At 46.3% G+C, this 63549-nt stretch overlaps 1 protein-coding gene across 1 annotated transcript; it reads left to right on the forward strand.

Annotated features, from left to right (window-relative positions):
* Positions 1-29368: 29368 nt before the first annotated feature.
* Serp2 (stress associated endoplasmic reticulum protein family member 2) lies at positions 29369-50455 on the forward strand. Its single transcript, XM_057786301.1, is given in 4 exon segments — positions 29369-29704; positions 43378-43410; positions 43413-43549; positions 50025-50455. Coding segments are annotated over 4 exon segments (396 nt in total). The 5' UTR covers positions 29369-29620; the 3' UTR covers positions 50167-50455.
* The last annotated feature ends 13094 nt before the right edge of the window (positions 50456-63549 follow it).

Here is a 63549-nt window from a genome sequence, read left to right on the forward strand (position 1 = left end):
GACGAAACCAGATAGAGAGATGTGACTCAAGGGCTGGAAATCAAGACCGATCGTGCCCCCTGGGTGTGCTTATGCAAACCTCTGATCCATTTTTGGTTTTCAGCCCATACAATAAACGGTATTGCACCCCCCCCATCTCTTCTCCTCGCCCAGACTGCATTAGGTAATGCCTGTAACTCCACTGAGCCCCTAGAGAGTGGATCTGAGCAAGAGTTATACTGTTGGAAGGATGCCTTAAAACACTGAGGAACCAATGTTCTTCTTTACTATTCCCATATACATACACACACACATGCGCGAGCACAAACACACACACGTACACACATATATATATACACACACATACACACACATATATACACATACACACACATTAATAATAAACTGCTTGATTTGACCCAGTCAAGCAAGAGAAACATCCCTAATGATTTGACCCAGCCAAACTATGAGAGACGCAGCTGGCCATCGTAACGCTAGCAGAAAGTATTTCGATGACTTTTCACAAGAAAGAAGGCTTAAAAGTCAAAATAAGGGCAAATGCTGCTTCCCTGAGGCCTCTCTCCGTGCTGTCTGTGGTGTTAATGGTTTGGACGTCCACTCCAAAACTCGGGTTCACATTTCATTGTCTTTGGAACAGCATGAAGAGATTTGGCTCTTCAAGATGTGCTTAGAGGTGTTAGGGCCGTAGCTCAGTGGTGGAGAGCTAGCATTCCTGGGGTCCTGGATCCAATTTCCAGCATTGTGGGAAAAATTATTAGATCATAAAGACAGTACCCTTATGATAGATTAAGGCCATTATCACAAGAGTAAGTTATGTACAGAGGGAAAGAGTTCAGCCAAAGCATCTCCCGTGTCTCACACACATTGCCTTGACTCACTGTGCGCCAGTATAATCCAGTAGGAAGGCCTCCTCAGCAGCCAGACATCCCGGCCGTCCCAACCTATAGAACCACAAACTAAACTTCTGCTGTTTGCAATTTATCCCGCCTGGGTGTTCTGTTATAGCAGGGGGAAAAAAATAACTGGAAACATATGGTGTAATTGTTCATTGTTGTTCTGTTTATTCTTCTGCCCGTGAATAATGGCAGGGCTGGTTCTCATGTCATAGCTGCCAGGGCGAGGCCCAGCAGCCCCTTTGCGCTCTAGTTCCCAAGGCTTTCACCGGGGCTAAGATTTACACCCCCGACTCTGCTGCTTCTCATCTCCCCGGGCTCAGACTGATTTATGCCACTGGCTTTCCTCATTCTCCAGTCAGCGGGCAGACCATGGGACTGCTTGGCTACCCAAAACAATCTCCACAATAAAGGTGTCTGTCGTCTTCCAGCGCATTATGCCTTAGCCAGCGCAACTCCGGGACTGGACCTGACTGAGGTAGAGAAGGAATAGAGAAAAGACAAGTATAGGTGCATGGACAGAAACACAGGCTCACAGAAAAGCTGAGATCAGACGTTCTGGGTTTTCCAATGGGGGTTCTTCAGCATCCTGGAAGCTCATCAAGTGTATCATATAGAATTGAACAGAGAGGCAGTTTACTGCAGACAGCAGAACAATGAGGCAGGGTTTGTGGTGCGCAGCTGAACTGGGAGGCGGGGTTTGTGGTGCACAGTGTCCCGCTCAAGTCTCCCACCCTCTCTAAAACCAGTAGATGCCTGAGGTACCGAGGAGGATCCTGTCCTCTTCTACCTGCGGCCAGATGAATGCGTCATCCCACCGGGCAGGAGGATGAACACATCCACACACTGACTCCTCATCCAGCCTTCCACATGTTTACTCCCTAATTACACAGGCTGTACTCACGTCCTTCCAGACAGACTGAGCAGGCGCAGAGTGGTCCTAGCCACACTGCCAAGGAGGCCCCGTTTTCAAAGCCTCACTCCCCGAAAGTGAGAGTGTAGGTCTTCGTGCAACAGCGACGCGTCTACCCTGTCTACAAATGTGGGAATCAGAATTAGCTCCGGACACAAATACCTGCTACCCATTAGCACCTACCTGGTGGGCACTATGAGATGATCACTGCTGTCTTTGCTCCTGCCGTAATGCGCAGCCTCACCCCAGGCTCCAAGTAACAGAAGCAATCACCCATGAGCTGAAGCCTCCAAAAGTGAGAATCAAACTCCCCTCTTTGCTAGCTGGATCGGCAAGGCGGTGGACTAGTGAGAGCCAGCGAAGACGAGCTCAGATAGCATGCAAATCAAGAGGCAGATAGGCAAGTCGGGCTATGGTGGTGCTCGCCTTTAATCTCAGCACTTGGAAGGCAGAAGCAGGTGGATCTCTGTGAGTTCAAGACCAGCCTGATCTACAAAGTGAGTTCTAGGACAGTCAGAGCTGTTATATAGAGAAACTGCTGGTTTTGGCTAGTTTTGCTTCTATTGGTAAGCAGAGAAATAATCAATTCAATTCTCCTATCTGAATAACAAGAATTATTTACATGGTATATGTTTTTAATATGTAGCTTTCCTACATCTTATAGTATTAAAAGCAGCTCAACATGGTGGTACACACTTTTAATCCCAGCCCTTGAGGGGCAGAGGCAGGGGAATGGATCTCTGTGAGTTCAAAGCCAGCTAGGCTACAAAGCAAGTTTCAGGACAGTTAGGGCTGTTATACAGAGAAACCCTGTCTCAGAGTAACAACGAAACAAGAACCAAACACCAGCTCAAAGGCAAAGAAAAACACAAATAGCCCAGAAAATTTCAGTAGACAAGACACAAAGTCATTGTTTTGTCTGTCTCAATAGCTTTCATAATTAATTCTGGAAAAGCTGTTTAATGTTATTGTATTTAGTTTTGCAGAGAATACTTTTATGTATAGAAAATGGTTTTCTACTTAGATTACTGAATGTCTTTCAGCTTTTTTTTTTTTACATTTGCAGCATCGTTACAGGGAAAAAAAATGTGAACTTCCCACAGCTTAATATGCGTAAGAATCATTTGAGAATCTTGATGAAATGAACGTCTAGAGCAGAGTGTGGCTCTGTTTCCCTTAGTTCTGGCTGATGCTCCTTAGGTAGTCTATAGACCGTAGCAAGACTATATAGCCAGCACTGGAGCAGGCAAATGAATGAATGAATGAATGAATGAATGAATGAATGAATAAATAAATAAATCCTACTGTGATTAAAGTTTGGGGCAGTTGACACCATCAAATGAGATGAACTGAAAGGTTGAAAGAACATATTGCCAGGATCAGAATCCGTCACTGGGGTCACCATTCTGCCCACAGAAGAAAGTAACCAAGGAAGTCCCTTCCAGCAAGCTACTTCATCCTCTAGAGTGGAAACGACAGGGCAGGAACCCTGGTACAGGTCCCATCTCTGTCTCCGAGATGCTTGGTCATTTGTTATTGTTGCCATTGTTGTTGTCCTTCAAGAACTTGCATGTTATAATCTTCCGCGAGCACAGAGTTGCTCCCTTCCTGTTGGATGAGCTGTCTCTATAGCCCTTGCCCTGAATCATTCAGGCAAAGAGCAGATGTCATGTGTTATCAATTCTATGAAAACAAATGAAAAAAAAACCATGCTAGTCAACCTGGGCATGGTGGCATACATCTTTAATCCCAGAGTTGGGCAAAAGGATTTCAGTGAGTTCAAAGTCAGTCTGATCTATGAAGTTCTGGCAGCCAGAGCTACATAGTAAAACTATGCCTCAAACAAAAGAACAACAACAAAACCATATATATGTTTTTGATATTTGGGCCCTAATGGCACACTTCCATTATGTACAAAGAACATTTAAGAGTTTATGGGCTCTTTTGAGTCATTTCTTCTCCCCTTATCCAAGGGTGAACAATGAAGAAACCATCTCTTATGGAACTCTGGAATAGTTATGTGCAACACTTTCTTTCAGTAACATAGAACGTTCCCCTTGAGGTCAACAGCTGGAAGACACAAACAAGCACACCAATGGACTTTGTAAATAGGTTCCCACTGGAAATTGCCAAATTTTAGAAAAAGCCCTGACATCATAGGCACTGGGGAAAGGTGTATCAGACTGAACAACAGACTGATTATATGAACACATGGTTTAGAAAGGCTTTAGGGATGTATAATTTGAACACCATAAAATTTACCCACTTTACGTATGATTTCATGGATTTCAGTAAACTCACAGAGCTGGCAAACCATAGCCTTGGTCCTGGTCCTGATGTAGCCAGCATCCTTACATCTGTTGGTTCTCAATCTCCCCTCTGTCTCAAGCTTCTGTTTTGCCTTTTTCAGGAACCTCACATAAACTGACTCGTACATTATATAGCCTTTGATGGCCAGTGGAGGGGGAGGGGCGGAGAAGTGGGGAGCCTTCTTCATCTCGTACAGTGCTTGTGAGTCTCACTCATGTTGATGTGTTTTTATCACCCATCCTTGTTACTGCTGAGGACAATGACAAGGCATGACTGTATCACTTTCTCCACCTACCCATCTGTTGACTGGCATTTGGAGCATTGATGAATAGTGCTGGTAGGAGCAGCATACACAATTCTTTGTTGGATATGCATTTTAATTTCTCTTGACTTTATATATAAAAGGAGAATTGTTGGGCTGTATAGTTAATGTATACTTAATTTTTTTTTTGAGACAGTGTCTCACTTTGCAGTCTTTGGTGGGCTAGAACTTACTTTGTAGACCAGGCTGGTGACAACCTCACAGAAATCAGTCTGTTTCTGCCTCTACTTCCCAAGTGCTGAGATTAAAGATGTGTACTGCCTTGTCCAGCTTTGAATTTTTAGTAGCTTTCTTTTTTAAAAAAATATTTTATTTATTATGTATACAATATTCTTTCTGCGTGTATGCCTGAAGGGTAGAAGAGGGCGCCAGACCTCATTGCAGATGGTTGTGAGCCACCATGTGGTTGCTGGGAATTGAACTCAGGACCTTTGGAAGAGCAGGCAATGCTCTTAACCGCTGAGCCAAAGAGACTGAACCATTTTTAGAATTCACACCAGCTGTGTGGGGCTGCTGCATGCCAGTCTCTCCAATGCTTGGCAGTGGGTTTTTTTGCTGTTGTTGTTTATTTGTTTGTTTACAAAGGGCCATGTACTTACTGGTTTCTCACAATAATTTTTTTGTGCATTTCCCTGGCTAATAAGCTAAGCAGCTTCCTCCAAGCTTTTGTTTTCACTTTGCTTTCATGAATCTGCTGGTAATGTATCTACTTAAACACGTTTAATGTCGTCTTTAAGAAACTATTGCCTAGCAGGGCGGTGGTGGCGCACGCCTTTAATCCCAGCACTCGGGAGGCAGAGACAGGCGGATCTCTGTGAGTTCGAGGCCAGCCTGGTCTACAAGAGCTAGTTCCAGGACAGGATCCAAAAGCTACGGAGAAACCCTGTCTCGAAAAATCAAAAAAAAAAAAAGAAACTATTGCCTAACCCAAGCACACAAAGATTTTCCTCCTATGAGGTTTTCCTAGAATCCTCTGTCCAACTTCCCTTTCTGTGGTTATGATAAAATATCATAATCAGAGGAAGGCTGGGTAAGGAAGGGGTGTATTTGGCTTCTACTTCCACATTACAGTTCATCATTAGGGGAGTCAAGCCAGGACTTCAAGGCAGAAGCCTGGATGCAGGAACTGAAACAGAGACTATGGTTTGGCTCCAACAGCTTCTCTTCTACAACCCTGGACCACCTGTGCAGCAGTTGCACCGCCCACAGTCGGCTGGGCCCTTCGTCATTGGTTAGCAATTGGCTTGGCTCTCTGCCATTGGTTAGCAATCAAGAAGTTCCCCACAGAGGTGCCTACGGACTTACTTGAAGGAGGCAAGTCCTCTGTTTTCCCAGGTGTGTCTAGTCTGCGCCAAGATGACTAAACCGCATAGCCTTATGGTTCAATCCCATGTTCAGATATGTGCTATAGTGTAGGTTCGTGTGCACAGAACACATGGCAAATCAAGGTGAATAAAAAAAAAGACATAAAAAGGTAAACCATGGCTGCTCCTGGGTATGGTGGAAGAGAAGCTTTATTGCAAATAGAGGGAGAGTCTAGCCAGAGAAAGAGATATCTGGGAGAGTCCCAAGTGGACATGACCAGGAGCCAGGCCACAGGGGTGGGGTCGGGGGCAAGAGAACAAGACAGTCAAGGGAGAGGGAACGGGCCAGGTAACCAAAATGGCTGGAAGAGCAGCCCCACCTCTGGGCTGGAAAACTTCAGAGTAGGGGGCAGAGTATGCCAGCCATACCCTGTAACAGGTAGAGACTGGAAGATGCTGGGAGACTGGAGGATGCTGGGAGAACCTGGTGTCCACGTCTGCTTTGTTATGTTAAATAGGCATCTCAGTTAGGCTTTTGTCCCGTTGGAGACCTAACATCAAGCATGTCATTCATCATTATAGGTATTATAAAAATAGATATCCAATTTCTCCAAAATATTTTCCTCCATTGAACTCATTTCAAAATTGACCACAAATATAGCAGTTATTTCTAGATGCTGGTTTTTATCATTGATTTATACACTGTTCCTTTTGCCAAAACCACAGGTATTTTGCTTATTATAAAGTATTGAAATTGAATCGTATACGCCTCTAACTTTGTTGTTCTTTTGTGAAACTATTTTGGCAATTTTAGCTACTTTCAATTTTTCATAGGCGGATGAAAATAGGAAAAGCATGTTTTTCTTCACTACACCTTTTATCTTATGGGAACAATTTAGTATTTCTTCTATTTTTTCTTTCTGAGAGGTCAGAATTCAATCTGATTTGAACAAAAAGGGTTGTCAGCAGTCTCAAGTATATAAAGTTAACTTTGGGGTAAAGTCGGTACTAAAGGGGGTACACACTTTTCCCTTCTACACCCCAGCTTGCATTTCCACCAGAACTTAGACTTCAGAAGAACAGAGATGCAAATCCTGCATCTGCCACTAACCGAGCGTAAGATCGCAGGCACACCACTAACCTCAGTGATCTTCATTTCTGTACTGAGCAAAGCAGAGAAAGCATCCAACCTACAGCCTTGTTGCAACCATCAAATGTGATGTGCCTGAGATGTTAACGGGTTTATCCTAGCAATTTATGAATGAGTAAATAAATTCAGGGGAGAGTTGGTGATTAAAGTAAATCAGAGAATGAACTAATGATACTCCGAGGCTATGTGAGAGCAAAGGGTTCATCTCTAATTTCCCATAGGCACTGGTGATAAGAAGTCAGTCTTTTAGATTCAGCCTCCAGCAAAGATAGAAAGCATATTAGCTGACATAGATGGTCTCGGGAATCCTGGCTAAGACTCTAGAATTTAGGGATCAGCTGTTCTCTTTCCTGGGTTCCATCTAATGCCCTTGTAGCTTAGTAACTTTATTTTCTCTTCTGACAAAGGACTCATCTAGCCAACAAAAGAATTACTAAATGCTCAGTTAACATGGATTTTGAGTAAACAAAGGACAATTTTTAGGACAAGTATATCCCATGCAATATTTGGGGCATACTTAAATTAAAATGTTACACTAAGTATCATGTGGGATATAGCTATGTTTAATAACAATAATTAAAATTTAACTGCCTGAACTGCCTTTTATTTACATTTTTAAGAGAACGCTACATACTGAAAATGTAAGTAAAACAAATAATAAATGTAGCAAAGAAAGCCATAAATATTCTGGCAATGTATTTTGAGTCTTTTGTACTATTATTAATTACATTATACATAATATACAGTATAAAAATTCTTAGCTATAATAACATAACTATTGATAGAGCTAAAACAAGGCTCTCTCTATATATGTATGTATATATAAAGCACATAATATTCAATGGTTATTTGGATCTCTATTATTAATCTAAACATTTTCAGCACATCAGAAATCACACAGACATAGACAAAAATAAATTCAGTCAAGTATGCCATCTATCAGTTCAGGAAAAACTGTTTGTTTGTTTTTGTTTTTCAAGACAGGGTTTCTCTGTGTTGCTTTGGAGCCTGTCCTGGAACTAGCTATTGTAGACCAGGTTGGCATTGAACTCACAGATATCTGCCTGCCTCTACCTCCGGAGTGCTGGGATTAAAGGCACGCGCCACCACTGCCCAGCTGGAAAACCATTTTTTATTACGTATCTTTCCACTTGAGGCTGGTCTGCCTGATGGGCCGCTGTAGCACATTTTACTCACCAGCTCTTAGCTCCTCCGCTGAACTGTCGGTGGTTAGACTTGATGGCTGTGCTTCTCCACCGATTGGACTAAGCATCACACTTGCTTACGCTGGGCTGTCTGAATAACCCAGGGGAGGAAAGAGAGCAGCCACGAGGCTCTGGATCCACAGATAGAGCGAGAAGGCAGCAACTGAGAGCAGCTTTCTGCACTGGTTTCAAGGAAGCTTGGCTCTCGTGGCCCTGCTGAAGAAGCAACGTCGAGGCGGGGAGGGAAAACAGTGTGACACGTCTACAGGTGCCCACGGAGTGTGGAAGAGGGTGTCTGCTCTCCTGGAACTGGAGTTCCAGGCAGTGTGAAAGGAAACAGAACCAGCCAGGTCCTCAGGTGCACAGCAAGGACGGCCTTCCCTAGTCATTGACCTGCAATCTTCTCAGAGACAGAGTTGGGGGGCACCTCGGGGCAGGTTACCCTCAAATGAGAGCCACATATGACTTGCGGCTGAGACTGAACCTAAGGTCCTGCCAGGAAATGCAACTGAAACTATGCCTGAAAAGTGACAAGAAATCACTAAAACTAGACACAGCATTGCCCGGAATGGCAGACTCTGAAGAACTAAAGGCCAAAGGTTTGCTTTGCATAGTTGACTAGCTGTTGCCTGTCTCTGTACTGCCAGAGGACAGAATTCCAAGAGACCATCAATTTTCTGCTCCTACTGGAGTATTTGGCAATAGCCCTCCCTTCCTTGTGCCCTTTGCCTCTAATCTGCAGGAAGTTAGGTGCCTCACCCTGCAGCCAGGGTTCTCCTTGCCCTGCCCTGCTCTACCCTGCATCCCTACCTTTCCAGCTTCCTTTGCAGAGCCCCACCCATGCCCACTGCCCATCTACTTTATTACACCCAAAGAGCTGACAGGCCCTCCTGTGCCATTCCCTAGGTACACACTGATCCCTCTGTCTTTGCCCATCCCATCCTCTTCCTGCTTCTGACAGAACAATACAAACCTTCAAAGCCCAGCCTAGATCATCAAGAAATCAAAGGACACCAAGTAAGGACTCAGGAAAAGAAGCCCCCTTCGACACCAATGACTGTGAGAATCAGTATAAGGTTTCTCAGAACACTAGCAATAACTACTGTATGATCTAGCTGTCCTATTCCTGAGCTTACACCTGAAGGAACCTAAGTCAGCATAATATAGAAATGCATATTCATGTTCACTGTGGCATGAGTCACAATAGCCAAGATATGAATCCAACAACAGATGAATGGATAAAGAAAATGTGGTAACCATATGCAAATGGAGTTTTCTTTGGTTGTAAAGAAGAATAAAATTGTGTTTGCATCAGATCTACTCAGAGAACAAAATCATGAGCAGGAAAACATAGATGGGACTAGAGGTCCCCATGCTAAGCAAAATAAGCTAGACTCAGAAAGACAAATCGTATTTCCTCTCGATGACGATGACGATGATGATGAAAGATGAAGAAAGACACATCACAGTACCACTTTGGGACTCATGGACAATTTCATTTTGTTTCTAGTATCTGTCATTGTGCCTAGCACTGGGTTAGCACTCAAAGCTGTGTGCTGCCTGAATTGGACAGAATCTCACTTGATCTTTTCAACACCATTTATTGTCTCATTTACGTAACTGAAAACAAAGTCTCAAAAGAAGTTTCTAGACCCAGTCTATTCTGTCTCCTGAGGCACACAGACGGCTTTTCTACTCTCTTCTGAGTGTTAAAGTAAGTGGTTTTTTAAGAAAGAAGGTTTCCCCAGCTATGAATTCTGTTTGACTAATAAAAAGTGGTCTCCACCTTTGACGCTATGAATCAACGGCCACACACTTAAGCATATGCTTTAGTCAATGAGAACTGTTTCCGAATCTTCCCTTTGCATAGAGTTGAGTCGGTATCATTAGTTGGGAAATAATTACATAGTCCAGGGCACTCAACCCACAGGAGTCTCTGCTTTGTTTTGATTTTTTTAATCAACCCTTTAACAGGAAGTTGGTTTTCACCCAGGTAACTGTTGCAAAATATTTATCCAGGTAAGAAAAAAATATCATTCGGCCAATCAGAAGCCTCTCTGTGGTGAGACTTCATGTACCTCATTACCGTTTACTACACTGGCCATCTAATTACCTTCAGGATGGAACGCATCCTGTTTCCACTTGCCCGAACTCTATGACATGCCCCGTGGCTTTCCAGAGCTGGTTGAGAAGGCTAGGGCAACAAACTGGAGACACAGTTCTTTCAGCTCAAGATCTTTCTCGGAGCAATACTGCAGTACAGTCAAACTTGACTCACCCCAAGGGATTAGTCACGCCCCTCACTTGGGGGCGGGTGGGTATTTTCACTCAGAAAATAAACACTAGGGTGAGCAGAAACCTGGCCACCAAGAAAGGAGGTGGCTCCAGCCTTGGTATACTAACCAGTGCCCTGAGGCTCACACCTGTGTACCCTCCTCTCCACACCCTCTGCTCTCCAGGAGAACTGCAGACCAGCAACAAACAGCAGCCCACTTACGCCACCAGCATCTCTGATAAGCTAATTTTCTATCCACTGACACGACTTAATGAGCAGAAAATGGGCTTGGCGGTCTTAAAAGGCTGTTTTTAAGTACCTGCCCTGCCTCTTTGCAGCGCTGCGACCTTGGGCAAGTTACTCAACAGGCTTAAGCTGCTGGCGCTGCTGAGAGAGTAGGAATACTGTGTACCTGAAACAAGACAGGGTGTTACAGCACAGAGCACAGCTGGCAGGTGCAAAACCAAATACTAGCTTGCCTCTCTTTTCCCTACTCCTGCCCCTGAACTCGAGACTGGTGGTTCTCAACCTGGGGGTCACGACCCATAGAGGCAGGGAGTCACATATCACCTACCCTGCATATCAGATATTCACGTTACAATTCATAACAGCAACAAAACTACAGTTATGAAGTAGCAAGAAAAGACATTTTATGGTTGGAGGGCTCGCTACAACATGAGGGATTGTACTCTGTACTAAAGGGTGGTGTATTAGGAAGGCTGAGAACCACGGCTCTAGATAGAGACATTACAGATCTACCCAGAGAAAGACGGCTTAAGGAGCCTGGAGGAGCAAGCAGCCAGGAAGACGACCAGCAAATCCAGATCCCTGCCAGGTCTAAGATGAGAATGCGTATATACATATATTTTATTTTCAGTGTGTGACTGTATGTTTGAGAAAGGGTTTCCCAGAGCCTCAACTGGAACTGAACGTACAATGTAGCAAAGGAGGACCTTGAACTCCTGAGTCCCCTCCTCTGCCTCCCCAGTGCTGGTATTACAGGTGTGCCCACTGCTCCAATGACATCACTAGGCATGCTCGGTGTATGTACATTGGAGAAATGAAATAAGAGAACATACCATAGAGAGAGACCTCTGGGGATTAGCTCTATAAGCATGCGGCCCAGTGTTACTGAAACTAAGGGGTATTTTTGTTGTTGTTTGTTTTTGCTTTTTTGAAATAGAGAAAATCAAGACATTCATTTGAAAGATCTAAGTTTTAAAAGCTGTGTTGAATTAACATTTGAAATGTGTTACAAAGACCACGTGACCACTCTTATGAAATGGCTCTGTGGATAAAGGGACTCTCTGTCCCATCAATGCCCTGCCTTTGATTCCTGGGCCCACACAGTTGAAGAAGAGAATCTACTCCCACAAGTTGTCCACTTGCAAGCCTTGTCATGAGCTCGGCTGCATGCTTGCGTGAGACAGAACATAGAAGTAAACAAATGTGATGTTTAAGAGAGTATGTTTCCATTTGCAATCTCCAGGAAAATCAAAGTGCAAATAGTGCCACGCGCCGCACAGTGAGCAAGACTTGAAAACGCGTGCAAATCCTGAGGCTCCTGTGTCGTTTCCCAGGCCCTGCAAGTCCACACACAAGCCAGATACTGATGGCCACAGATAGATAGCTGGCATTTAATGAGCTCTGGCAGAGTGGCTGCATTACTTCGCTAATCCCCAGGCTCCTGGGCCACGGGTGTTAGTAATTACGATCGCTATCTCACGGCTGATAGCGCTTTTCCCAAGATCATCTCTTTGTTAACAGGTCGAGTGGAGACCAACTCTCCGTTTTCCAGATCCCAGGGCCCTCAGCACCAGGCAGCATCTAGCTGGGAAAACTCAGGGTGAGCAGAAAAGGGAGGAGCTTGTCAGCACGATGACACAGGGATGTCAGATGAGTTTGAATTTACTGTGTAGCCGAGGGTGACCTTGAACTCCTGCTCCTCTTTCTTCAGTCTCCCAAATGCTGGAACTAGAGGCGTGCCATCTGGCTCAAAGGAGGCAATGTGTGGTTGTAGGACTAGGAACTGAGAGAATATGCTCCATGAAGAGGGATCTCTGAGAATGTTACCAACACACAGACACCTGACCTTATGTTACCAAAACCTACGTTCTCTTGAGAAATAGGAAATTGAGGCATTCACTCAAGGGCTTTTATCACGGTGGGTACTTGGCATGGATTCCTAGGCGCAAAGTGTTGCTCCTGTCTGAAAGCACAGCGTTTTTCTACTGACCACCTTTAGCTGTAGACACTTGGACTTCTGCATGCTCACCCAGAAAATGGCTTCCCATGTGCTCAGCCAATAAACACAGAGAAGCCTACACTTAGGAAAATTGGGGGTCAATATTTGTTATGGTCATACAGTCCTAAAGACTAACAGGATGTGGGTGCAGAGGCAATCAACCGAGTATGACACACCTCCCACATCTTGGGGGCCACACCCTGGCCTGCCCACCACGGCTGTCTGCCTGGAACACTGAAGTCAGGCTGGAGGGTGGGTGGCAGTTGTGACTCCCACAAGGCTGAGGCTAGCAGTGCTGTGGGCATAGCCTACATCCTGAGGAGGCTGGCACACACTGGCAATAAACCATCACAGGGAATTAAAACAACAGAATTAAAGCACCCAGAACAGTTGTCTGCCCCGCCCCCACTTTGGCTGCTTGGTCTTGGCCGGGTTCTGCCTGAGCAAACCTATCAGGGCTAATTATGGGACCAGTTCCACTGTGAAAGTCAAGGCGAACTCAGGACTGGAAATGGAAAGAAGTCCACCAGGGCTTAGGGCTCGTCAACCCCAAATTTTGACTTTACATTTAGGGAAAGGAAAATTGAAACTTCATCACAGGCCAGTAAGAAATGAAGTACAAGCTGGGTGGTGGTGGCGTGCATGCCTTTAATCCCAGCACTCGGCAAAGGCTGGCAGATCTCTGGGAGTTCAAGACCAGTCTGACCTACAGAGCAAGTTCTAGGATAGGCTCTAAAGCTACACAGAGAAACCCTGTCTCTAAAAAACGAAAACAAACAAACAAACAAAAAACAGAAGTACAGCACGTCATAGTAATCTTTGAATTTAGACAAATCTGGACTTAAACTGCAGAGCTTTTAAAATTATTTTTCAATCATTTGGACTCATCTGTATCTCACACTCCTATCCACCAAATATGAAAAAGATCCTATTCTGGAAACTAAATGAATTTTATTTATATTTTTATTTCTCAGGCACAAGAAATACTGATAAACGTCCTATATTTAAAATACTTGAAATCAGAACCGACCCGAATCAACATATTGTGAAATTCCAATGGGTGGGTTTTCCATATTTTCTATAGCGAACAACCCCAGCCTGTCTTACAGCTGGAGGAATTTGACCTTTCTGTTTTAAATAATAACTATGCATAAAGCAGACAAATCAGCAATGCTATTTTAGCCTAATCTAGATGGCCAGTCCAAGGAAAGGACTCACGAGACTTAACTTCTTAGAGTTTATTTCAGTCTCTCTGCCAGAGGTTCTCAACCTTCTTAATGCTGGCGCCCTTTAAGACAGCTCCTCACATTGTGCTGACCCCAACCATAAAATCTATTTTTGCTACTACTTTATAACTGTAGTTTTGCTGCTGTTATGAATCGTACTGTAAATATCTGGCATGCAGGATATCTGATATTCGACCCCCCCAAATGGTGGAGACTCACAGGTGGAGAGCCACTGCTCTAGGGGGAAAGGGGGGACTAGTGTGATGTGTAGCTGTTTTTATTTTATTTTTCTTTACTCGTTGGGGGCCTGCCACCCAGCTCTCAAATAAATACACAGAGACTTATTCTTACTTATGAATGCCCACCTTTAGCTTGGGCTTGTTTCTAGCCAGCTTTTTAAACTTAATTTAACCCATTTCGATGCATGTTTTGCCTCTGGTCTTTTTACCTTTCTTTATTCTATATATCTTTCTCTCCTTATTCCATGGCTGGCTGTGTGTCTGGGTGGCTGGCCCCTGGCATCCTCCTCTCCTCCCTGTCTCACTTCTCCTTCTCTTCCCTAGATTTCTCCTCCTATTTATTCTCTCTGCCTGCCTGACCCACCTGTCCCTCTCCTGCCTATTGGCCGTTCAGCTTTATATTAGACCAATTAGGTGTTCTAGGCAGGCAGAGTAGCATAGCTCTACAGAGTTTAAAAGAAAAATGCAACATAAAAGAATGCAGCACATCTTTGCAACCTTAAACAACTATTCCTCACATAAATGAATGTCACACATCTTCAGCTAAGATTTCACAACAGTGATGCCAAGTCTGATAACTGAATATGATCCCTGAAACCCACATAGTGGAAGGAGAGCACCAATTTTTTCGTGTGCCATGGTACATGCGTACGCACACCGACATGCACATATACACATGAGGAGAAGGAGGAGGAGGAAGAGGAAGGAAAGGGAGGGAAGCTAGAGGAAAGAAGGGGAGGGAGGAGAAAGCCTTAAGAAACATATATGATAAGAACATATATGCCTTATATTTTCCAAAAATCATTCGTCTATTTTATTCAATTCTACCACCACTTTGTAAATCAAGAAAACATTCTCATTTTACACATCCAACAAATGAAATATGAAATGGACGACTTGCTAAGATCACAATAGCTAAGTGAAAACCCGAAAGGGTTGTGAAAGTTTACATTCCTATCTCAAGTTCCTTTTCCATCTACTCTGAAAGTAACCCAGACGAGCGCACTTACAGTTTGGTTCTGAGGTCTGTTCTGAGATTTGCACACCAAATGTGTTATTAGGCATCTGGCTTTCTGACCAACTTGTTTCAAAACTGACAGCAGCCTTGAATTCTTTTTCTTTCATCCCAATTTATGAGCCCATAAGACCATTTCTTAAGGAAAATAAACTTGACAGCCCATGTGACAGCAAAGCCAACGTGTTCACGTTGGTTGTATCAAAGTCTGGCAATTTGCCTGTGTCTTCTGGCATATTCTGACGAAATTGCTATTCAACTTACGGTATCTGTCCTCACAGACCTGGGTGAATTCCCCTGCCCCATGAATCTGTATTTTCATCTAGCCAAGATGTCAATTTGATATCTTATTTTCCATTCTGCCTAAGTCACTAGTAACGCAATCTGTGAAACACCACATCAAGATGGAAATTGCTTCTAGAATATGTAGTCATATGTAGTGGATCATGTGGCAGCTTTTTAAAAACACAGTTCAGATAGCATTAGGATATGTGGCATCAAAGATAGATCTGTGTTTATTTTTAACCTGAGACAGTGAGACGCGCAGAGCTCTGGATTTAAAGGGATGATTCTGATATTTAACTAGCGGCTTTCTCTAGCCCTTTCAGGTCAAACATCCATTATCTTTACGTGTAGAGAACGACAGGAGGTTAATTTGTATTCTGTGGAGCCTCCAGTCAAAGCATTTGATTAATAATAATTACTGGCTTTCATTGAATGCCTATTGTACACCAAGTATTTTACACACCACCCAAGGAGACTTAGAATAACTGACCTGACATTTCAAGTGAGTACAATTGAGGTTTGGAGAACTTAATAAGTGTATTTGGATCACACAATACGTAGAAATTCAGGATTTGAGGTAAAAAACACAACAAAAAGCAACTTGGTGAGGAAAGGGGTTATTTGATTGGCACATCCCAATCACAGTCAATCACTGAGTAGTTTAGACAGAACTCAAGTAGGGAGCAGAGAGAGTTATTGGCATGAGGGCGCACGGCTTAGTGGCTTGCTCAGCTTGTTTTCTTATACAACCAATCACCACTTGCCTAGGGATGACACCACCCATGGTGGGCTGGGTCCTCCCACCTCCATCAATGAAATGCCCCCCACATGCTTGCCCAGAAGCCAAACTGATGGAGGCGATCATCAGGTCTGGTTCCCTCTTCCCCAGGTGACTCTAGTTTCTGTCAGCCAGAACACCAAGGAAACAGCAAAAACAATAATGAGGGTCTCCAACTGAGTCTGGTGGTCAGTGACTTCAAACTGTGTCTAGTGTGTTCCCTGCTGACTTGATCTCACAGGAATTCTCCAATTGCAAAAGACACGGTCTCCCATCTGAGCCTGAGTGTTTGAAAGAGCACATCCTGTTTATGACTTGAATGGAGAAGATGACAGGGGAAATAGAGCCAGAGATGGTGAAGAAAATAGTAACCTGGGGTGGGATAAGAAAGGACACAGTCATGTACAAGAAGTAGTAGAGCTGGGCAGCTGTAAAGATTTGGATTCCAGCAACATTTTCCATTTTAGACCTAGAAACATAAGTGGTGTGGAAATGTCTTAGTGGAAACACTGTGCAGATGAAATATATATATTAGGAAAAAATATATACATGTGGATACAAGGAGAATTTTTCTGCCCTCTGTAATGATAGCAATTTATGATGAAATCACTTGGTGCTTGCTCTGTGTCCCCACACTCACTAGCTATTGAGTAAGCCTGTAAGGTGGGCATGGTCAGCACTTTCATTGGACCAGATGAGTGTCTCAGAGGCATGGTCAACACAATAATGCTGAGCCAGAATCCAGAACATTCTACATACAGTTGTGGGCTGTATTCTGCATACAGTTGTGGGCTGTATTCTGCATACGGTTGTGGGTTGTATTCTACATACAGTTGTGGGCTGTATTCTGCATACAGTTGTGGGTTTTATTCTGCATACAGTTGTGGGCTGTATTCTACATACAGTTGTGGGTTGTATTCTGCATACGGTTGTGGGTTGTATTGTACATACGGTTGTGGGCTGTATTCTACATACAGTTGTGGGCTGTATTCTACATACAGTTGTGGGCTGTATTCTGCATACAGTTGTGGGTTGGAGTCTACATACAGTTGTGGGTTGGAGTCTACCTATACAGTGGACTGTATCACAGTAAGCTTGTACTACACTTCCAGCTCACGGCCACCCTTCAGCGGAAGCACTGCTGACAGCCCATAGATGAGAACACAAAGCCTTCCTAAGTCACAGAGTTCTAGAACACAAACTCATGACTTTGGGTCCCGAGTGAGGCTGCCTTTCCATTCACCTACAGCTGATCCCCAAACCTCAGGAGCTCTTCTTTGAGGAGCCTAGAGGTAATGAGTGAATTCCCACTGGTGCTGAGAAGAAAGGAGAGGGCCATGACAGGGAGATGAAAGCTGGGGGCAGGGGCACCAGAAAACTGTAACCAGCAGGTCTCCTTTCCTGAGACGGCCTTGGAATTATGGATGATGGTCTGCTGTGGTTGCCGGGTTTGGGGCTGAAGGAGGCAAATGCTGAGCACTCAAGGTTCTTGTCCTGCAAGAGCGCATTAGAGATTAGGTTAAAGAGAGTGAAGGCTTTTTCAAGTGATGGACAGTGTCTGTCAGATGACTGACTCGGAAAAAAGGAGTGGCAAATCTTGAGTTGTCAAAAAAGACTTCAAGACTCCAGGAAGGATGATAGCGATGAGGACTCTACCCAGAATCCTTGTCTGCTTGAACTCATAAATACATTGATCTTCATTTGTTCTGAACCAAGATGGGAGACACATTCATTTTAACTTTCTCTAAGAAAAAAAAATGAAGATAATGGCAAGTTCCCTGGCTATGACATGGAGACGGCCATCTGAACAGCTTCCAAAGCTTTGAAAAGGGCCCAGAGGCGCACACTCTGAAATGAAGCCAAGCAGCACTGTCCCCACCGCACACCGTCCTCCAGGAACTTTCAGAACCAGCATCCCCTGGCTCTAGGAGGTAGTACCCACCTAACGTCTTGAGAAGCCAACTCTCAATATTGACATGTTTATTGAAGTGGCTTCCTTAACCACTGTTAAGAAGTCACAGAAGGTGGGCCCTCAGCTAGGAACCTTCTGGGCTTCCATTCTCTGTGTACAGATCCAGCCAGGTCACAATGGGTATGTGGAATGAAAAGGTTTATATATCTCCTCCCTTCAGGTACAGAACCCCTTTTCTGCCATGGAGTGGGGGCAGGGCTCACTCAGTGGGCTCAGGAGTTCCATTGGAGATGGGGGTACATGATAGTGTCACAGCAACGTGTGCGTGCCCAATGCCATCAGACTACATATCCTTAAAACTGGCTAAAATGGTAAATGCTATGTGTGTTTTAACTGAGAGTGAAGAGAATTTGTCTTAGAAACCAACTAGCCAGATGTGTTTGTGTACCCCAGCACTCACGAGGCTGTGAGGCGAGTTCCGGGCCAACCCTGTCTACACACAGGCAGACCTTTTCTCAAATGTTTAAAAAACAGCAAAGTAGAATCAGAGTCACAAGTAGGGTCACTTTTAGTAAACTTTGGAAACCGTCCCAAATGACCAGAAGAAGAAAAGCTTCTAGTAGGCACAGCATAAAGATGATGCAAGCTGTTTGCTGGAAGCCGAATGAGTAACTCAGGTGAATCATGCCTGCTTCCTGACTATTCAAGGATCACTCCCATGGTCCACTGGGTTATCCAGAACCTAAGAGGAGAACATAAGGTTTCTGGGCAGTGGTTTTCAGTTAAAGAATCCAGGCATCCAAACCCAGTCTCAACACCTAGAACACACCACTTTACACAGAGAGAAAACAGACGTCATGGGCGAGGGAGAGAGAGGACGTTCTTTTTAAAATAGTTTCAGAGTTTTCACTGGCCCAGGAAAGTTCTAGAAATAGGGTTGATTGTTACACAAAGATGAGTGTATCTTTTAGTATGCAGTTGGGTCTTATTTTGTATGAATGTGCTTAAAGTCAAGAAACTGTACATTTGGAAATAACTGAACTGTATTTTACCATGAAACATACTAAAGATTTTTTTTTAAGTCTTAAAGGAAAAGGTTATTAAAGAACTTGTGTCCATTGGGAGAGGGGCTATATTTCATAAAACAGGTTGCTATAAATCTGAAGCCCATTTAGACCATACCTCAACAGACATCCGACCTGGGTCATTGGCAGCAAAGTCCTGTTAGGCAGAAGTTTCCAAGAGACCCAATCCTTCTTCTCTGGCCTCTTAGATCTTTCCTCCCCCTGGACTATTTGGAGCCCTAACTGGACATTTTATTTTATATTGGCACGCACCCACGTAAAACAAACAAAACACACAGGATGGAGGGGGATGGTGAGGTCAAGGCCCATTTCAGACTTAAAACAAACAGCTAAGGAAGCACAAGCGACCACGGTTTGATTTGGACAAGTTCAGCACTGGGAGTAAGTGTCAGACAAGCCAATTGTTTCCAGATCTCAACAGGCCAGAGATGGAGAGCGCAAACGGTGTCATTTATCAGCGCGAGTTCACACAGGGTGGAGTCGAAGTTAAGGGGATAGAAGGGGGAAACAAGAAGAGGTGTTCAGGTCGCCTTTCAGTAAGCTGTCACTGAGAAAGTCCAAAGTGTTCCAAAACCCTGCTGGATGCTGATCAGACTGGGGCTGGGGGCAGGGAAAGAAAAGGATTACCCAGGCGGCAGCAGAGGAGCCAGGAAAGGATGCCAGTGGGAACACAACACCTCTCTGCCTCCCAGAGAGCTGAGCAGAAAGGCTGGAACAAGCCATCACAGAGGACACACAGCCAGTTATTGAGTGGGTCACAGGCTGCCCAGGTATGGATGGCATCCTAGGAGCGACGACGAAACCACAGGAAGCATGGGTCTCTTGCATTCTTGAGGAGCAGCGGAAGAAGACAGACCTAGAAGGCCTGTGGGTTCCATGAGCTCCTCTCAGGAGTTTGGGCACCAGGGCAACAAAAGCCTTAGAAAATATCAGGTGTGAAGCCAGGCATGATGGCATGTGCCTTTGATCCCAGCACTCAGGAGGCAGAAGCAGGTATATCTCTGAGTTTGAAGCCAGCCTGATCTACAAAGCGAGTTCCAGGACAGCCAAGGCTACACGGAGAAACCCTGTGTCCATAAACCAAAAAGAAAAGTAAGACAAAGCAACCAGGTGTGACTGGCTCTAGATGAACGCCATAAAGCCCCCATGTTCAGACCAACAGCTACAGAATGAGCCACATGTGTTGGTTTGGGGATCACTAAGCACAAGCCTAGCTTCCTCCCATAGCGTGGAGTCAAACCATTGGCCACGAATTCAGACGATTCCACTCTTAAGACAACTGAGTCAGTTCAGTTTGAGGCCAGTGTGTCTGGTAGTCTAAACATCTTTGAAATGCCCACTGAACCCTGAGCACAGCAGGAGCTATGACCAGAGAAAGAGAAAAAATAATAATGAAAGCATCAATCAAATGATGTGACACAAAATCCCAAGTGTGACAAAGAGGTACCACTCAAAAGGAGCCCCCAGAGATCAGAAGGACCCGGGAAGCAAAGTTGAGATGGTTCCTGGAGAGCCCAGCTTACATAGAGACGCGTAAATGCTTGTGACATTAATCCAGTAATACCGATGCTGCCCACAACTAATCATGAAAAAAGTGTATTTTTGCACTCCTCTGAAGGATAGGAAACAAAACAAAACAAAACCTTACTTGTATCAGTCTTATTTTCTTCCTTTTAAACTTTGTTCCTTCAGCAGCCAAATTCTCTGACTTTTACAAGGATTAGCTGTGCTAAATGAAATCTGTTTTCACTGTGTGCTCTATAGACTATCAAAATGAGAAAGCAACAGAAAATGGGCCCCACCCACCAACCCCAAACAAACTCTCAAATTCATTGAGCCTCGTGTTTCCATCTCAAAACCATCCTTCTTGTTATCAGGCCCCCTCCATGCTTATGTCCCCGCCTTCTGATGGTTGTTTTGCACCCTCTTTATTGGGAGGGTTGAACCCGACACTCTCTAAGATCTTTTCCAACCCCAAGTTCCCATGAGTCTGTGTGGAACGTGGGGTTATAAATTGCGCAGGAAGTTCTGAGAAAGGAGCAAGGGGCCCAGCAAACTGAACCCTCACCTAGTGCTGATGCCGGAGACCATGAGAACGGCCACCTCCTCCCTGTGACATCACAGGTACTGTGGGACACGGATGGTATCAAGAAGGGGAGGGGGACGAGGCAACTGAAGTTTCCCCTCTCATCAAAAGCTCTGTGCAAACACAGCTTCAAAGCAGCCCTGCCACTGTCCTTTCTCCCCACTTCTGACCTGGTCCCTGAGGTCCTTCCCCAGAGAAGCTCTAGCGATTACCATCTGCCTGCTACTGTGTGATCTCCCAGAGGTGGTGCTGCGAGGATCAAGTCATTAAACCCTGAAAAAATGCTTTGAAGAATGCACAATAGGACATTCTGCCTGTTCAGAAAGAATTTGCGCTGCTGCAGGAGGCCCGGCCCAAGGTGGAGGCAGCAGCACATGTCACCCTAGGCCGGTATTTTGTCACACTTGGACAAAGGACACTGGAGTCAAAGGGCAACTTAAGCCACATGCCCAGTATGAAGCTGAGGGGAATTCTTGGGAGTCATTATTGCTGGGGATGGCCAACTGGCCTGAATCACCCCCCTCCCCCTTTTTTTTTCCCCCACGGATTAGCTCTTTCCTGACTTCTGCTCCCTGATGAAATGGAACAGTATTTCTGTCTATTGTGGGAGAACAGCCCTTGACCTGTCTCTCTGCCTTCATGGTCAGTTGATGTGGGCTTTCTTTCTTTCTTTCTTTCTTTTAAACTAGTTTGTTTTTTCAATTTGGGGTTTGGGGTTTGTTTTTGTTTGGTTTGGTTTTTAGAAACTGGGTCTTGTTATGTATCCCAGGCTGAATTCCCCTGCCTCAGCCTCCTAAGTACTGGGATCACAGGCAGCTGCTATGCTGGCAACATGAGGGCTCTAATATTCTTTCTACCATAGACTAGACAGGCTTCCTTTTTCTAGTCTTAACTCAGTTCCTCAGTTTGCCAGAGGCTCCCTTACAATATTTAGCAACTTTCAGGCCACTCTTGCCTAAGAGGCAGCTCCACCCACATAAAGATGGAGAAGCCACTGGCCTGGGGGTGTTGTGTGGCTCAAAAGTCACCTTATCTCAGTGAAAACCACTCTCCACACACCTGGGGTTTCTACAGATGGGTTAGAAATTCACATATATAATTTCCAATGTAGTCTTCACAAACTCAAGAGCATGTTAGATAGGACAGATTTTAGGAACTTTTAGCAGCTGGGATCCTGGGTTTAGTATAACTGGCATTTGGAGAGCCAAAACATTCCTGAGGATCTGACAGCTTCATTCAGCGACTTATGATGAAGTTTTTGAAAAGGACTTGAAAGTTGATTGATAGAATTAAGAATAAAAACTGTGATGAATATGTTAATTGGATAAAGCCTACATGTTAACGTGTTTTAAAATGGTAATTTCCCCATTTATATGAAGATAAACACATAAACCATTCAAGAAGGGGCTCCATCTGTGTTTGATGCCTGGTGTACGAGCCTGTGTTGTGTTTCTAGCACAACTCGACCTGTGCTCTGAATGAATGAAATGCAGACCATCTAAGCCACTGGATGGACAGCTTATGTAAGTAATGCATGACTGTCTCAAGTCTCTTCAAGCCTTGTGTCACCGTGCTAGTCTCTGAGGAACCCTGGTGAACAGTCACGGCTTTATCTTGGCGGTCCATTGCCTGCATATCCATTTTCTCCTCTGTCTTTCTGTAATTCACACACCGTGCAAAGACGCACCTTTGATTAAGGATATGTCAACAGATGTGGCCTTGGTCTCATAAATACAGCACTCAATCTAACTGGTAAAGTTTATAAAGGAAGAGAAAATATAACACTTAGTCAAGGTTGATTATCCAATATCACCTAAATGTGGAAAAAGCAGTATGAACTCATAAATTAATTATAAGTTATAAATTAATGCTACACCTCAGAAGGACAGATGGACACTGTCCTTTACACTATGATGAGTATAACCTGTGAATTACTCTTCCAGAAAATTCTCCGATGGATATATGGATGCAGATCTACAAAACACTGCACAAGGCTGTGGTTGGCTTGTGGTAGGGGAAAAAAATGCAACAACCTAAGAAGTTCCCAGTAGAGGATTGGCTTAATCCATTGTGATAGCTGAATACTAAGCGACGCTTTGCAACCATTTTTAAAGATTACGTTTTTTATTGTGTGTGTGTGTGTGTGTGTGTGTCACACCTCTAGAAATCAGAAGACAATTCATGCGAGTCAATTCTCTTCTTCCCCTACCTGAGTACCAGGGATCAAACTCAGCATCAGGCTTGGTGGCGAGCACTTTCCCCACTGAGTTTTGCCCCTTCCCCAAGTAGCCATCCTTAAAGAATGAAAGCTACCCAGATGGAAACAAACGGCTGTACATTAAATTTAAATGAAAAAAAAAACAAAAACAAAACACAAATTAGACACATATCAACCCAAGGAGTACCATTGCAATCATACCCATTTTACCGATGAAGACAGAGACTTTCATTACAAAAGCAATTAAACAGAGGAGCCAACACTGGATGTTTTCAGGACCCATGTGCTTACAGGGTCATGACAGAAACAAGAAAGAACAGATGACCTGACAGGTTTGGCCTTTTTAGGAAACACTTTGGGTCTGATGACTAATGTCACTTCTTTCCCTCTAGGGAACTCTTCCAGCCACTGCAAGTATTTACCTGGTTGAATGGAAACAAGGTGAGATAAACCATAAAGTTTCGACTGGGGCCTGGCCACACTTGAGCTGGGGCATGTGGCAGCCTCTCTCATGTCTCCTGTCTTCAGCTACCCGTGTGCTGCTATGGGATGTCACCAGGGAGAGGGCTTCAGTGGGCTGTGTTTTCCTTCCCTTTACAGTTATTAGTAACAGATGTGGCCAGGCGATTAACCAGCTCAAGCGGTGATGTCTCCTATGTTAAAGTTTAAACAGATGGCCTCTCGGGTCAAGGACTCACACGGCTATCACAGCAGTTCAATTCTGTCTCCTGCCATCATCTGGGGACTGACATTCCTCTGCAATGGAGCTTGTCTTTGCTATGCAGTGAGCATGTATATGTGCACACATGTGTATGATTTACTCTCTTGTACATATGCCAGTTACTCCAAAGCTCCACCTCTTAAGAATTTGAACGACCCTTCTTCCCACTCAAAATGGAGGTGGGTCAAGGGGCTTCAGTTCTGCTTTGCCTTCCGCTACGGCTCCCTCTGCAACATCAAGGCTCCTGCTCACTTGCAAAAGTAGGGCAATCTCCCAATGCAGACTTAGTTGTCCTGCCAACTGAGAGCTCCCTAAAGCAAAAACTCCATTAGCATTTGAGTTTTCATAGTTAAAATGGTGTCTAACACACAACAGGCACTCAGTAAACACAAGAGTAAATGACAGGTCAAGTTTTCTACTTTCATTACAGCATGTGTCCCCAGAACCATCATGCAGAGAACTGAGTGGACTCAAGGTAACATTGGCTGTCAGCCTGCATCCTATGTTTCTCTACCCACCACATACCAGCACAAACATTTCTTAGCGTGTAGAACATTAAGGGGGCTGCCTTCGGGTTTCCCTGATTTTTCTCTTCTCCAGCAACTGGCCACTATGACCTCTATCCTCCATGACCTCTATCCTCATTTCCCCCTGAGGGACAAGCTGAAGAAAGGCCACTTATTATCAGTGCCTGGTGCTACGCCTGCCAGTCTTCCCAGACGTGGAATGGAACATTCCATCACTCTGTGCAGGTGGGTTTGTTTGTTTTCATGTGGTCTTACTTAGGGCTTAGGGTTTCTATTGCTGTGAAGAGACGCCATGACCACGGCAACTCTTACAAAGGAAAAACAGTTGGGGCTGGCTTACAGTTCAGAGGGTTTAGTCCATTATCAAGGTGGGGAGCATGGCGGCATGCAGGCAGACATGGTGCTGGCTACATCTTGATCAGAAGGCAACAGGAAAATGGTCTGGGTATCCCACTGAGTGAAGCGTGAGGATTTATCAGACCTCAAAGCTCGCCTCCACAGTGACACACTTCCTTCGGCGAAGGGCGTAGTACCTACTCCACTAAAGTCGCCCCCTAATAAGGCCACTCCCTTCAGGGGCCATTTTCTTTCAAACCACCACAGGCAGGTGTTTCAGAGTTCTTGCCTCTGGGCAATAGAAGCAGGTGGAGAACTGAGGGTGATGATTTCAGGTAGCAGAGAAGTATTCTATCGCTGGATTTACCACCACAGCTGCTAGAAGCCCTTGCCTCTGGGGACTCCGGCCCCAGAATGAAGTTTTAAATGTCCCTTTACCTTTTTTTTTTTTTTTTTAAATCACTGGATCAGGAATTCAAGTTTTAAATAGGAGCATTTGATTAACAAGCTCTAGTTGTCAGGGATCCAGAGACCGAATATGCTTCTTTATGCTTCCCCGTGGGAGGGACCATCCCAAGATTCATGATAAAGATGGGGAGTTTGCACATACCCTGCTGCCGAGAAAAATGTCAGGCATTCCCAATATCCCAACTCCACAGAGCAGCTTCTGAGAGCTTTGATGATGTATCGTTTCTTTTAAAGGGAGTGAAACCCAGTCTCTCATAAATCCAAATGGGACAGATTTCAGATTAACATACGCTGGTTTGTTAGGAATTCTATGTAAAGGCATTATTCATCCTTCTTCCCCGGATTCTGTGACCAGCTGCCTCAAGTTCTTGCTGCCGTGAAGAATGACTCCGAGGCTGTGAGCCCAGACAAACCCTTCTTCCTTAAGTTGCTTCTGCCAATCATTTTGATGCAGCAGTGAGGAGAGTGACTTACCAGGGCACACAACGTGCTAGAAGGGTTCAGGGAGCTCAGGGGAACACGGAGCACTTAACCATAGAGGTTTTACAAAGCTGCAGGTGAGCAGCCAGCTGGGAGAGGAACACAGCTCAAGGTAAGAGGGGAACCCAGAGCGTCCGTCCGTACACTCCATGAACAACCTCCTGTGCTCTGCCACCCAGTGACTCAGTGAAATCCTTTTGGGATTCTATAAAGGCTTTATTATATTGATGTGGTTGATTGCACCATTGGCCATTGGTAACCAACCCCACTTGTGGTCCTTTTTCCTTCCCTGGAGGTTGGGAACAGGGCCAGAAATCCCAACTTTAATCATGCTTTGGTCTTCCTAGTGAACATTCTCCTTCTACAAGCTACCTAGGACCCCTCCAGCCCCAGGGTACTGGTTAGCAAACAAAAGGCTTTCTGATCACAGCAGGGACTCTGAGGCTGGAGAAGCTTGTTAGGAGGTCCAGTTAGAGCAATAATGTACTCTGCAATATCACACAGACAGACCTGCAAGAGTACATAAAAGTACAGGCACAGAGGTGCTTTATTGAGTGTTGCTCAACCAGTCAGCAAATCATTTAGTGAGGGGTGTTGGCAATAACCTCCCTGTACCACTGTTCGATGTTACTGTATGTTCGTATGAAGAGCGAAGTACAAAAACAGTGTATCGAGCAGCAACAGTGCTTTGGATACATTAAATGAGGAGACAGCATGGTCACAGAGGAGCGTGGCTCATTTGTCTTGGTGGGTTTGTCTTCTTTTTAAAGTAGGGTCTTCATATATAGCCCAGGCTGGCCCTAAACTAGAGATGCCCCTGTGTCAGCCTCCCAAATGTGAAAGCAGGCGTTCACCACCATACTTGGCTTCTGTTTGAATTTTTGAAGGGACCTCAAATAGGCAGATTGGCGATAGGTGATAGCTAGATGAATAATAGAATCCTAAGAAAGCAACTTAGGTGAGGGGAAATGGAAGACTTACGTTCCGTTGGCCTTTTCACTGTGAGCATGCCCTCTATAATCAAAACTAATTTAAAATGCCATAAAGTGAAAAATAAAGGAGTAAAATTGATTCCGAACAAGCAGAAAACAAAGAACAACAACAACAAAAAAAATAAGAATGTCTTGCTTGATAAGGTTGCCTCCTTGGCACTAAGAATATTCTGCTTCAAGTCCCAGAGGGGAAACTGCCTGCCTAAGGTCACTACCCTGAATGTCCCCAAGAGACTGGCCTCTGATCAGCTTTGGTGAGAATTTACCCTGATTCTTGCCCAATTACCGAAGTAACTGTAAGTTAGGCAGAAGCACCTTTGGGTCTCGTGCAATAGTCAGGCTCAGCAGGTGGCACCTACAAGGTAGAGACGGCCGATGTCCCCTTAATAAAAGCCAATGGTCCTTAAAAGCAGGGGCTAGAATGGGACAGACTCGAGTGGTCCTGTGATGATATTGACGGTTATGGAGCCAGTATCCTTTGAGCGAAAAGCAGGAACAAATGGTGCTAATGCCCCAGATGACTGGTTCTTGCTCTGGTTTCCAGAAAGCAACCCACTAACGGCCTCTACTGTGTGGAGGCCCAAAAATGTGAGCCTATTTCCACCTTGCCTGAAGGTCAGAGAGTTTTCCAAAAATGTGAGCCTATTTCCACCTTGCCTGAAGGTCAGAGAATTTTAGCGTGTTCAAAGTTGTTGACAACGAGTGTGGCTACCCACCTTCCTTGGTGTTTTGAACATTAAAATGGCCCACACAGGTAAATCCACTCCACCTTGACCTAGGTCAGAGAATTCAAGCGAACTTCTGCTCCTTCGTTTGAATTAAGAGGTTTGACCTAGCGAGTTGGCTGTTTTCTAGGGTAGGTCCAAAGGCCTCAACAACAGAATGCTTTTCTCAAGGATTAGTGGCTTGATGGCTCAAAGTATTGAAGCAAGTGACTGTTCTAGTTGTCCTTTGTATTATGTTAAAGCAGTTTTTTGTCTTCTTCCCCTTATTGTATTGCGGTATAAAAGTGCAGGGAAAATAAATGCTGGTGAATTCAGCATTCAGTATTCGCTGAGTTGTTATCTTATGCTATTATCCTATGTTTTAGTGATTTTGTTTTTCTTTCCTTTTTTTTTTTTTTTTTTTTGAGACAGGGTTTCTCTATAGGATTCTTTCTTATCTCTGTTTCTCCTACCTAACATTTTCCTAATCCTCCTGCCCCTAGCCTGGTAAGTGGTATACTTGTCAAAGCATGGGAAGCATGGTCCCCCAACACTACAGAAGCTTGGATGACAGGAGGGTGTGGGACAGGCAACCAGTTGATGGAAGGGTACCGACAAAAGAGCCATTCCTAACTTCCCGCCCACGTAGGAAATTCTGCTCATACCAGAGCCTATGGAAACTCAGCCGCGCCAGCGCCTGCAAGATAGAGTTAGGTTAGCCAAATCTGGTCTATGGAGCTCTTCTTCCCCACCCTGGGGTGCTACTACGCATCACCCTAACCCTGGATCATCACTTCCCACTTTCCCAATTCTTCCTTTGTTCCCCCCTTGCTCCAAAGAACTAACTCCAGGATTTTCAGTGTGGAAAGATGAGCGGTTAAGCCCCTCCTCCCCTTTCTACAGCTCAGCATCTGGAAAACGCCCGATGCTGTCTGAGAATTCATACTCAGTACCCCCTGGAGCAAGGGTGGCCGGAGAAGGTCCACGACGCCCCAAGGCCAAGGCAGTGTGGTGGGGATGGCGCAAGGGGTTCAAGCCTGGGCAACGCTTTGGCTATGGGCCGTGAGCACCAAATCGTCCTGTGCTGTAGGCTCACTACCACTAGATCCTCTAATGCGCCACTCTGCTGGTTCGCGGGCAGTCTTCCAGCGTAATGCCCACATCCTCTACCAAGGTGAGAAGGCCTGCTCTAACTCCATCCTCGAGACCCCTCGTCCACATCTGTCAGGGACTGGAAAGAGCCTTCCTAGTGAAGCTTCCTATGTCACAAAGGATCTCTTCGCGCAGTCCTGTAGAAGGTCCCTTAGTGGAGTTCCCTCAAACACCTAAAGGACGGGTTCCTTTGGACCGCAACAGCACTATCCAAACCTGGTCAGGTTCAGCTTGCCTTTGAGGCTCAGATCTCGGTACCTAGGGTCTAGCCTTCAGCCTGAAGCACCAGTGCCCCAATCATTGCCTAGCCTGGGAGGTTAGGTCACACAGTCGGGGGTCTCCAGGCCGGGTGTGGCTGCGTCCCCACTCCCCACGCACGCACAAACGCGGGGTGGCCGGAACCCTGTGCCCCGCAGCGTTCGATCTCAGAACCGAGACATCCTGGGCTAGGGTCCCCTTGGCTCGGTGCGTTGCGCTGTAGCAGTGCCCGCCTCCCGCTTCCCGCCTCCTGCCTCGGTGGCCGCGCAGGGTAGGTAGCTGGGGGGACCGGAAGGATGGCGAGGAAGTCGGAGAGGGTTTCCTGAGATGAGAGATTACTTCCGTCCGCGCGCTGGCCTCTCTTTGGAGCCGACTGGCTGGGGCTCGGGGAGCGGGGTGTGCGGGGCTCGGCCGCGCCTTGCCACCTGCAGCGCCCGGGCAGGCCGCGGGGACCTGCGACAGCGGCTCACCCCGGCCATCCTTGCAGGTGGGAGTCGAGAGCATCTCCAAGCGCCCAAGCCATGGTGGCCAAACAGCGGATCCGGATGGCTAACGAGAAGCACAGCAAAAACATCACCCAGAGGGGAAACGTAGCCAAAACCCTGGTAAGGCGTGGGCGGCGCCGGCCGGGCCGAGCTGGCAGGACCCGCGGGGCGGAGCGGGGCGGAGCGGGCGGGCCTCGGGCTCAATGCCAGGCCTCCCGGCCCCTCCTCCGGGGTCCCGCAGACTGGGGGACCCGGGCTGGGCTCTGGGGGCGCAGACTGCTCTGCTTTCTCATGGGCGGAGAGGGCTTCTGGTTGGTGGAGTCTACCCAGGAAAGAAATGGTCCATCGTCCTTGGAAAAGGCTTAAAGCTGAATCTTAGTGTCCAGAGAAGCCAACTGGGCTGGGAGCCTAGTAGGTGAATGTAATGAATGAATGGATGGATGGATGAACGAATGATAGAATGCTTCCAGACTCCGCCCCGGACTCTTCCCCACCCCCATACTAAGATCTCTCTCTCTCTCTCTCTCTCTCTCTCTCTCTCTCTCTCTCTCTCTCTCTCTCGTGTGTGTGTGTGTGTGTGTGTGTGTGTAAGATGATCTGTCTCTTCTCCCCATATATATTGAAAGGGCTTAAAAGTAGGGCGTGCGATTCCGACCCAATGTCTCCATCCTCCTCTTTCAAAATGAGGCCTCCGGCCTCCACCGGGCTAAAGCTTAAGTGTACCGGTGCTGTCTATGGCTCTCCCTACGGATTCGGCCTCTTTATGACGCCGTGACTGTAGAGAGTATCTTATTGCCAGGGCTTCCTTGCTCCCAGCACTGTGTACTACGGCTTTACTCCTGGAATTTTAAGTAAACTGTGTACCTTAGGTGCAGATATTTATTTCCTTCAGTAAACTAGGTGGTCTGCTGCAGAGAATGTCAGGCCTGTGACTTTGAACCATCCGAGGCTTGAGTGGGCTGCGCTGTTGCGGAGAGCTGGTTTTCAAAGGCGCCTGGAATCTATTATCCCATAAGATGAAGGGGAAGTCCAGCCCAAGCTTGGGGTTTGTCTGGAAACGCAGACTTGATGAGGCAATGCCTTTTAGCCAAAGACATTATGTTGGTTTGATTAACCGAGGGAAAAGCTGGGTGTGCAGTCATCACACCGGAATTCTTGCAAAACCAAGCAGAACTGTGGCGGAGAAGGCACAGCGTCAAGCTCCACTCAGACCTTTATACACAGCTCCAGGCTTAAGTAACCCTTCGAATTCTGTCTTTGGGGGAACTGGAGCGTTTAGCTGTGATTAGAGGGCACAAAATGCCAAGGCATCATGGAATGGGAACCATATTTTTACAGAGATGTTTACCCTATATGTTTTTATTGGGTGGGGGCAGGGAACCACTGCCCAAGCTGACGTTAAAAGCAGTTACTTTATGTTCCCAGGAGACCAGTTCTTCCTTCTCAAGGTGTCAGACTCATTTGCTGCCGTCGTGGAGATAAGTAGATACGGTTCTTTCTGATGAACTGAGGACTCGGAGTTCAGGTGTTCAGTGAATTCAGATGTGAGGGCAAAAGTAACAGCACAGGAACTAATTTGTGGGGCTGTTTTCTCCACCAGGCCTCTGCAGACTCGAGAAAACGTTACTGGTTCCAAAATGAAAATGAATGAGAATGCACTATGACTAGAACTAGTCGTCTGCAATTCAACTCAACTTTCCCTGGCTGCATTTAAATTATATTTGATGTGTGGTATAAGTGCGTTTGACCTGCCTCAATGGTGCCTGGGGCCTATGAGGACCTGCCTGTGATTGGCCAGACTATCGTTGTAATGAAAGATTTCCAGGCCCCAATAAATGTTTCTTTCCAGTTATTTCAGAAGGCTCTTTTGGTTAGCTATATTGTAAGTAGATCAGCATCCAAATAGAAAACAACATTTTTCTCTGTAAATGCTGAATCTTGTTTTTCTAAGTACAAGTCAAACATAGTTATACTTTGATAGAAGTAGCTTAGAAAGGTCAGCTAATTCCAGATAGACTTCAGTAAATGGGAACAGATTTGCAAGTTTCCATTGAAAATTCAAGCTCGTTGTTCAGAAGTCAACCTCCATCACTGTATACAGATGCCTATGTCTGTCATGATTAACTAATGGCTTTTGGACAAATCAGTGTTTTCCTCCCAGATAGATTGATACAAGAAACAGAAATGGAAGGACTGTTTGGAGATTGGAAAGTAGGGAATTCTTTCAGAGTGGAAGCAAGGTTTAAATTGCAGAGTTCTGAGCTGCCCTGCAAAGATTATATCAAAGAAGAAGACAGCCCCTCACAAATTGAGGCCTTGTGTTTGAGGTGATCCTGGTTCTTTACAGAATGGCTGTAGAACCATTCCCTTTGTCTTTTGCAGCAGTAGAATGGGGCTTATATACAATGAGGTTGTACAATGAAGTTGACACCCTTTCCAAAATAATTAAGACTCTCCAAAGGGAATGTACTGGCATCATGATCAACCATGTGCTCCAGGCTCTGAAAGTCCATGGCTAATCTCCATTCACTGGGGAGTGCCTTCCAAAAGGGTTTTGTGTTAAACACTTCAGGACATGCGATGATAATTTGTGTTTAACTGTAGGTATAAAATACGGGACTCCATATGGCATCCGTGGTAGCCCAGTGATTCATATAGAGGCTCCTGGATTCACTTATTGGCTTTGCTGGGAATACAGCTAAGATAAATCTCTTTAAAATGTGCCATGAGCCGCGCCAGCGGCAAAGCAGGGAACTAGGGCAGTGAAGTCTGAGAAGAGGCATGGGCGGGTAGATATCACACTCCGTTCAAGTGACTTTGTTTACAATCTCGGGTGTTTGCTAGATCTGAGCTTGACCTAGTCTTATGTGCTAAGGAGTGACAGGGTAAAGTTCTGTTGTGTGATTCGTAAAGACTTATTTGGTTCTTTTTTGTTCAAAAGCACCAGCCTGTTATATTGTGATTCCCCAGCACACATGCTGGTCAAGGCCAAAAAATGAATGACTTTAATCCTTAGTCAAAACTGAGCTGCTGTTGACTCACTGATCTCTACTTTGGCATCCAATAAGTGGGAAACAATGACCTACCCATTACTACCAATTACAAAGTATCACGTAGCTAGGCTGGTACACCGCTTTTCTAGAATGCAGGTAGTTCTGGTTTTGATCCCTAGCACCATATAAAACTGGGCGTGGTGATGCTCGGCTCTAACCCAACATTTGGGAGGTGAAAGGGGAGAAAAAGAGGGTCAGGTCATCATTGTCTACATAAGTTGTGAAGTTGTGAAGGTCAGCTCATCTTTGGCTGCCCATCAAATGCAAGGCCAGCTTGGACTAGAGGAAAGCCTGTGTCTACATAAATTAATAAAAAGACAATACTCTCTGTAGACTCACATCTTTCCTGACCTATGGAATCACGTTTAATGAAAGATGCATGCTCATTCATTCTTTAATGAACATTGATTATCTTCTTTAAGACTATGCCAGGTTTTACTATACATTGATGCTATTCATTTCTTCGAAGAAACTCATTGTCAGCCCTTACGTCTTTTGTCATGGAGAGATTCACCTTAAACATGTTTCCCTGGGAGTCAACAATTCCAAACTATAAAAAAAGTCAAGACATACAAATGGTCATACAGATGATTGATGAATCCGAGTGAGGTAGAGGGGGGCTAAGGATGTACTAGGTAGGTCGACACCTAACAAACTGTAGTCTGATCTATAAAATAATGAGAAATAACTAACTTTTTTTTCCAGTCCCGGGGACTAAGATCAGGGCCTTGTACATGATAAGCAAGTGTTCTACCACTGAGCTATGTAATGGAATACGGTTGTCCTGTGTGACCCATGCTGGCCTTGAACTTACTCCATAACCCAGACTACCCTCAGACTCACATCAGACTGCCTTAGCCACCTAATTGCAGAGGTTCTAGGTATGTGCCATCATGCTCATTAAATGGGGATCATTATTAAATATGGAATGTCAGTCATCAATAAATACAACACATTTTGTGTTTTTAATACAGTAAACTTTCTAGGAAAGCAAATCGAAGAGAGAATTTACTGTTTTGTTCAAAACTTTACTCAACCTTGCTCAACATGTCAGAAAATTACATCCTCAGTACGGTCGCATTCATTTTCCTCTTAAATACTGATACTATATACCCCCTAAACGTGTAGCTGTCAGATCTGCATAGACAGGAACATATTTCAGCCCGTACTTTGTAATATTGAGTATCTATTCCAATGTCCACAGCCCGTAATTGAAACCCACAGCGTGAGTTTGTGATTTAGTCCTCAACTTTACAGATTTACAGATCGCCTTCTCTACCATAGTAGGGTTCTTAACACTTCCAAGACCTAGCAGCACCCTGGAAATGTTTACTGAACCAATGAACCTAACCTTAACATTTCTATTTCCTTACAGAGGCCCCAAGAAGAGAAATATCCTGTTGGGCCATGGCTGTTGGCACTGTTTGTTTTTGTTGTCTGTGGCTCAGGTATGGTATTCCACTGGATTATAGCCCATGTTCTCCACTGTCCTGGAAAAACCATGCTTTATCCATAGCCTAAATACACAAAGAAGTATTGATTCGGGGTCCAAGTCCATCACTGCCTTAAACCCTAATCTTAATGGGTCTTCATTTAGAGACAGAGTTGATACACTATCAAATTATAGTCATAAAATGATTACAAGAAATTAAATGTGTTTTGTACATGCTGTGAAGTTCAGTTGAGTTGTTCTGTGCATACACAGCCTAAATAGAGCATTGGAGCTGAAGATGAAATAACCTGGCGGCTCAAGATAAACCCACATCCCAAAGACAGGGAGAGACCTTACGCCAGAGAACATTCCACAGAAAGGCCAAACAGAACAGACTTTTGAGCTAGCCACGGATATGGGTCACTTGCTACTTTGGGGTGGCAGTTCAGAGAGCTGTGTTTAAATCCTTGCGGTTACTATACACATATGCACAAGGGACACGAGCCAAGAAAAGAAGCATGCAATTCTCTTCAGTGCTGTTAGTGGGGCCTTGTCTGTGCTCCTGGTTCCCATGTACTAAGTTTATGCCATACTGATCAGTGGGGACGTAGCTTAGATTCAGGGGTCCCCATCCTCCTCTGTCACCTCAGTGTTTCTGTGGACAGGGAGCGCACGAAGCCTATACTGTAGGCAGTTGGCCACTTTGGAAAGACAACGTGGTTTAGTTTCTGAGATCTCATATAAAGCGCCATGATTTTATTTTCTTAATGGTTGTCAGTTATCTTTCCAAAGTGGCCAAGTTGACAAGCATGCAGAATAAGAGATTTTCTGACTTTATGGTCCACGTATGGTTGGTTCCTCGTCAGCACTGCGTCCATGGAGACAGTGTGCACAATTGCACGAGGCGCGGACTACTAATGCAGGACTTCCCACCGTGTGTGTATACTCACCTGGATTTCACAGTCTCTAATGTTCTGACTCTGATTTTTCACCTTTGGCATGTGCCAGCCTACACTGAAAAGTTATCTGTGCTCTTAAGCTTATGACTGTATGTGGACAGATGGGCTTGAACCTTGAGCTTTTATTATAATTATGCTCTCCCAGCTTTATGACCTCTGAACGTACATTATAGCTCCAAGTCACCGATGAAAGGTCTAGACTTGGAGAAAACAGCGGGGCAGCGTGAGGCAGCCTCCTTCACCTTGACTTTGAACCTCTGCACCTCGCAGTCTGGCTCTGTGCTGGGTTAGGAGCTCAGGACAGAGCTTGTGAGTGCTGGGGAAGGCACGGGGTAGTGGGAGGGCCGTGCAGTCTGGAGATAGCACACCACATTGACCACATTAGCTCAGCCATGTGGATAAGGGCCTTGCCCATCACATATGCTGAGGCGGGAGGGACCTCCCTGTGGTTGAGCTGAGTTTGAAACGGAGCATTCAAACAGATGGGGCGAGGGAGGTGGCTGCACAGGAGGGAACAGGGTATGCCATAGGCACAGAGGTGCCCCACAAGCCCGGTCACAGTGTCGTGCTGCTCTGTTGCCCAGGTCCTAAGTAAATGCTAGCTAATGCATGTGCATGTTTATTTCTTAGCATCAAGGTTTGTATAAGGACATTGTAGCCTTCCAGTGTGTGTGTCTGGGTGCAAGTCAGAGCATTCTGGTTGGGCTTCTTTTTCTCAAATCCATGCCCCTTACATAACTAGCACATTTCTACGACAGTCCTAGAGTTTAGGCATGTCTTAGGGACCAGGACTGTTGCCTATAAAGGCTCTGTTACCTTTTCTGTGAGTCCGTCTGGGGTGTGGACCCATAAGGACGCCCTAGAACTTTGAACCAAATGGCTCAGAGAATAAACCACCTTTTTTTTTTTCCTTTTTGGGGTGTGACAGACCTCCTTCATGCCAGACATTTTCCCATTATGCCACATACCCCGCCCTTCCACTATTTTTTTTTCTTTTCTTTCTTTCTTTCTTTCTTTCTTTCTTTCTTTCTTTCTTTCTTTCTTTCTTTCTTTCTTTCTTTATTCTTTCTTTCCCCCCCCTTCCCCACCTCCCGGCCCGGAGACAGGATTTCTTATGGAGCCTGTCCTGGAACTGCTCTGTAGACCAGGCTGGCCTCGAACTCACAGAGATCCACCCGCCTCTGCCTCCCGAGTGCTGGGTTTAAAGGCGTGCGCCACCACCGCCCGGCTCCTTCCACCGTTCTTATGGCACCTCATTCAGTCTCTCTAGTTAGACCGTTTTGCTACTCCGGGCAGGTGAGCTCTGGAAGCTGAGACGCCTTGCTTTTTCTGCCCCCTCTTCATGTGCTGTCATCGTCCCCCGCCCCCCCAGCATCAGAGTGTCGGGCTCATCTGTTTTCAAGCCACAGCTAAAAATAGCGCACGCATCACCTACCCCCTCCCCACTTCTCCTTTTAACAGCTGTAGCTTTTTTTTTTTTTTTTTTTGGTTTTTCGAGACAGGGTTTCTCTGTAGCTTTGGAACCTGTCCTGGAACTCCCTTTGTAGACCAGGCTGGCCTCGAACTCACAGAGATCCGCCTGCCTCTGCCTCCCAAGTGCTGGGATTAAAGGCGTGTGCCACCACCGCCCGGCTGTAGCATTGTTTTTACACACCTCGGCTCAAGTCGGCCACTGTCCTCACAGAGTTGTGCAACCCCTCCCAGTCCGTCCTTGGTGACTACCCTTCCATCTTCGCTCACGTCCCTTTCTAAACAGAACGCATCATGAAAAACACAATCGCGCCAGCTCGCCAGGATGAGGGCGTTCATCTTGCAGAACCTTTCCCGCTATTGGCTTTCTCCCCTTTTAGGGTCCTGGGCTACAGCTCCCAGCCCTCTTTTCTCTCCATTTGAAAAGATGTGATTTTGTCATCTCTCGCCCATGTATTGCTCCTCTCCTTTAGAGACGAGCCTTCCTATGGCACTTCCTCATCCCTAGGGAGTCTGGCCAGTGCTCCCATTCTAAAATCCAGCACGGCGGAGATGTTCCCCTTTCTGTCTCACTGCAGCATAGACAAATGCATCTCCTGCTGCTCTTGCCTGCCATGCTCATGCACTGGAGCTCTGCGAAGGAGCCCCACACCTCTGCACCCTCTCTCCCTCCTCCGTCTCTTCTTTGAACATGATATACCTTCTAGTGTAGGTAAAAGCTGTGTCCCACCAAGTTCCCTCGATAGCGTACAGGTCTTCCTACCATCTGTGAGCTCATGTATTGAGTTTCTCTCATTTTGTGGATTTTCATGCAGACACCGGGGACAAGGCAACATCTCGTATGAATAAAGATATTGATCATCTGCCCTAATCTCTTGAAAGTCCCAAGGCTTTCAGTCCCTTATTTTGTTAGCCTACTTTCCTAGATGGAGATTGGTTGAGCAAAGTGTCCTTTTTAGAAATAGTGTCAGCGTACTGATGGTAAGTAAATATTCGGGTCAGGCAAGTAGTAGGAAACACGCATTTTCTTTCTTTCTTTTTTTCTTCTCACTGTAGTCTCAGAGAGAATTAGGGCTGTCCGGGAGCTAGCATTTGAACATGTGCGTGTATACTAGTCACTCTTGCTCCATTGTATGGGAAAGCTGGTGAACAAATCTCTGAAAGTTCCATGCTGCTTCCCAGTGTTCCCTCCTCTGGCCTTCCTCGTTTGGTGCATTTGCCCTTTCTGGAGTCTTCATCCAAAGGCTTCAGCACAGACCCACATCCAGGAAATGCCATCCCTGAGGAGTCAGGGGGAGCAGCAGGCCCCCCTGCTCTGGCTTCTGGCCGAGGTAGTGGGCTATACCCCCTAACAATTACCCCGAAGAAAGGCAAGTGTGGGGGTTGCCGACGTGCACCTGCAGAACAAGTAAATCTCCATTTTCTGAGACTGCAAAAGGTGCCTTGAGCAAGGGCCTTCTCAACAGCCCAATAAGAGGCCTCAGAGAAGAGGGTAGATCTGCCGGATATGACGGTTCAAAGCCTGGATATTCTGGTAGGCAAATGAAGGACACTGGACAAGTTAGTACTGTCTCCATGTTGCTCCTCCTCCTTCTTCTTCTTCCTCCTTCTTTTCCTCCTCTTTATTATGTGTACAGTGTTCTGCATGTCAGAAGAAGGCATCAGATTGCATTATAGATTGTGAGTCACCATGTGGTTGCTGGGAATTGAACTCAGGACCTCCAGAAGAACTGTGAGTGCTCTGAGCCATCTCTGCAGCCCCGTGCTACTTTTCTTGTTGAGAAAATGGAGATAAGAGCCGGGTGTGACGGTACAGGCCTGTTATTCCAGCACTTTACTCAAAGAGGCTGAGGCAGGAAGATCATGCGTTTGAGGCTCATCTGGAGTATGGAGCAAAATTCTGACTCAAAGTGGGGGTGGGGAGAAGCAGTCTACCACAGGTGTTGAATGATTCCGGGTATCTGGCCCATCACAAGCACAAACCTACCATTATCCATCACAAATACCCGCACCCTGTAGAAAATGTCAGTCCAGCTGTGGGATGCTCAGGCTCGCATCCCTCCTCCCAGGCTGTGTATCTAATTGGCAGACCCAACCTTCCATTCTTCATCTATCAAAACCATCAGCCAGCGTGCCTGCCTGTCTCTTGCCTCAGAGGGTGAATGAGAGCCATTCTAGGCTATCCCTGTTTCCTCATGTGATAACATGAGCACCACTCCCACCCAAGAGGAAGGAAGTACCACTGTATGGACCAGCCTCGGAGAATAGTGGTTTATGCTTCAAATTTAGCATAAAAAGCAGTGTGTTTCATTTCCTTAAAGCAGTGCTAACACACTCCCCATTTTGTGTCCTTTTCCTTGTGAAATTCACAACCCTGGGAATCATGTGTTATTTTGTGACTACTGATGTCCAGCAGGGCCGTCTCTGGACCATTTCTTGTTAAATTGAATGCTGCAGTGAGCTTTATTTTTTTTATTAATATTACATAGATTATGTCTGAAATGGAAAATCGAATACCTGCTCTTAGCCTGGGATTCGGAAGTTCTTGAACCTGCTGGACTGGCTGGATTTGTTTCTCTCTACTTGATCTCTTCAGATCCAGCCCCCTATTGAAGCCTAAGGAACTCAAGTGCCCTGCAGGAGCTTGTGCCCCCCTCCCTTGCCCGCTTTTTATCTTATATTTTTTCAAGCAATGAGGCCTCTTTGTAGATAAGCATCTCCTGGAACACTCAGTCTTGGCTTTTCAAATCGCCTCCACTGGAGAAAGGCTCACGGCGTCCTCAGAGGACTGCTGGGTGTTTTATCTCAGGACTCAGAGACAAGCATCATCCGGAATGTCTGTCTGTGACTGGTCCCTGCAGAGATACTGTCACACAGACACTCCAGCTGCTGTCTGCTGCCTCCTCAAGCCTCTTGCCGACATGCAGACTTGATGCCAATCCCCAGACCACTGACGGATCTCGTTGGGACTATTTGTGCATCAAACTATAATCCCCTGGTTCCTCCTCCTCCTCTTCCTCGTTGATTGGTGTTTTTATTTTTGTGATGCTGGAGACTGAACCAGGGCCTCTACACGTGTAAGGGAAACACTACCGTTAGGCTACACTCCCAACCCTCAGCTCTTTAAAACTTTTTTTTTTTTGGTTTTTCGAGACAGGGTTTCTCTGTAGCTTTGGTACCCGACCCGGAACTAGCTCTGTAGACCAGGCTGGCCTCGAACTCCCAGAGATCTGCCTGCCTCTGCCTCCCGAGTGCTGGGATTAAAGGCGTGCGCCACCACCGCCCGGCAAAACTTTTTTTTTTAAAAAAATGATTATTAGACAGTAGGTAGCAATTGATTAGTGATGTCTGCTATGACCATGCCGTGGTCACCAGAGCTCAATCCTCATCTTTGTTATCCCTGAACTAAGCTTCCTATAGTATTCACATTGAACAAAATAACAAAATAACTTTGTTCAATGCTTCCCACTGTCTTTCTTGACCAGATGTCTCCTAAACATTCGGTCTTTTCTTAATATGCTCTCTGGGCAATTTTTAAATTTAGATTTAGCACGTGCCTGCTTCTAGTGGTCTTACAGTATGACTTCCCTCTCCTGAACCCAATGGCAAAGAGCAGCGATCTGAGGCATTCTCCTTGTGGCGGAGATGTTGCCTGTTCCATCCCCAGTTAGACCAGCTGAGATCAGTGGAACCATTTAATCCCCAGCATCCTTTGCTTCTCTGCCAGAACCTCTTAAATCCCAGTCACACCCCAGTTCCTTCGCAGGCTGTTTTTCCCTTGTGTATTCCCAATTTCAATTTTATTTCTCCTCTCTGGTAAACCTTAATACTGATTTCCTAATTAGAAGTTGAGAGTTTTAAGGGCTCCCAAAGCTTGGGCATTCTTGAGCTTCCCCATCAAAGGGAATTTGTAGTGGACAGGATTAATCCATCACCATTATTTCCTCCATAATTTTCTGTATTGTATGAATTTGCCATGAGTGTGTAGTTTATAATCAGAACATTTTCTGAGAACAAAACCCTGGATGACTGCTTTTTAGCCCTATTTCCTTTGGAAGGCCAAGGATTTCTGCTAAAAGCCTAATAAATTAAAGGGCAACTGTTGTACTTGAAGTAGTGGTGTGTCTATGTGTGTGTTTATTGTGTACACGTGTGTTAGTCAATGCATAGGTTTCTACATGTAAGACGTTAGGTTCTGTGTCTGTGCTTACATATGCATTTGTGTATCTATGTGTTTATATATGTGCTAATATTCTGTGATGATGTGTAGGTTTCTATATGTGTGTATTTATATATACACAAATGTATCTCTGTATCCATGTGTTTACATGTATATAGGTTTATTGATGTGTATATTTATATATGTTTGTGTGTTGTGTATATTTGTGTGTTTCTATGTTTCTATGTGTTTGTGTTTTATGTTTGTGTGTCCATGTATATATTTGCTATATGGGCTGCTTATATGTATGCTCATGCATATGTTTAGATTTCTATGTGTTTGTGAATGAATGCGAAGTCATATGTGTTGTGTGTGTCTGTGTATATGTCTGTGTGCATGTGTGTAAGTTGTGTGTCTGTGTATGTGGGGGATAGGGTGTGTATTAAGGAAAGTGTCTGTGCATATATGTGTCTATATGTACTGTGTATTTGTATGAACATATTTATGAATGTATATGTGTGAATATGTATGTATGTCAGTGTGTATGTGCTTATGTGTAGCCTGTATGTATTTGTATGTATGTGAATGTATCTGTGTGTGTATCTATCTTTTTGTGTGTGTGTGTGTGTTTGTTATCTATATGTGTCTAAGTATCTTATGTGTGAATGTGTTTGTATGTATGTATCTGTGTGTGTATGTATCTCTATGTCTGTGTGTTTGTATGTTTCTATGTTTTTATCTCTCTGTGTGTATAGGCCTATTGCCCTGTGTTGCTAGATTTTCTGACTCTTTTATCTACATGTGGAAAGCAGCAGCCATCTTGGCTCACTAAATCGTCAACTGGATCTGGCCTCTCACTCCAGAGTTAAGGCTTTGAGCAGAGTCTGCTCTGTTTGCTTGGCACCATGCAGCCTGCCAGCTCCCCTGTTTCTGGGTGGGGACCTGGCTTTTGTTGGTCAATTGACAGACTGCACTCTCCTGCACTCCCTGGGGACTCTACCTGGGGAGCTGGGGATGAGGACAGAGATAGCATGTCACAGGCAGGTTCTCTTTCAGGACAGCCTTTTTAGACCTGATGTTCTTGGCAGGGCCTGAACTCTTCCCCACGCCCAGACTCCAGTGTCAGATAGTCCAGCTCTGTCCCTGGGTAAATGCCGTGGGACATCTATTTCCAGTAGGGTCACATCCTGACCTTCCTTAAGGCTGGCCTTTTACGTTCAGAATGCTATGGGGGAGGGAAAAAACTGAGTCATGAATAGGCCAGAGACGTGTGGAAGGACAGAGAACATCTCCCCTTAGTGTCTTCTACCCTGTGTTCCCTGTGTGACCCTCGTGTGGTCACCAGCTTTGTGGTGACATGTCTTTGAACCCAAGGCTCAGTCACCCAAACAGGACCTTTTGCAACAGCTAAGGCCACTGTGAGAGGCTGCTGTTCACTGAGCCCTTCCAGGAACACAAGGAGAAGGTGTGCATTTTAGAGTGTGTTGTTTGCAAACCACCAAGTGGACAGAGTTAGCTCAGTGGCTGAGAGTTCCAACACCAAACCCAGCCTCTACCGAAACCTGGGCCTGCCACCTGCTTCCCAGCTATGTGGCCGTGTCCAAGTTACTGATGTCAGCTCTAAGCCTCGCGTCTTCCATTGCTAAAGAGGATGGGACTGGTTCTGAACTCACAATCCTCATGATAGCTCCTCCTGACAATTGACATTTAACATACAAAATGCTCAGTGACTTTGTGTTTCTTCTTATTATTGTAATTATGCACCTGGCTCTTCTTCATGGGGCCTCCCTGCACCTCCCCAGTTAGGCTGTGACCGAAGTTGTAAATGCTTACACCTTTTTAGTAGCAATACTTCATGCTGGTGCAGACATGCATTGTGGAGGGCGGGGCTCTGATCTAGCAAACACCAGCCCCTTCTTGATCAGCTGCCTCTAATCTAACAGAGAAGCTGGGGACAGAGGGAACCTATTCTCTGCTTCTAGAAGGAACACATTATGATCTAGCCCGCGGGGTGAGAGCGACGTCTCTTCCTACTGTTTCGCTTACCGTGTCCCGGACTCATTGTAATGCCGGGCCCTGTACATTTTATCTCCCAACCACACAGCCCTACAAGCCCTCCCTACAAGGAGGCTACTACACCCCTTTTCCAGACCATAAAACTGTCACACATGGAGAAACCCAGCTAGAAGTTCATATCTAAAAACCGAGATAACTAGTTCCCAAATCTAGCTTTTCAAGACCCCACGCCCACGTGATCCTGTGGTCTAACGGTTAGTGCTCCGGGCTCCAGGGCTCAAACCCTATCTGCTTTCTCTTGCCCCACATTCTCTCTCAAACGATTTTCCTAAAAACACTATGGAACAAAATTTTCTAACTTTAGGCCTTGGGTATGCCTGCATTGAAAACAGTTCCAGCTAAAGTATCCTCTGGATTCTAAACATCTAACCATCTGTGCCAAATGGAAAGATCTTTCTACCAGCTGCTCTTTCATTGGTTCCCCAAACACAGACTGATCTTTCATTGGTTCCCCAGACACAGACTGATCTTTCATTGGTTCCCCAGACACAGACTGATCTTTCATTGGTTCCCCAGACACAGACTGATCTTTCATTGGTTCCCCAGACACAGATTGATCTTTCATTGGCTCCCCAATGTTCCACTCCCCTCCCTCTCTCCTAGAAACATGTTCCAGGATAGACTTGAATTCACCATGTTTGCAGGTTGACCACATAGATACTGGCATTTCCTGGAGACTGGCAGAACATTCTGGAAACTGCCCCCAGAGGGAGTCACCCCAGAGACCATCCTGAGGTGCGTGAGAACCGGACAGCCCCAGAGGACCAAGATGGACGGTCTGGAGGAGACATCTCAGCAGCCATCAGCTCTCCCAAGGTGACCTGTGACACTCTTGTCAGTGTGCCCCTGCGTGGGGTCTCTTTCTGGGAAGACATCCCACTCTTTGTTAGTGACACCTGCTTTTCAACATCTTCTTGTCCTAACTGATCTGGCATCTCTAGCCTTTCTTCTCTGGGACAACCCGTGGGAAACAGAACCTTGCTTGTGTCTTTGTGATTCTCCCTCCAAGAGCTTCCTGGGTCGCCTTTGCTGGGTTTTGTCTCCTGATGCTTCTGCCAGGGGACCCGTGCTTTTCTTTAACCAACCTTTTTCCATCTTTCTCTTCGTAAAAAGTAAAGTTCAATTTCTGCCATTATCTTATCTGCCTAAAGGATATTGAACTGGCCTGCCTTGATCTCTTCTCTAACAACTCTTCTTGATCTCTTATCGTGAAGAATTTATGTATGGTAAAAGTGGCCTCAAGCCTTCTATTGGAGCCGATTCCCAGCTTCTGTCATTTTCCTATGAAACACAACCCAGAGATGCACGTGTAGTCATGGTTACAACTACATCTAGGCTGGGCCCACTTCTTAGCTGTTTCAATAGTAAAGTTGTAACCATGAATGTGCGTGACTCCCGTGTGCTCACAAACAATTTATAGCCGCACCAGAAGTGGAGAGGGGTTCTTCTTTCACCATATCCTCACCAACATCTGTTGTTGTTCTATCCCACCACCACCACCATAGCCATTCTGACTGGAGGAAGACAGACTCCCAAAGCAGTTTTGATTTGCAATACCTTAATGGCCAAGGATACTGATTATTAAAAAAAAAAAAAAAAAAAAAAAAAAGGTTTAAGAACTGTCGTTTGGACGGTGGTGGCGCACACCTTTTGTCCCAGCACTTGGGAGGCAGAGGCCCATGAATCGCTGTGAGTTCAAGGCCAGCCTGGTCTAACGAGCGAGTTCCAGGACAGGCACCAAAGCTGCACAGAGAAACTCTGTCTCAAAAAACAAAAAAAAACAAAAAACTGTCTGTTTAGTTCATTAGCTGATTTATTCACTGGGGGTAGGGTTTTTGTTGTTTTTTATTTGTTGAATGGGGATTTGATTTTTCTTGCATCTGTGTTTCAATACGTTCTCAGAAGATCATGGCATACAGTCATGGTTAAGATTATCTGCTTGAGGTGCCAAAGACATTCTTTCTGAGGAAATACCTTTGGAGCTTACAAGAGAAAGCGGGCCATGTGGCAGGAGAGGGCACGTATGTCAGATAAAGAATGGCCTGGGATAAAGCCTTAGGTTGAGCCAGGGAGTTTTGGAAATCATTGAAGGAGTTTCTGGGTGAGGGGAAGAATTTTCCAGGCACCAGATTCTGCAGGTCATGGTAGCCCTTGAGAATTTAGTAACAAGTCGTTCCTGGTTTGCTTTAACCAGGGGATAATCTCATCTGGTCTACTTTTGGTTAAAGGCCAAATCTGAGTTTCTTGTAGGAGAGGGATTGAAGAAGAGCCTGAGTAGAGCAGTTGGAAGTCATTGCAAAGGTCAGGAAACTTGAGCTAGGGTGGTATCTGGAGACAGAAGACTACATATCCCAAGATTCCACAGGAATCAGTTACAAGGTTATGGACAACACTAGCGTTCTGTGTTTACATGGAGGATGGAGGTGATGTCACGGGTGATGCTAGAGTTCTGTGTTTACATGGAAGATAGGGGTGATGTCATGGACAATACTAAAGTTCCGTGTTTACATGGAAGATGGAAGGTGACGTCACGGGTGACGCTAGAGTTCCGTGTTTACATGGAGGATGGAGGTGATGTCACGGGTGATGCTAGAGTTCCGTGTTTACATGGAAGATGGAGGTGACTTCATGGGTGACGCTAGAGTTCCGTGTTTACATGGAGGATGGAGGTGACATCACGGGTAATGCTAGAGTTCCGTGTTTACATGGAGGATGGAGGTGACTTCATGGGTGACGCTAGAGTTCTGTGTTTACATGAAGGGTGGAAGGTGATGTCATGGGTGACAGTAGAGTTCCGTGTTTACATGGAAGATGGAGGTGATGTCACCAATTTTTGTCAGTGGAAGGCAGAATGAGAAGATGAGAAGCCCGACAGTAATCAGATGACAGACAGTGAAGATCTGCTGCTCCAAACAGTCAGGGACGGAGAGTTCCACTGTGAGTGCTCACCAGCACCTCTGTGGGCTAGGACAGGTGACCTCCATGGAGAGAATATAATGAGGAGACACAAATCACTGAGCAGTGCTCAATCTCAGTGCGTGGTGGAGGAAGATCACCCCTTAAACACTGTGAGAGGAGAGAGCCCAGAAGAAGAAACAAAGAGGCCACAACATCCCAAAGGCCAAAAGGGGAGCACTCCAGATGAGAGCATCCAGTGGTAAGGAGGAGGGAAGTGAGACAAAGGGTTGAGGGACGTCTGCCACACTAAGTGACACAGAGGTCACTTGTGATGTCAGCAGAATATGCTTCAGTGGAGAGAGAAGGTAGAATGAAAGGGTTGAGATGGGACTGTGAGGTAAGAACACGAGGAGAATGGCTGTGAGCAGCTCCTCAGAGATGAGAGCCAGCCGTATGGAGATAGAACAGCAGACACATTGAAGCTTGAGTTGGTTGGAAGAGGGAGGGTGAAAAACCTTGAGCTGTGACCACCCAAGGTCTCTGAGGGTCAAGATCCCCAGTCACACAGGGGCAGGGGCAGAGTCTATTCACTCCGGCAGTTCCTGCTGCAGAGACTTCCCTGGGCCTCTGTTTGTGCCCCACCCAGGACCTAGCAGCTGGCCCAGAACGGCCACCTTCCTGTCCTTTCTTGGCATCTCTCTTCCCCCCTGTCTAGTCTGCCCTCAGCCCCTCTCCTGCAGCCCGTTCAGCTGTTTTCTCAGCTTTGTTCACCCACTGTTAAGTTATTAACTTGTCAGAGTCTAGACTCCCTGCTTCCCTTCTCTCTTTGATCTCTCTGCTGGCTCCTTTCCTGTTTGCAGCATGGAAAGTCGGCATTTAGAGGGTTGGGGTCACCATGCAGGTCAGCATCGGCAGGCACACAGAATTGCAGGCAAAATAATTGGTATAAAATGTAGAAAACCTCTCGAAGACACTGATACGACCGGAAAAGGGATAATAAGCGTTCCCGTCGCTCCAGCCTTAGATGTGAACTTGAAACAGACTTCAGCCATTTCTCCAGAGGGAGTCGTTCTGTGCACAAATTAAAAGTAGTAAATACTTTGTATGCTAATTCACGACTTCAGTTAGGGTCAGATACTATGACTATTTTCAAAGAACACTCAAATAGGCTAATTGTTTGACATAGGCTTTGCCCCTCTGAGGCTTACCACGTTTGTCCAAGATGCCTTAGACTAACAGCAGTTCTGTAAGGAGAATCGAACCGCTTTATCCTGATCTAGAACTTCTAAAGCCCCAAATCAACTTAATATAAAATGTGATAGATGAAGACTTAGCCCATATCTTATTCAGTGGCCTTCGGCCCACTGATCCTCAGATGAGATTAAGGAAAAGGTAACTTTTGGGGGGGCATTAACCATGGGCAGGTAGATTTGACACATGGCACCATATTTATTACTGGGAATCCATGGTTTTACAAACAGAGAACGTCTAACTTAGAACTGTAATTCCCCAAAGTTCACACTTTATCAGGATGCAGATGACATGGGAGTGTTAACTTTCATGGGCATACATGGGCAAGCCGTGGTCACTGTGGTAATCCATAATATGGGTCCATTGTCTAACCCAAAAATTTGAAACCCAAAATGTTCCCAAATCTCAAAGATTGGAGTGCTGACATGATCCCACCAACGGTAAATTCTTCATTTGGCCTCATGAAATGAGTGGGCCATAGACAACATTGAGGGGCACTAAAAAAACAACTGTACAAAACAATTCTTTAGGGACTGGAAAGCTGGCTCAGAGCCCCTTAACCCACTTCCCAGCATCCACATCAGGCAACTCACAACCACCTGTAGCTCCAGCTCCAGGGTCCCTCTTCTGGCCTCCAAGGGAACCAACATAAACACGCTATACATACTGGTGAGCAGGTACATACGCACACACACTCACACACACACATACACACACACACAGATGTTTTTAAAACAGAAGTCTTCAAGCTAGATATAATGCTAGATATAAATGAAACATACATGAATTTCATGTTTGGACTTGGGTCTCATTCCCAGAGCAGCACATTGTGTATGTATAAACAAGCTCAAAGCAAAAAAAAAAAAAAAAAAAAAAAAAGAAAGAAAACTATCTAAACTCTGGACCCTGTCTGGTCCCGTTCTGTTTCAGTGACTGCAGTAGGCATGACATACGGTGTGCACTGTGTTTTCTGTGTGAGAAGTCCTCATACGTGCCTGTGACGGCACTGTTAACCCTGATGGGTACTTGCCTCCCAGAGGAGAAGAGGGACTAGCCTGAGAGACGCTAAATTATGTGTCCACTCACGACAGCTGTGAGTCAACCCGTTCCACCGTAATCGAACCTGCTGCTCTTTATAAAACCAACACGCTTGAGATGATCAGGGGTGACCCTGAGCCCAGAACGTGACAGATGTGCATGTATGTTTTCCCTCACGTGACTGAGCATGTAACTCCCTACTGAGTCAGAATGCCGACTGCTTCTTTAACCTGCAGCTCTTGCCAGGCTTGCTCGGGAGGACAGAAACATTAGGTAGTTTCCCGCATTTGTAAGTTCTGGTAGGAAACGTTCCCATCAAGAGCCAGCCAAGGGCCCAAAGCCAGCCAGGAGAATCTGTGAGCAGAGCCAGGATTAAATATCCTAAGCTGCTGAACTGACTCCTTTGCCGATCCCAATAGTCTTTGCTGGCATTGGCCCACAGCAGTAATCACGGTGCCTATGAGTGCAGTGACACCAGCGATGTGACCAGAGGCAACAGTGAGGAGACAAGACGATAAGAACTGGACCGAGATGTGCAGGTGGTAAAAACGCTGTGCCGCCCATAACGATGCCATAGCAAAGGACCGTTAGCTGTTGCTTTTCTTAGTGATACGTGTGTTCACTGGACATTCATGAAGAGATAATGTCATGTCGTGATTAGGTTTCCCGCTTCAGGAATACAAGGATACATATAAATGTGTGCATGTATGTATACACACACACACACACACATATATATATATATATACATACATACAGTATCTCTATAGAAAAACTTCCCCCCGTCACAGAAAAAGAATGCGTTAGCATTTTATCTTCAAATCCAGCCATTCAAGGAAGGTTTCCCAGGGCCCTCTGTGGCCTTTCTGTCTGTCTCTAAGCAGTTCCTGTAGGCGTCACAGTGTTGAATGTCCCTACTGCAAACCCCTGAGATCTGGAATTCTTTAAAAGCTCGACCTTTTGATGATGGTGTCAGGCCACAAGTGGAATGTTCAACACCATGAAACTTTGCTTCATGCATGAACTTAGTAAAAATGTTGTGAAAAGTTACCTTTAGGCTGTAAATTGCATATGGGACATAAAGTTCATGGTGAGGTGTGGGGCCCATTCCTAAGAAATCTCACAGTATATATGCAGATATTCCAAAATCCAAAAGAGGACCCCAAAATCAACACTCTGGGCTCAAGCGTTTGGATAAGAGCTATTCAGCCTGCAGGTGCCCAGTCCCATGAGGTTTTCTCGGGGTTCCTGAGAGCCCAGCGTGGGAAGGGGACTTTCCTGGGTATTTCCCCGGATGGCTTTGTGCAGAGAATGGGTGAGATTCCTGCCAGTTCCATGTTTATTCTGCCTTTATCAGTGATTCAACAAGGTGATCCCCAGCCTCCCTGACGCACACAAAGGACCTTCTTTCCCCAAAAGTCAATAACTAGAACCAGGCTAGGCATTGCTTAACTAATTGTCTCCAGGTATGCCAACTACCCAGGAGCTCTCTGTGGGCTTCAGGCTCTTTCTACCCTGCTCCACATCCCGCCAGCCCAGCTAATGAAAGGTGGAGCCCTAAACTCGTCAGTGTTGCCCACAGAGACACAGTGGGTTTCGAGTCACTAGGAAATTGAACGACAGATGTGTTCAGGGTCATGGGCAGCAGAGGCCAGCCCTGTGTGTGTGCTCTGAACACCTGGCCGGCCTTCCCCCAGAGAACTGGTTGTTTCACAGGTCATGGCCGTTTTGAACAGGCAGGTTCACTGACTTGCTTAATGCATTCAGTTTCTGCACGAAGGCCCACATCTCATCCCCGCAGAACAAAGATGGGGAAGGAGGCCAAGGCTATCTCCCATGCCTCGGGGTTTTCTGGCTGCAGCTCCTGGTGGAATTAGCAGAAGTTATTAATCCCAGAGGCATCCATCAGCAGCCAGAGCCAGGCTGTCTTTCTGAAAGAAACTCACTGACCCCTTGTTAACGTAACCTCTCGTTAGGAAGTATCTAATCAGCTCGGAGCCAGCCAGTGAGGGGCAGGGTCAACAGAAGTGGGGTGCTGGGTGGGTTGGGTTTCCAGCGTTCAGCTGTCTGGTATCTGAGCCATCTGTTTTCTTTCCTCTCCCAGCTATCTTCCAGATCATACAGAGCATAAGGATGGGCATGTGAGGAGGCCAGAGGGTTGGATGCTGCTGCCCTTCTGCTGGCAGGTGGAGGACCACGGAGACCTTCAGCGGGTCTATAGCAAGCAAACTAGCCACGGGCAATAGAAAGGAGGTCCCCTGTTGTTCCCTCCCACTCCATGGTGGAGGTCCGGCCAAATTGCCTTCTCACAGGACATCTCCCTGCATCCGTGTCCTCCAGTGGAAAGGGCTCTGCTCTCGTTGGCCCATTGGAAGCAGTGTGGGGGGTCGGCAGCCGCACTGTCTGCCCGGTTCCCCGCGTTTCACTGTGGTGTGCATGTGGCCCTCTGGGCGACCGCCCATTTACATCCTGCCAATACAGTCTGTCCTCTGTCGGGAATTGGTTTTACAAATAAATGTCTTCATTCAACCTTAATACGGCGGCGTGTGAGTTACAGAGCAAAAGTAAACAGAGCTCAAGATGGGCGGGGCCGGTAAGAGCGTGGTTATATAATGGGGCACCAGAGCGGGATTTGCTGAATCCCCCATCCAGACGTCTCACCGTTGCCTGAATGCAGCTGTAGGCAATTCTGGTGGTCTTGCTTTTTGTCGCACACTTGTGTGTAGTGTGGGGTGTGTGTGTGTGTGTGTGTGTGTGTGAGAGAGTGAGAGAGAGAGAGAGAGAGAGAGAGAGAGAGAGAGAGAGAGAGAGAGAGTTTGAATATGTATTTATCCCTTATTTAGGTTTTGATGTTCTTTTCCTCCTTCAGTCCAGAAACGGCGCCTATACTGTGACAGTCTGATTAGCCGTTATCTCCCCATGGTCTGCTGGGGAGCAGGGCAGACCAGATGTCTCAGGCCTCTTGGTGAAAACCACCTCTACCCCAGGGCCCAGCGGCTGACTCCAGAGCCCTGACGTGCTCTCTGGGTGGGCAGGAGGACCTCCTCTACCTCCCAGCTTTATCATGGCTTCTTAAGGCACAGTGTCACAGGACGGAGTTCCAGAAACAGCCCCAGAGGTCTTAGGTGGGATTAAGGATAGCTATACACAACTTTAAGCATGGCTGTAGTTATCTGATGCCATCTTTGTATTGGTATTCTGTTTTTAACTTTAAAAAAACCATTATGAGAACTTTAGAAAGGGAAGTAATGAGTGGTTAGTAAGCCTCATTGAAGTAAGTGGCATATTTCAGATCTCTAGTCTCGCCTGGACCTTTGGTGATGTTCTTGAAGGCTATCTATCCTCCCACCCTCTGAGTTCCCAAGTGTCCCTTCCCCCCTGTTGGGAGCAGTGAACCCCCAGGTCCTGGATTTCTTGTAAACAACTAGTTTTCCTCTGTTCTGAGACAGCCTGCAGCTGCCCTGATCACGAGACCCTCAGGAGTTCCTGATGGCAGGAGAGTGGTTTCTGGTGGGTTTGGCTGGGGCATGGCTATCAGTTTAGGATCTCTATATAAGCGGCTCTGGTACACAATAAAGGGGGCATTCCTGTTTCAAGGATTTTGGCATCAAGGATGACTCATGTCTCTGTCTGTGAGTCTTTGTGTGTTTCAATTTCTAGCCCCTTGCCCGATTCACGAACTGTATGGTAGCGCATAGAGCGCTGACGGGCATGGTGTGCTACACCCCCCCATTCTTCTTCCTCCCCACCAGAAAGGCAACACAGCTGTCCCCAAAATCAGCATCTCCAGGTACAGGTTGTCCCCCCATGCTAGGGCCAGCAGCCCGACTGCCCACTAAGAGGCAGAAGAAAGCTTCAGGTCACAGGGTCCCTGCCTCATCACCCCCTTTGACTCCAGTACTGTGTTTTTGTCTTTCTCCCCATCGCCTTGATTAGACATATACCTACCACACCACCCCCAAAGTCTGTTACTAGACCAGCACATTGTGACTTGGTCTTGAAGGGAACTCCATTTCCGTCTCCTCGATAGAGACTTTCCCATAATGGCACCAGTCAAAGGGGATTGGTTATCCTCATTTCAAAGCAAAATTGAAACGTCTTCCTAAGTCAGCTCCAGAGAAACCCAGGTTGACTCCAGGTGACAGATATGGTGGGCCGGTCAACCACCACCCATAAAAATGCCCTGACCGATTTCTCGCCCAGCGGTGCAAATCACCCACCAGTTGGTTTTGTTAGTTTCCAGCTGCCTCCTGGAAGTGTTTGTATGTAACACATTGGTGACTGATTTGGTCATTTCTCTGCAGAGACGAGCTGCCACAAGCACCTGAGGATCAGGGCTGATCCATGCTGCACAGCAGGGGATGTAGTCACAAGACAGGCACCTAGTAAGAAATAATCAGCTGACCGAGGGGGAGCAGCTCTGCTTCTCAAGTTTTACAAATGGTGCATCCTCTCACCTCTAGGACACGCTGCTCTTCTACATTATTTAGCTTTTTAAATGCCATGCTTTAACAACTGATTTTATAATTCAGAAATGGGTGTAGCCCTGATCCTCAGAAACTTTGAACTCCATGGGAAGTTGAAACACTTGATGAGAGACAGGTAAAGTGGACTCCACAGGTAGGAAAACTGGAAGCCGATTGATAAGCATCTAAGGTGACGTCTCATTCATAGTCCACACCACTGGTAAGTAACTAACAAGGTGGTGTGTGCTGACTATAGCATTCTACAGTATAGACTTATACCAGATCAGCATCAATGCATATGATTTGTTTATTTTGATTTTTTGGCATTTTGAGACAGGATTTCTTGTAATGCAGATTGGCCTCCGACTTGCTGTGTAACAGAGGCTGGCCTTGAACTCTGACCTTCCTGCCCTCACTTCCCAAATGTGGGGATTACAAACACATACTAACCCCTGAGTGTTGTTTGGAGGTAGGATCTCACTATGTAAACCTATCTGGCTCGGTGCTTTGTAGAACAGGGAAGCCTCGAACTTTCAAGGATTCTGCCTCTGCCTAGTGTTGGGATTACAGGCATGAGCCACCACAGCAAGGTTTATACAGCGCTGGGATCAAGCCCAGGGGTTCTTGCATGCTAGCCAAACACTTAGCAACTGAGAGAACTCCTCAGCCTTTTTTTTTTTCTTCTTAGATTTCTTTACAACTGGAATAAAGAGAGAAATGAGGAAGAGAAGAGGGAAAGAACAGAGGGCAGAAGGGAAGAAGAGGGAGGGAGTGTGCTGGCATTTGAAGATTTACCTTAATCCTTCACACACACACACACACACACACACACACACACACACACACACACAGCAGATACAGCCTGTCTCGGTCAGGCACAGTCTGGCATGTGTGCCTGTAGCCCTGCCCTCACAGCCTCCACTCTGGGCAGCACGCCTAGGGCAGGGGAGAGGCAGTTAGTTGTAGGATGGTGGCCTGTCCTGTTCCAGCCAGGCATGGGAGCACACAGCTGTAATCCCAGCAGGCAGGATCTCAAGTTTGAAGTCAGTCTGGGCTACATAGTGAGACCCCCATCTCAAAAATAAAGGAAAAGGAAAAAGAGAGGGGTGGAGGAATAAAACCAGTTCCTAAATCTAAAATCCACATTGTCCTTATATGAAAACAAACAGCCTTCCCTCATCTTGTGTGCTCATCTGAAACTACACAGATATGTATGTGTGCACGTTTTGTAGACACACACGCACACACTGGTTTTTGAGGCGCAGCCTTTCTATGTAACACTCACTGGCCCAGAACTGGCAGTGTAGCCTAAGGGGCCTGAAACTTTCAGCAATCCTCCTGCTGCTGCTTCTGCCTCCTGCGTGCTGGGATTGCTGGCATGCAGCACTACCGGCTTGGCTGTCAAGACTCTGTTAAATGTCTTCCGCTGAATGAGGGGTGGACACTGGAATCCAGGTAGCAATAGGATAAAGGCGTATTTCTGGTGACAAGAGCAAATGGGGCAGACCGCACACAGGATAGGGTCCACCCCGTGTGAACTAACAGTGGCGTCTCCACAGCTCCCAGCGGCAGATGCCGGTGGGTGAAACAGAGCCTGGGCACAGACACGCGTCTCCTGAAGGCTTGTGGGACACTGTGGCATCTTGAGGAGCACAGCAGAATCCTGAAATCTTGGGCCCCTCTGTTCAGACGGTACTGACTACAAAATAACCTTGAAGAAGTCAGGGTGGCTGCCAGGGACACACAGTATGAAAACCACCCAGAAAATATCCATGTGGTAGATGTATGTCCACAAAACTGACATTTTCTCTTCCTCTGGGAAGCTTATTTGGGGAAATGGGAGAAAGGAGAGAGGCAGCGACACCACTCTGGGCCCCACACAGGGACTCCCGCACATGTGAAGCCCCTGTGTGGCCCATTGGGAAGCTAGCGCTGCTCCGTCTTGAGGCTTCTCTTTCCCAGCAACTGCCACAAACACGCAAGGGTCGGCAAAGACCCACGCGGCTCCTGGGAATCAGAGCCATTCATGCACAGAGTCACCCAACCTGTATTTCAGAGGACATCTCTCCATCTGTTGGGTCCCAGATTGGCCTGCGTCCCTAAAGGGGGCTGGGACCTGGCTCTGGGACATCCTCTGTGAAACCCATCCTCATCTTCTAACATCACGGTTGCTCCCAGAGGCGATGGTTTATTTGTGTTGGAAAAGCTCCTGTTGCTTTCCACACTAGACTCTCCCCTGGGGCAGAGAGAGGAAAGTCGATGAGGTAACACACCCAGCTTGAGCTTCGCTGCCAGTTTCGGCACAAGGGCACAGGGGGAAGCCAGTGCATAACCTTCCCATGGCAGCTAGGCATCTGAGAACCAACCAGCCGAAAAAAGCCTGCATAGTCCCACAGCGAGGATGGCGTGCTGGGCAGCATGTCCCTCGGACCTCTCCACTTCGTGCCCCACCGCCCCACCCATCGCTACTCTGTATCTTACAGGGCTACTTATTTTTGTTTTTTGGATGTGCCCAGGCTTGTGGCCTTTAATACCAATGTTTTCATAAGCTTCATCAACCTTTCATTCGGCGGTCCAAGGTGTCACTGAGCTGGCCAGAACCTTCTTCCCAAAGCCAAACAGGCAGCACACTGTGATCTCAGAAACCTGATTTCCTTTAGTTTCTGCTCTTGAAACAGCACAGCAGAGAGGGTCTGGGGCAAATGCAGAGTTATCTGGATGGTTGTTTGCTCTGTTCGCACAAGGGTGTGGGAGAATCACAGTCAGTACAGATGCCGTCCACGCAAAGGACAGAGACAGTGCCAGGATAGTGGATACTGGGACCTGCCACCACAGCAACCAGCCTTGTTGGGAATAAGCCCTCTAGCTGACCACTTGTCAGTCTTCATCTAGAAACCAGATAGAAAAATGGAGTTTGGAGCAGTGACTTGAAAAAGTCTCCCTGCGATGGTATGGATTGTAAACCAGTCAGACGGGGCGGGTTCAAGTTCAGGTGGGTTCAGAAGGAGATGGATGAAAGAATCCTGGCAGGCCCTGGAGGGCCCTTCTCTGTCCTTTAATCTTGCATATCTGAAAAGAAGCTCCCCTCCTGCCAAATGGAGGACAAGGCCCAGGAGCTGAGCGATTTGGTAAGCGGGCTGAGCCACCGTGCAGTTTCTTCAGATCGATGCCCCATTGCCCCGTGCCTACTGCAGGCAGAGTCTCCAAGCTCAGTCTTCCTTTCATCAAACTGAAGAGGCTTCCAAAGCAGAGCTCCTCTCTACCTCCTGCCTGCCCTCTTCCTCTCTGCGTGTGCGTCTCTGCCTCAATAATAAAAAAATGCTGACGTAACCACTCCCGTGTGCTAGATAGTGTTACCAGCGCAGCAGATCATTTAGTCTCTAAAAAATCTACAGGAGGTCCTACCTGTGTCTCTAAAACACAAAGACAATTTCTTGCTGTCTCTGTCTACATACAGGCACGCACACACATGCACACACACGCATACACATATGCATATGCACGCACACATGCACACACACACATATGCACACACACGTGCACACAATCTAGTCTACTCCAGGAGCCTAAGCGTTGTCTCAGAGCATGTGGGACTCCTTTCATTATGCCGCTGGGGAGCCAATAGGAGGTGTCCAGCGCCCCAAAGAGCTCTCAGTCCTGACCAAGCCCTGAACTGCCAGACAGTTGCAGAAAGAAGGCGGCCCTTGCTGCTGTCACAGGCTGTGCACCTGTCACCCCTGGGTCCCTGGGCTGAGGCTATGTCTCAGGAAGGATCCTTTCTTTCTCTTGCTCTGACCAGGACAGAGACAAGCTGAGCGCAGCTAAGAAACAAAGGAAGACACCCCCATTTCTGGCCACTGGCTTGGTGACAGCAGTATTCGCTCGAGAGGGCCTGGATTCTGTCCTGGCTGAGCCACTCCTGACCCCTGGGTGTCTGGCAGGCCATTTACTCTGAGGGTTTCTGTTTTTCCCACGGGGAGCTAGATTAGATCTATTTTTATTTTAGGAGCAGAGTTGCCCTTTCCAACAAAATCAGAGGCACACACTGTATAGAAATATGTGCCAGCAGTGGGGGAGCGAACACACTCTCCCCTGCCCATTCTTTGCCCTCCCTTCTGCACCAGCCCTGTCCAGATTTGCTCATCCAGTGAGCCTAGTGTGGACCACACCTTGTGCCTTACACAGCATCCAGATGGGACATGTAGTGCAGGCTCCCTGCTTGCCATGAAACATGGCAGAGAGAAAGAGGGACCACCAGCTAACCAGTGTGAGTCACTGGAGACACGCTGCATGGGGAGGGTGAGCAGAGGGGACACAGAGCAGGGACCTGAAATCGCTGTCCTGCTTCTGGGTATGGAAGCTCAGGAACTGAAAGGGGGACCTGAAGAGATACTAGAAGGTTTGCCACAGCAGTACAGCAGGACGCCCCCAGAGGTAACAGCAGCCATGAGGTAGACGGACAACGAAATTCAATGTATTCATAAAGCGGAGCATGATTCAACTTTAAACGGGCAAAAGGTTCTGGAATGTGCTGCAGCATGCGTGAGCCTGTGCTGGGCGAAATAAGATGACTTCAACTAATCTAACTCATAGAAACAGAAAGGAGGGCTGGTGGCCATCGGCTTGAAGGAGCAGCTGGGAGTTGATTAAGTTTCAGTTTGGGATGGCGAAAAAACTCAGGAAATGAATGGCGGTTCCATGGCAGGTAAAGATTGTCACAGAGCTATCCACACCAGCGTGGTTCAGATGCCAAACTTTGCCATGCAGAGTTTTACTACAATTTAAAGCAGCCATTGTAAAGACTGGACTATAGCTTAGTGGTATGTATGAACAAGATCCTCAGTTGGACCTCATCTCTGAAAAACCATAACAATTGGCAGGGTGGTACTAGGAATTGGATCTAGGGTTGGGCATTGCGAAGCGATTGTTTTATTACTGAGCTACGTTCCTAGAACAAATCATTAAAAAAAAAATCAGTCAGGGCTGGAGAGATGGTTCAGTGGTTAAGATAATTTGCTGCTCTTGCAGAGGACCCAGGTTCAATTCCCAGCACCTACTTGTAACTCCAATCCCAGTACCCATTTGATGGCTCACAACGGTCCAGTTTTAGGGACTCTGACACCACCCTCTGACCTCCGTGGGCACTAGGCACCCACACGATACACATACACACCTGTAGGCAAAACACTCATGACCATAAATCTTCAAAAATAATAGCAAATTGCCCACTTTTAGGCCTGAGCTGAGGGGCGGTGACAAGGGTTTGCTCAGACTGCCACTGCTGCGTCACTGACCTCTGCATCTGGCTCTGTCTGAGAGTCACCTCTTCACCACCTCGGGCTTCGGCACATGGCCATCCTCTCACCGAATGTCCCCTCTACTTCAAATGCACTCCTCGCTGACCTGAAAGGCCACCGCCTCCTGAAGCCCCGCTGTGCGGGTACGTCACCACTGCGGCCACACAGTCTGCATTGCACAAGTGTGCACAAGCACGCTTGTTTACACTGCCCTGCACACACCTTCGCAGATTCCCGTCTGCACAGCTCCTGTGTTGATGTGGACCTTGCTTATCTGATTATTTTGGGCTTCTCCTACTAGAGCAGGAACACAAGGACAGGGCATCCATTTTGTCTTCCGTCCTGCACTGCATTTGTGTCTGGCCTATTTATTGTAGGTTGGTAAGCTAGTAGTGCTCGATAAACTGGTAACTAGAGAGCTGATACAGCCAAGGCTCCCCCTTATAGACAGAGACTAAACTCCCATCTGGTCATAGGTCAACATACCCTAGACTTGACTTTCTTCTGTTTCTCTCTCGAGAACCTTGTATGGCAGTGATGTCTGCCTGAACACAGAGTTTATAGATTTGACTCAAAATGGCAGCTAGAAAAAATACCTGTGGCCCTTTTCTACCCTTTAACTTAGCGCTATAATTTGGATATCAGCAGAAGGACAGATAGGTGGTGAATCCGAAGAGGAAATTGGAATTTTTAGAGAAGATATGACTCAGTTACGAACCATACAATTTTGTGGCAGTCAGGAAACATGGAAGGACCCTTGAGTAGCAAGTGGAGCTTAAGGCCCTGGCAACCCTACCAGGCAGGCCCGTGTGCTTTGCCAGTCAAGCATAGAGCAAAACCAGGCATTGACAAGTGGGAGCCACTTGAGTTAGCAGGTCACAGAGAGAGGGGCCAGGGACTCTCAGACAAGCATCCCTGGTGAGCTGCCTGAAGGCTTGTTCTAGAGCCCACTGGGGCTGACCAGCTCAGAGACCAATGGTTTGCAGGCACAAACTTCTGAACATCATGAAATCTAAAATCACTTGTATTAGCAGCCTGCTATGTGAAGTCTAAAATTAGGCCATTCTTAAAACAGGCTAAACCTTTCTAAAGAAAAGGCCAACGCTGAATAAAATTTACCAAAACCTCAGGATAGCCATTCCATCTGTGCTTCTTTGTTTATGTTTGTTTGTTTGTGACAAAGACACCAGCTGCCATTAAATGCATCATTATGAGGATGCTGCTAACATGCTGGGATGGTATGATGGAGGGAGTAACCAAGGTCACCAGGTCGATGCTTTCTCAGCTGTCAGTTGAGTTGCCTTGTAAGCCATGAAATCATTTTAACACACCATAATGAGGAGTTAATTGAAAATTGAAATGGAGCAAAATTAAATAGAATGTACTACATTGTGTCATTCTTTCATAAAGCTAGGCCCTTTTCCCCTAAGATTCTCAGCCAGTTGTGTGTATGTGAGTATGTGGGGGTGTGTGTGTGTGTTTGTGTGTGTAAGTCACACTGCAATATGAACTGCATGCCTTACTATGAGTCTTAGAAAAAAAAACAATTTGAATGTTTCTCTTCTAGTTCCCTTGTCATATAGTACTTAATAGTCTTTATTTTCTACATAGTACTTTGTTTTCCTATATAACCAGCCAATCCTTAGTCATTCCTTAATTTCCTAATTTTTGAAATGCGTGTGGTGTGGAAGGCACTGAGCTGGGTCCCGGGACAATAAAGCTGAATAGAAGCCAGTGTTCAGCAAGGGGCCTGGCAGGAAGCAGGTGGCTTGTTGTGACTGTTTACCATGGAGAGAGCAAAGGACAGGGTAGGAACGTGGGGGACAGAGCCACCCCCAAAGGGTGATACGCAGGAAAAGATCGGAGAGGGCAAGCGAAGGAAGCCGTGTTCAGACCCTGACCTATATGAAAAGGTACACGACAGAGGATGGTCCCCTCCGGTCCACCAGGCATCGGGCCACCAGGAACCTTCAGAAGTAGCTAGAGAGACAAACAGCTCAGCTCTCATCTGTGCTCATGAGTACAGGGCCCAAGTCCAACAGAAGAGAATCAGTCCAGTCATGTTGTCTGCATTGGCAGAGCCTGGCACAGAGAGGTGAATGTGGACGGTAGAAGGGGCGCTGTTGCCAATAAAATCTCAGCATCCCAGAAGCTTCTGTTGACTGGGAGAACATAATCAATAATGACCACAGCAACACAACTTACACAGGAAGAAGGAGATTCCTGGGTGCTTCCGGAAGAAGGAAGGATAAAAGATCAATTCTCGGGGGAATCAAGGCAGGGAAGCTTAGACAAAGATTGTGAGTGAGGGGACAGAGGAGCCTGTCCCTAGCATTCTAGTTTGGAGAGCTGCCTCCCTTCTTCCCTTAGGATCTCAGAGCAGTGCCTGTCCCCACCGCAGCGTGACCCAGGTGAGTGTGTCCCATTCCCAGGTCACAGTTTCCAGAGTCCTCTCTGGGCATCTTTTCCTAGTGATGAAAACTGTTTATTCCTTGCCAATATAGGATACTGAGAGGATGCAAAGTTAGAACTTTGCTGTCAGCCGGGTGGTGGTGACACACGCCTTTAATCTCAGCACTCGGGAGGCAGAGGCAGGCAGATCTCTGTGAGTTGGAGGCTAGCCTGGGCTACAAGAGCTAGTTCTAGGACAGGTTCCAAAGCTACAGAGAAACCCTGTCTCGGAAAAAAAAAAAAGAACTTTGCTGTCTCCCCACCCCCAGCAAGCTCCATTAACACTTTACCCAAGGGAAACAGAGGGCAGAATAGTAACTCTCCTTGCTGGGATGTGGTTTACATTCTGGGCCACTTTGTATTTGGGTCTTGTGTTATCTTTCTGTTATAAGATCTGAAACAGTCACCTTGAAGAGTGAAGAAGTCTCTTTATGGCTCAAGGTTTTGGGATTTCTAGTGCACAGCTGATGGGTCCTATTGCTTTAGGTCTGGGGGAAGGACATACATTATGATTGGAGTAGCAGCTGACCTAAACTGCCTACCTGATGATGAGGAGGCTGAAGGACTAGGTTCTTACAACCTCCTTCAAGGACATAGCTTCAATGATATCAAGACCTTACAGTAGTTCCCACCTCTTAAAGGTTCTACCACTTCCCAATAGTTCACCTTGGGGACCAAGTCTCAAATACATGGGTCAAAGTTGAAACTAAACCCGTGTGTATGGGTTACTGTGAATGGGTTAATATGATCTCCTTCTGAGTGAGTTTGAGTTGGATCTCTGTCCTAACTCTTCATGCAGAGGAAAGTGAGGAGTAGTAAGGTGGAGACGAGAAGGCACTTGGCACACTAAAAACCTATTGGGCGTGTGGCCTGCCTACCATCTAAAATACTTGAAAAAGGAGAGAGGTCACTAGGCTATAACAGTAAGCTTTGGACAGATCATGAAAACCTTGGGCCAGGTTGTGATCATACAGGTGTATGTTAAGAATTATAACAGGGAAGCCAGGCAGTGGTGGCACACGCCTTTCATCCCAGTAAACAGGAGGCAGAGGTAGGAGGATCTCTGTGAGTTCGAGGCCTGGTCTATAAGAGCTAGCTCCAGGACAGGCTCCCAAAGCTACAGAGAAACCGTCTGGAAAAATTAAAAAAAAAAAAAATTAACAGGAAATGACACATATATGAACTTCTGAAAGTTTGACCTGAGAGCTGTGTTAAGCAAGGGATGGACGGGAACAAACCCTGGGGGAAGGGATGGGACAGAAGCTTGTGGGGGACACATGGGTACCAGAACTCTGCTGTGGATAACAAAGGACATAGATCTAATAGAGCCAGTGCCTGGATCTAAGAAACACTGAATGAAGAAAGGGTCTATAATGATGGAGGAGGGTCATCTTCCTATCTGTTGCTTTCATTGGTTAATTAATAAAGAAACTGCTTGGCCTCTGATAGGGTAGAATTTAGATAGGCGGAGTAAACAGAACAAAATGCTGGGGGAAAGAAGCTGAATCAGTGAGTCGCCATGATTCTCCCACTCCAGACAGACGCAGGTTAAGATCTTTCCTGGTAAGCCAGCTCGTGGTGCTACACAGAATATTAGAAATGGGTTAGATCAATATGTAAGAGCTAGCCAATAAGAGGCTGGAACTAATGGGCCTGGCAATGTTTAAAAGAATACAGTTTCCATGTAATTATTTCTGGTAAAGCCATGCGGGCGGCTGGGTGCCGGGGACACAGCCCTGCCGCTCATATTTCAACACTATAATGAGTACCAAGTCCTGGTTTGGGAGACAAGGTGCATGGGACATAGAGAGGGTCTTGTCCTTCCCAGTCACCATCCCCTCAAAGCATGGTCAACTCCTCCAGTTCTCTGAGAAGACACCGGGCACACAGTAGAACTCCATCTGGAGCCGGCCGTGATCAAGTTTTATGAACGTAGCTGGAAGGCTTTAAGGATTTCCTACTCAAACATGTCACAATCATGACTCATGTGGAATCTAATTAGCCCTCATCTCCGTGGGGATTGGAATTCCCAAGAACTCTTATTCCTGTAGATCCCAGAGTCCATAGCTACTCCGTCTCTTACATAAAAAGGCTTAGTGTTTTCGTAAGATTTATTCACATCATCTTACATGTGTTAAAGGATCTCTAGACGGCTTATCATCCCTAACACAATGAAAATAGTGTGCAGCATTATCCTTCATTGCTTAGGGAACACTGACAATGGGATAAAAGATTATAAATGTTCAGTATGGATGTAATGCTTTATCCAAATGCGTTCTATCCCGGCTTGAATTCGTGGATGTAGAAGTCAGAGTTATGGCGGGGGCTGAGTGCAGTTTTCTGTACTGTAAATCTCTGTCCACGTCGGCTCTGAATTGCCTTATAATAGGCTTGTAAATATTTTCACAAGTGGAAAACTCTTTTTAGATGACCGATAATTTGGGCTTCCGTCATGAAGCTTTACCGTAACATCCTGAAACTGAGAATGGTAATCCCCTATTTCTTTGGATTCAAGCAAGCAGATGGTGAAGACTCCAGAACAGATACCAGAGAAGAATCAAGAAAAGAACAGGGTCACACTGTTTCTAAGTTCATTATGACCTGGGTGTGCTGGGGAGAGAGACTCAAGGTAGCGATCACTCCTTGTGGAAGGCTGGTGAGGGTTACCATGACTTCCTAACACTCTGAGACTGCTTAGCATAGGAGTCCCCACACAAACTTCCCAGCTCAGCTCTCTGAACTGTCGCCATGAAACCTTCTTCTTGTCTGTTTTCTGTCCACTCTGAGGATGATTCAGGACCAGTCAGTAAGCCTGACAACGTAGTAACCTTTCCCCCAGAATGTGTCCCCTGCAGATGGCTTCCACACCCCACCTTCCCTTTTTAGGGTTCAACTTGTGTTTACATCCAACAATGTCACTGCTTTTTATGGGCGTAACTTACATGAAGCTCCAATAATGGCATTTCCACATCTGCCCTTGGCAAGTAGAAGATCGTCAATGCACCGTTTCCCCATCCCCCTCTCTGGGAAATTCACACCTCACCGTCTACATCACCACAAGCTGTCTTCGGTGAGTCCTGTCTCAACAGTCACCTGGTTTCTCCTGAGCCACCATTTATTCCGTCTATGTAGTTGAGCTTGACCTAGAACTTCTGAACGTCCTGCCTCCCTCCACTTCTCTCCTAAGGCCTAGGATTATAATTCTGCTTGACGTGGTGCTGGGGATCAAACCCTGGGCTTCACACATACTAGACAAACATTCTACCCACTGACTATTCCCAGCCCCTTGAGGGAACATGATTACCGGCTCTGGTTCCAAACTGTCTCAGGCCTCTCCCAGCTCAGGTTCACTCTTCCGCCAAACCATTCGTCAGAACCTTCAGCATGAAGGGCTCCAGTCAGCAGCTCATCTGCC

Source organism: Chionomys nivalis, chromosome 12 (assembly GCF_950005125.1).
Source record: "Chionomys nivalis chromosome 12, mChiNiv1.1, whole genome shotgun sequence".
Taxonomy (NCBI): Eukaryota; Metazoa; Chordata; class Mammalia; order Rodentia; family Cricetidae; genus Chionomys; species Chionomys nivalis.